The sequence below is a fragment of the Suncus etruscus genome, chromosome 2 (assembly GCF_024139225.1).
Source record: "Suncus etruscus isolate mSunEtr1 chromosome 2, mSunEtr1.pri.cur, whole genome shotgun sequence".
NCBI classification, from domain to species: domain Eukaryota; kingdom Metazoa; phylum Chordata; class Mammalia; order Eulipotyphla; family Soricidae; genus Suncus; species Suncus etruscus.
The window spans coordinates 13,062,591-13,134,679 of record NC_064849.1 but is presented as its reverse complement, the minus strand read 5'-3'; the positions used below and the strand labels follow the sequence as shown (position 1 = coordinate 13,134,679).

The following is a 72,089-nucleotide window of genomic DNA, read 5'->3' as shown; positions in this document are numbered from 1 at the left end:
GATTGAACCGCAGTCCGTCCAAGGCTAGCGCAGGCAAGGCAGACACCTTACCTCTAGCGCCACCGCCTGGTTCCTAAAGCCCAACCCTACTTATTAGCAAGAAGCTCAGAGATCTTCTGGAAGGCCAGTAACTGGGCACTTCAGATTCTGCATAGCTCATGTCCCTTATACGGTGCCCGCTGATACAGATGAAGGACCATGGACCACAGTTCACAACTTTAACCACAGATACATTTTACAAAAAGATCTATCCTTGGGCCTGACCCACGTACAGTGGGTAGGGTGCTTGCCTTGCCAAACTTGGCACCCCATAAGGTCCCCGGAGACCCACAAGGTGTGATCTTGGAGCACAGAGCTAGGAAGAAGCATTAAACACTGTCCGATGTGCCCCCAAAACAAACAAAAATCTATCCTCATGCCTATCTGAGAGTTGTGGAATTGTCTATATCTTTCAAAGGGTAAAACAAAGAGTGGTTAATTGATTGCCCCAGGATTGTGTAGCTTGTTATAACAGGATCAGGATTCAGAGGTAGAGGGAGGAGGTGTGTATGTACCCAGAACAGTAGCACCAGTTATACACCAGCCAGGCCCTTGCTTCTCAGTGGCCTCTTCTGCTCTCCCCAGTGTGGGTTCCTGAAGGGTGCTCTCCTGTCTCTTAATATTGGCACACGAGGAATTAACCCGGGTATAAGTTGATTCATAGTCTCCTCTTCCACACTAGCTGAGGAACAAGCTGAAGACAGGGCTCCTGTGGGTATAGGCCTTTGGCTTCCTGCTGCTTCTCCCAGTGACAGAGTGAGGGGGGGGGGGGCTCTACACCTTGCCTTTGAGTTGCACCTAGGACATGTAGCCATGGCCAAGTAGGGTAGCTCTTCCTGCGTGGACAGACACCTCTGATCAGACTGCATTCAACTGTCCACTCCTCCCACATCTCTGAGCAGTAAGTTTCTTTCTGCCTTTCTGGGGGTCATAGGTGATGGAGCCACACCCATCATTTTTCAGGGATCACTCCTGAAAGGAGATCTTATGGGGGTGCTGTACTCTCTCTCCGGTTGCCCCTCCCATTTTGGAGGCAGCCGAGATCCTGCATCCACTGCTCAGTGTGGATCTCCGTAAGTGTGGGGAGTTTGGGGCCGGAGGAGCGATAGCACGGTGATAAGGCGTTTGCCTTGCACGCAGCCAACACATGACAGACGGTGGTTGGAATCCTGGCATCCCATATGGTCCCTCAAGCTTGCCAGGAGCGACTTCTAAGCGCAGAGCTAGGAGTAACCTCGGAGCGCCGCCGGGTGTGACCCAAAAACAAACACAACAAAAAAAGTTTGGGCAGGTGCAAATGCCTCATGATGGGACCTCTAGAGATGGGTCGTTGGAGATATTGAAGGGAAGGGATGTCAGAGCCCTCATGGACGTCTTACACTCCCCAAGTTCCTATGCCCTGGCTGCCAGTGGCAACGGGGCTTTCAACACGATCACTTAGAAGTGTTCGGTTCGGGCTGGAAACATCTTTAACTTCCAGGGAGGCCTCCTGCGCCCAAGGACTGACTTGCCCGGAGCCTGCAACTGAGCTGACTCCAAAGCATGCGCATCGGACTTGCGGACCTGCGCGCGCTGGACGCGGCACCTGCTGGGGTGACCACTCTCCTGGCAGTCCCGGGGCAAAGTTGGGGACCGCAGGAAAAGCCTGGGGAGTAGAGGGGTCCGGGAGCTCCGCCACCCTCTTCTCTTTTTCACTCCCCGGAGGCTAGTCCAGGGCGCCCCTTTCCTGCACCCACTGCGCCCAGACGCGTCTCTCACCTTGAAGAAGCTCCGCAGAAAGTGCAGGACGCTGAACATGGTGGCAGCTTCTTGCTAGGGGGCTCTCGGAGCCGGGCTCAGCAATTGGGACTCTTGGAACAGCTCAGCCTGGAGGACACCCCAGTCCCCGTCTTCCCGTCTCCCCGATTCAGCTCTTCCCCGCACATGCGGGGCTCCCGAGATGCGCCCGGCAGGACCAGGCGCTCCTCGGCTCCTCTCGCCTTCCGGAGCCCCCGAACATACATCGACGCACACTGGAGCCGGCCCCCGCGGTGCCCGGGACTCCCGGGCGGCCACCCCCCTTCTCCGCGCTGGCCCCGCGCCCGGCCCGGCGCCTGGGCAGACTCGACTGCGCGCCCAGGAATGTTTTTCCCGGAACAACCCCGCGCGCCCGCCCTGCACATCTGGGCGCGTCCACACCCTGCGTGGGGCGGCTCCCCGCACCTTTCGCCAGCACCCTCTTTCTCAGGGCAGGGAAACTGAGCTCCAGATGGGCCCTGCCACACCAGTTGGCACTCGGGCGCGCTTCTGGCGAGGCACAAGAAAGCTAAAAGTGGGTGCGCTTTTATTGGTTATTTTGGGGGTTTGGTTTTTGGGCCGCACCTGTGACGCCCAGGAGTTACTCCTGGCTCTGCGCTCAGAAATCACTCCTGGCTTGGGGGACCATATGGGAAGCCGGGGGATCGAACCACGGTCTGTCCTAGGTTAGCGCGTGCAAGGCAGACACCCTACCGCTTGCGCCACCGCTCCGGCCCCACTGGGGAGGGTGTGCGCGTTTTGCTCCCCTTAGGACCTGTTTAATATGTTCTTCGCGGGGACAAGTGTGTCCTAGTACGTGTCCCAGGGCTTCTGAAGTACCCTCTTTCCTTTTTTGTGGGGTTTGAGGAAGTGAAGCCTGCCCAGGAAATTCATTCTTCTTTTATTCATTTCAGAGGGAGAGGTTTGGCCCACATCCTATGTTGATCCCCGCTTAGACCCCTTCTGAAGCTTTGGAATCACTCCTGGAAGGGGTCTGGGGACCAGATGTGGTGCCAGGGGTTGAACCAAGTTGGTCCTAGGTAAGGCAAGACTCTACCCTACCTATATTATCTCTCTGCATCTACACAACCCCATCTACCCTTTTAAATACATTTAGCTTTGATTTCTTTTTAAATCAAAAGGAGAATACAATACACAATAATACTTTAGTAATTTGTTATTACTTTATTATATTTTAACTACGTCCCCACAGGTGACCCGCATTGCCCTGGAAGAGTGGCTGCTCAGGGAACTCTGGAACTCATTAAGCTCCTGGTGGGCTTCCGCTAGGAGATGTACCTACCCCCCCCCCACTCCCGTCTGCCCACACTAGTAGGCCTGTCAGTAGAATCCTGTGCCCTCCTTTTTTTGCAGTTCTGAGCCAAAATCTGGGATAGTTGCTGGGAATCTTGGGCAATTTGTAATAAAATTTGGGAAAGTTTGTACAAAAAGGTACATATACAAAAAGTATATATACAAATTATTATAATAAATAATACAAATAACAAAATAATACAAATAAATGAAATAATACAAAATAATAAAATTTCTGCTTGTTGATTTTCTGTGAACACTGTTGTGAAGATTAGGGGGCTTATTTCATTCCCTTTGTCATTGTGGAATGGGAACTAAGGGTGGAACTCCTGACCCTCTTTTGCGTGGCCAGGCAGGGTCTTTTAGTTCTTGAATTATCCACTGGACTGGAAAAGACCCATAACGAAAAGCACTCAGAAACAATGGGAATCATTCTGCACCAGGTTCACTGGCTCTGGGCTTAGAAGTCCTTAGGAATTTGACATCTGTTCAGATGGGCTTTGTGCGCCCTTGCCCCTATGATGTTCCTTCTGGCCAGAAGCGGTATGGCCAGGTAGATTAATTTTCTACTCTAACACCTGAACTCTGTTTCTCTCCAGATCCTCAGAACAGCTAGACAAGAGCAGAAAGCTTGGAAGTAAAAGTTAGATCCTGGTGTTGTAGGAGGAAGATTGCTTAAACGCTTTGGGAGAAATCAATGCCTGAAGTCTAAACCAGCCTATAGCTATGGAGACTTTGACACAAAAGACCCATTTCAGGTGCCTGGAAAACCTTTGAGATGCAGAATTTCAGGCCCAAGCACAAGTGCATCCCTGAGAAGAAAGGGGACTAGAACCCTGTCCTCTGGGAAGAGAAACTTTACTGCTGCAACCAAGGCCTGCCCCCAGCCCCAAAGACTCAATTACTTCAATTACTTCTCCCAGTTGGCAACCACCCTAGCAAAGGAGTAAAAGAGGGGCTGCTTGGGAGAACTGTATATAAACAAACTGCATCTCGAAGCACACACTTCCACATTCTGGTGGATGGCCTGCATTTTCACTTGGGATATGTATTCAGCTTTCTCTACTCTGGAGAAGTCTGTGTTTGCTCTTGAGTATGTGTCTTAATTGTCCTCTCTCCTTCCCTTTTTCTAACCTCTCCCACAAACTTGGACTATTTCACTAGTCATGCCCTCCTGAAATTCTTTTCTGTGAAGGAATGGCAATAGACCAAAAAAAGCCTCGGTAAAATATAAGACTAACTTTCCTTTGCTGCAAAGAGCAATTCCTCACTCCAGCCCTAGTCCACAGTTCCCCAAGAACTTTTGTGGTTATATCATCTCCTAACAGGGGTCCTCAAACTTTTTAAACAGGGGGCCAGTTCACTGTCCCTCAGACCCTTGGAGGGTCTGACTCTAGTAAAAACAAAACTTCTGAACGAATTCTTATGCACACTGCATATATCTTATTTTGCAATGAAGAAACAAAACAGATACAAATACAATATGTGGCCCGCGGGCCATAGTTTGAGGACCACTGTGAGAGTACAGAACTAGTGGACATCAGATACAGCTAGGTGGCTGCCTGTGGGCCTGGGGGGTTGTGACCATTCCTATTGTGCAGGGACTCATCACAGACTCTGATCAGTCCTAAATTTCCCAGTCACCACCCTGGTGACAGAGGTAGAGGTAAGTATAGAGGAAAATGGTAGTTTTCTTTCTGGAAGCTCTTACCTCTCTTCCCCCATTTCACATAACAGGGGTAAGAGGGAGGGTGTCATGGAAGAAATCTACACCTCCACTAGTGGGAGTTGAGTCTACTCCAGCAACACTGGGATTGGGAAGCACAAGTACTATGGATCTTGTTTGGACCATGTTTCTGAGGCTCCTACAGATGGTGGAAAAAAATGAAAATTGCATTGGACATCTGTAGTGCTCACATATGTGTCTCTCTAAACCTCTGTCCTCAACAAAGGTAAGAAGACTTTCCTGATGATTTGCTGTGAAGAGAATAAAGGTTAACTTTCAAGCTGATCAGCAAATCCCCTTTTAGTTGAAAGCAAATTCTAAAATCCTGAGAGGTCTGGTGAAATTTTACAAATCTTTGCCCACAAACAACTGATTTTATGGACTTTTCTGGATTTCACTGTCTGACCCATGAAGGAGGCCCTGAATTCCGAGTGCTCAGACTTAAACAAGCACAAAAGCAAATAGTTTTATTAAGAGTATAGACTGCAGGGGCCAGCGAGGTGGCGCTAGAGGTAAGATTCTGCCTTGCAAGCGCCTTCCAAGGAAGAACCGAGGTTTGATCCCCCGGCGTCCCATATGGTCCCCCCAAGCCAGGGGCAATTTCTGAGCACTTAGCTAGGAGTAACCCCTGAGCATCAAATGAGTGTGGCCCGAAAAACCAAAAAAAAAAAAAAAAAAGAGTATAGGCTGCAGAATCCAACCTATAATTTCTGGATAGTTGGTTGCAATATTATGGTTTTCCATATATATTTAGTTACACTCACAGTTTTTGGGTGTTACTTTCTGTTTGAATAATTAAGTCTTGAGAACGATAAAATGTCTTTGAGAGTGGAAACTGGTTGCCAGGGAAACTAGCCAGATAAAGGTATAGCACCTCTAGATAACCTCTGATAGAGAGCCAATGTCCAATGAGTGAGATAATTTCTTCTCTCCATTTTTGAGTGTGGAGCCTTTAAAACTTTTTCTGACAACCTATGAAGAGGGCAAGTAAGTTTTATAGAGAAAGTAAGGTGGACGGGACCAGATAATCAAGACTATCCACTGATTTGTCCCTAATTTACATATGTGATCCAATTATCCATCACACAAATTCTCATTTACCTAGGACATAGCAATCTAATTAGTCAGTTGAAAGCCATCATATACTTAGAAGCTAACCAAATCGCAGAAACAACTAAATGACAGAGATACAGAATACGCACACACACACACACACACACACACACACACACACACAAGTTCAGTTCTCTATACAAAAGTCATAATTGGTGTTCTCGTGCCGAGGCATGAAGATACTTTGAGATTCCTGTTGTTGTACCCATTACTATGCTGCTGTTCATTCCACCAGACTCATCTGGCTAGGATATAGCTATGTGCACTGTAAATAAAGAGTTAAAACACTAAAGACGTTGGTGGTCAGTGTGTTAATCTTACTGTCTACTAGAACCTGAACTTAGAACTGCTGCAACACAAGGAGACCTCCCTTTCTCAGTAGTCCATTTTACAGTTATGGGAATCCTTAAAATTATACGACTGTAAGCTAAAAATTAGATTGTACAAAGTTTCCTAAATTTCACAGCCTAATGGTGGTAGGTGAGGTCCTTTGTCAGAAACAGTGTGAAATACAGCCATAGGCTCATTGTGTTAAAATATTTGATCTCAATTTTGAGTCTGTCACATACAATTAGTAAACTAATTGGGGTAGGGAGGATGCCTCAAAAGGCTGATGCAAACACTTTGTATGTAGAAAGTCTAGGTTCAGAAGCTAGAGAGGTAGCATGGAGATAGGGCGTTTGCCTTGCATGCAGAAGGATAGAGGTTTGATACCTGGCATTCCGTATGGTCCTCCGAGCCTGCCAGGAGCGATTTCTGAGTGTAGAGCCAGAAGTAACCCTTGAGCGCTGCTGAGTGTGACCCAAAACCAAAAACGAAAGCAGAAAAAAAGAAAGTCTTGGTTCAATCTCTGATCCTACATAGTCCCCTGACCACTGGTAGGAACAGCCACTAAGCACTGCTGGGTGTAGTCAAAAAGCCAAATAAGTAAATAAATAAGTAGGCTCAAAACGTAGGAAGGGAGTCTATTGATCAGAGAAACTATTATGCCAGATTTTAAGAGGCATATGTTTGGGTAAGCAGGTGTATTTTCCTTTTTTTTTTTTTTTGGTTTTTGGTTTTTGGGTCACACCCGGCAGCGCTCAGGGATTACTCCTGACTTATGCTCAGAAATTGCTCCTAGCAAGCTCAGGGGAGCATATGGGATGTCGGGATTCAAACCACCATTCTACTGTATGCAAGGGAAATGCTTTACCTCCAAGCAGGTGTATTTTCAAGTACACTGTGCTTTCTCTAATGAGTTACCTGGGTTACTAGCTTTAATTTTGTATTTTAAGTTCCCAGGTACACATACACACTTGATCTATATCATCATTCAGGGATATGTAACAAAGAACAAAACTGACCTCTGGCTTATCTAGCAGTATAGGGAGACTAAAGTTAGTTTCAAACTCATAGGCAAGTTGAACAACAATGACTCAGGAGACAGTCAGAACTGAGAAGTTAGCCTGTGTGTTTGAACAAGTATCTCAATCCCTTGTTGTGTTACTATGAAATAGTTATGATGAGCCAGATGTTATCTTAACTTGGTTATGTACCAGGTGGGAGCCCAGGTGTGTGGAGAGAAAAGAATGTGCATTTTTTGAAGTGGAAAGCCACTGAACTGCATGCAGAAGGAAGTGACACTTTCAGGAAGAAGAAAGTGGACCTGTAGGCAAAAGGAAGGGCACTTCCCAGACTCAGGAAAGACTGCGTCGGTGAAAGCCTGCGTTTTGGGGAAGGACAGATTTCTTTCTTTTTCTTTGCTTGATGAAGACAGTGATATTCTGTGAGATAGTAGAAATGCTCAGAAAGATACACTTAGCCAGGTTGGTCTATGGAACAAAGAATTCAGCTGTGAACATGTAAAGTTTGGAACACTGGGTTCATTCCTGGGGTATTTAGCACACCAGGGTCCTTCATTCTTGAACCTCACAGTTGGGATAATGGGATTCCATCATCTCCATCTCATAGATTGGAGCAGTGACATGTGGAGGGTGTTTAATGAGTTCTTGCCACCATTATTACCATTATTATTACCATTCTTACCACTCTTACCTGTATCCACCTGTGTCCGCATTGAAGCATTAGAAAAAGAAATAATCTCAGCCTTCTTTATCCCTGTAGTTCTGTCTTTTTTGGGGTGGGAGTTGGTATTGGGGCCACACCCAGCAGCACTCAAGGGTTACTCCTGGCTTTGTGCTCAGAAATCACTCCTGGCAGGCTCAGGGACTATATAAGATGCTGGGGATTGAACCCAGGTCTGGACCATGTCTGCCGCATGCTAGACAAATGTCCTACCACTGTGGTATCTCTCTGGCCCCTACCTGGTTCTATCTTGACCGGCCCTGGTTTCCTGCTCTTGACATGTTCTTGCATTACTGTTGAAATGCATCTCAACTGACTGTCTTGGTAGCTGTTTTTTCTGCACACAGAATATTACCCCACATTCTACTCCTTTGGTTCCCTGATATCTCCAGTAAGCTCCTTCTCGGGATCATCTCAAGCCTACATCTCAGCAATGGCATTACATAAACTCTGAAAGATACTCTTTGTCCCACAGGTCAAACTAGTGGTTGACCAAGAGACTTAGTCATTTGTTGAAAAACATATTGATTGTTGAGTCCTAGATGGTGGTGGATGATGGTGAAATGGATGGAGGATGAGGCCTTTCTCTGCCAGCCCTGGCCATGCACCTGTAACCCACTCCAGCACGCAGTGAGGAAATGATCCATGGGCAGTCAGATTTCAGGAGACATTAACTTTATTAAGGCCCCCACCACCATGTGCGTCTCCTAAGCTTTTTAAACCTTTTAAGCCTACTCCATAAGTAGCCCTGCATTCAAACCTGTCTCTCCCAGCCACCTTTTCTGAACCCTCTCTCAATCCTCCCACAGAATCCCCCTCAAGGTGAGCAAAATAGGGAGTTGGGGGAGGGGAGTAACAGTCATTAACTCAGTTTTTAATGTAGTTAGGAAACTTTTTACCCAGGACAAGCAGCATGAATCCTCCAAATCAGCCTGTAAAAAGAAAAAAAATATCACAATTTCTTTCATCTCCATGAATGCCATACAAGGTAATATATCCAATGGCCCCATATTATAGATGTGGAAAGTGAATTTGGATATGTTTATTCACTATCTTTTATTCCATCACTCTTGTCCAACCAGTGAGCAAGGATTGTTTATTACAAAGGGGAAGGAAAAGAAATAAGTGAAAAGAGAGACAGTAAAGAAGAAAAATATAAGAGCAATGGGAACAATACAAGCCCTTGATGATATTTTTGCTGTTTGAGACCTCAAACACAGAGAAGAAAAAGAGGGCTCTTTCCTGAGTAGCCCCCAACTCTATCTTATCTCTAGACTCTGTTTACAGCTCCTGCCCACATTCCCCAGGAGCAAAAACTACCAGAATAGTGAACTGCGTCTTGGTGTAAAGGGCACAGACAGTGGCCAGGGCTGAGCTAAGATGAAAAAAGATGAAAAGTAGGTGGTGTTCCTTCTTGGGCTACTGCTCATTTTGGTACACATCAAGGAAAAGCAGGGTTTGGAAGATATGGAGATACAGTTGATCTTTTCCTCCATTATCCCCACCCCTCCACACACACAACACACATTTCCCTCTTTAGAACCCATCTCTTCTTGCCTCCATGTCTCTATGGCCTGCATTTCAGCTACTTCCATTTTGAGGAATGGGTTCTCTTAGACTCCAGAAAGCTCTTGGGGCAGGGCAGTAGGTGTCACTACTGGGTTGCAGCAGACACCAGTTTTCCCCATTCTAGGACAAGCCAGACTAAAATCAGGAAAAGACTAGTGTGGATTTAGACAAGGTGAGGATGGGAGTCAGACAGAAGGCAATTCTGGAAGCTGTTGAGCCAAGTCTAAATTTTAGGGGGGAAATGACTTTAGAATTCAGAGACATGGTCATTCAGGATGCTTCATGCTGCATTCCTTAGGAGTGAGGTCTCTCAGTTGCTATACCAAGCACACTGAGTGCCTTGTCAGAGTAGCCTGATCAGCTTAATGTGTAGATGGAACTACATAACTTGATTCTTCTGTGCCTTCTTTTTCTCATCTGTAAAATGGGCCACCATTGCACTTACCTGTTGGAGCACTGTGAGTCTCTGGACTGACCACATGTGGGAGATCACCACGAGTTCTCTGAAGGGAGGCATTTCTGGCCTCCTCCATCTTGTGCTTCCCCAAGGTGTACGTACTAATAAACTATGAAAGGCAGACTTTCATTTGGTTTGGTTTGGTTTTGGCACTGAATGTTCTCTTAAATTAACTCCTGGCTCTGAGCTAAGGAATTACTCCCAGTAGTACTTGAAGTACATATGGAATGCCATATGGGATCCTCAAACCATGGTTAACCCAAGGACAAGGCAAAAGCCCTACCAGCTGTACTATTACTCTGCCCCAAAGAAAGATTATTAGTGATCCTAACCTCAAATTCTAGCCTTTCCCCTAAAAATAACTTGGCCTGTTTTCATGTTCATTTTTTCTTTTAGTTTCATTGCTTTGCTGATAATTGACAATACTAATAAGAGGGGTGTTGCACGTGCTAATTAGGCATTTCCCAGCAGTGAATTTTTCATTTCCCTTCTATGCTTTTCTTCTTTTCCAGCCTCTAAAGACCCCACCAGCTGAGCCTTGCTGAGCCTGTGAACTGTGAGAATAGGAAAACTCTGAGTCCCCAACTATGGGGGCTGTTACTGCTTCTTGTTGTAGACATGCTATTGCAGTGTGCAAAGCAAAAAACTGTCAGGATTCTGACACAAATGGTTCTCCTGTCAGATGACACCTGCAACTCCACAACTTCTATCACTGAATTGGAAGTGACCATCAGTGCACAGGTCACATTTGAGGAAGCAATGACATGTGTTCTTTAGCACTTAATGCTGGCTGTGGCATAGGAAGGGAGTTTCTGAGTTGGTAGCTATTTCCGAGAGCATCAGAGAGGCCAGAGCTGGGCTACTAAGGCAAGAAGGACTGAAGTGGGGGACAGAGTCACAAGTGACTCCTTCACAGGAGTTTGTTTGGGGCTATTTGGTGTTAGCTCAGGGACTGAGGATAGCCAGAAGAGAAGAAAGCTTAAGTCAGAAGGAACTGGTCTCCAGGGTGACGACACTGCTGCCTGCTTTCAAAGAGAGCGGCCAGAATAGGCTTTTGTGCTCCATGGATGTGAGCATGTTCCCAGGCCTGGCTGAGTGAAGAGCGGAGGGATGATGGCAAGATAAAAAGGGTCCATAAAACATGAAGAAGATGCCCACCTCATCCACTCACTAGGCAACAAATAGCTTTTATGCTTAGCCCAGAGACTAGAGGCTGTCTGCTCTGAATGGGACCTGCACAGGGTTCTCAGCAGCCATAAAGAAGCTCTCCCTCCATTCAGGGAGGGAAGTCTTGGCCTGAGCCTTTCTGCAAGGAGTCTGGTAGTGAGCATGTTTGCAGATCAGCAGCATTGTTCGCATGGATGGGCTTTCCCTACCTTCCTTCAACACTCAATTCAATGTGAGGAAAAGAAATTAGACCTGGAAAGAAATCTGAGTTCTCAGAACCATACTCCCCCTCCTCTTCCACAGCTGGTGCACACAGCTTGTTAGTTCCATCATCTAGCTAAGTATCTGGAAGGTTGGTGGGGTTCATGGTTTCCTGGGACCAACCCCTAGACACAGTTCTTTTGTCTGGTCCTGGCCTTATCATACCAAGTTCAAGGAGTTCAAGATCATTCCCCTTGCTCCCCCTACCATCAACCCTCAAGGATCATACAGTTGGAAAAAGTTCCTGGTACTCTTGGCCTGTGCCTTATGGACCTTCTTTCTGAAATGAGGGGCCTATGAGCTTGGGATGGAGAATAGAGATTTTCTGGGAGACCCCAAGCCTTGTCCTCAGTGCTACTATGCTGTGTGGCTTTATTCATTCCTATCTTCCTTTTGGGCCAGATCCGCCTATAAGCTTTGAGCTTCCTACCAAAGAAGGTCCCCTTCCCAAAGTTCTGGGGACACTGGGCATTGCTGTCTTGTCAGATCTTCCCTGTCCCCATTGCACAGGGCACCTCACAGGCCACACACTGCATCATTCCAGGTTTGCATGGGGAAAACATGGACTCCCTATGCCTGGGAACTTGGCCAAGGCTTCCCTCAGCAACGGGACACATGGGGAGAAATCTACTCATAATTCAGGCCATGCCTGACGGCTGGCCACTGCAATTGTGTGCCTGTGTGAGCTAGTTCTATAGAGGGCTAGTGTGTTCGCTAGAGTGTGTGAAAGTGTGTGTGTGTGTGTGTGTGTGTGTGTGTGTGTGTGATTCCTGCATGCACACAACCAACAGCATTCCAGCTAAACAAAAAGTGAACTCGTCACTCTTACTCACCATCTGAAGCATCTGAGTCTTGGTGACTCATTCTCGCATACAAAACAGGAGGCTAAGGGGAAGATTTAGAGCTGCAGCACAGTGAGCATTTGTGTTTTGTGTGAGTCAATGCTCTTACTCTGAAAACAACCATGATTTGCAAAAGAAGGAAACTCTCTGTGGCTGTGGGGTGTTTTCATTAAAACCTTTAAAGTTTAGGCGATCATACAATGCTTGTCTCAGGGAATCTTGCTTCTGTGTGGGTGAGAGAAGTATAAAGTTTTGGTTTCTCCACTTTCTCTCCAGCACGAAAAATGTGGAATAAAAATTGGCTTCCATGGGGCTGAAGTGAGAGTATAGCAGGTAGGGTGTTTGCCTTGCATACTCCCTATCCCATAGGATTCCCTAACACCCGATAGGGCCCTCCTAAGCACCCCCAGAAGTGATCCCTGAGTACAGAACTAGTAGTAAGTAAGCTCTGAGCATCACTGAGAGTGGCCCAAAATAAAACAAACAAAACAGAACAAACAAACAAAAAAACCAAATCAAATCTTAGTCCTGGATGACAGGGAAGAGCCTGGGGAGCATTTTGGTCCAGGACCCACTGTTCCTGAGAGGGGGGCATTAAGTCACAGGACCTGGCCTGGTTTTGATTGTGAATAGGGGAGAGGGTAGTGAGGAAGGAGGGAGAGAAGTGAGGCTGAGTTGTCATATGACAGGTCCAGGACAAAACTTTCTACCCCAGCCTTCACATAGTTGGGAGAATATGCTAATATATATATCTAGATGCTTCTATTCCCAGGGGCATCAGGTGTGTCTTTCCTACAGGAGGCTCGTGATCATACCCAACCCACCAAAGACACTGCTCAAAGAGAAAAACTATGAAACATTTTCTTCTAAACTTTCAACAGTAGAACACAGCCACAGGATGGCTGCAGTGGCTTTCCTCGCCTAAGCTCTATTGTTGAAATTCCCTGTAGAAGTGTTTCAGGAGGTCTAATAGCATCCTTCCAGTGGACCTTCTCTCACCTTCCAGATTTTCCTCCAGGGTTTGTTCTTCCACCTCCACCCCTGACTCTGTCCTCCAGTGTTTTGGATACAGACTTGCAGCATAGACTACCAGACCAATACGCTGAAGAAAACTACCCCAACAATCCCTTTAGGTACTCTCCCATTTTTCCTGGCCCTAAAAAAATAAATTCTTCTATCTCCACCCCTCCTGAATTCAGTGTGCTCTTTGGAGCTACAAGAGAAGCCGCAGTACCACAGCACAGGCAAGAAGGCAATGAGATGCCAGGGGAAGGGAAACCTTCATAAACTTTTGTGTGAGCACAGTCTGCAGAGAATTGAGAGAATGTCCTAAACGTAGTGCTTAGCTTGTTCATCCCACAAGGACAGATAAAGAATGTTCTTCAGTTACTTATGAAAACCCAGAAGCCTCTTATGGGCCAAACAGAAACCTTGCTTACAAGAAGCCTTAGAATGAAGACCTAGCAGACTGATTTGGGAGTCCCTCAGTTTCTTTTCCGTGGGGGGAAAACTCTACCTCCCACAGCCTCAGAACAGAACCCAGAGTGGGAGCGTGAAAGAACTAGTACCAGCTATTTCAGTCCTCCAGTTGCAGATGGGACTGGGCCCAGCCTAGCATTGCCCAGGCAAATTCTGCCAACTACCCCACACCACATAGGCTAGTTCTCGCAGATGTCATGTGTGTGTTTGTGCAGGTAAATATGAACTGGATCTGATCACTTGTGAGAGTGTGGGGTCAAACACATTGACCACATGCCTTTATCAAGATGGACCCTGATATCTGGGCTAAGTAAGGGAATCCCATTTTGCGTTTAAGAAACCACAACCCTACACATTAATGGCTAAGATGGTGTTGAAGACTTTCAGGTATTGGTGTCATAGCCTCTGAAGAGCTGGGGCTCCCACTCAATGTCCCTTTGACAGAGATGCAGAGCAGCTTATCCTAGGAGAAGTGCCATGCATTGAGGCTGCAGGTAAAGAGGCAATTGGAAAAAGGTGGTTCTACGACTAAATCTTAGGGACTTACACATGGCTGTGTGGTTGAGGAAAGCTGGGCTTATGAGAGAGTGGATTCCTAGGTTGCTATTCTGAGGAGTGAATTCTGGGGATTTAGGGGGCACTTATGAAGTCGGCAGGGCAACTTTCAGGCAATAAAGTCACTGACATAGTTGGCACCTGAGTTTCAATTGTTTTTCTCTCTGAGTGGTCTGGTGGGATCAGTAAACCAGGAGACAGAGCAAGGATGGTGCAATTCTGCTGAGTCCAGAGAGAAGTCAAACGATACTGGAGGGAATACATTCAGGAATGTTTAGACAAAGCCAGGGCACTTTTGCAAGTAAAAGGAGCACTGTAAATGTTACAGAGTATGGGATCACTTTGGTGCATTGACAAAACAGGGCACCAGGTCTACTAGCTATACTCTCACTTAGAGCACTATTCACTCTTGGTTAATAAACAGTCTCAACAGTGATATGTGGCATTTGGGGAAGAGTCTCCTATTTGTTCATGCTTGTCATACTGTGTTGTCAACATGCAGAGAGAGCTCTGTTGAGCAGAGTGGGGAAGGACAAGAGGGACTCTGGATGTGTTTAACAGTTTTGTTTTCTGAATGTTTTGGCCAACACATTGCCTCCTGCCAACTCCATGGAACCATTCAGCAATATCTAAATGAATGTGCACAGCTTGGCGTGGGGGTGGGTTGAAAAGTGATCATTCCTAACCTGTTCTGACCCACTGACGAATAACCCTAGCATAAAACCAGGCAGATTGGCAGGGGCAGTTTTCATAAACTAGCCAGGTCTAATAACTGTGGTCATGAGCCCCTAGTTTGCTGAATTTGCTCTAATCTGTGTCTTCCATGGTGACAAAGAAGGGATACCTTCCCTATTCCATGTACCCAGCCAGACCCTAGCCAAGGCTCAGGAATAGTGGTAAAAGATGGATCACAGGGTCTTCTATTGCTCTATGAGTTCTTCAGGGTTTTGTAGACAGAAACTAATTGATTCAACCAGGGAACCTCCTCCTTTATTTCTGTTTAGAGTTCCTGCTGGTATCTAGGATCTTCCCAGAATCCAGACAACTATATGGTTATTTTCCCAAGCCCAGATAAAAAGTAACAGAATCTTCCTTACTGTACTTGAAAAGATTCTAAAAGGTAGCCTAGAGGCAGTATTACTTGGACAAAGTTTGTCTAGTGTTGACAAAATGGTGGTAACTCCAGGAACTCACCAAGAGGCAGCTGAGCTCAGGACCCTGAGTCCTATACACTGCCCTTTTCCCTGTACTTCTGAAAATGCAAAGTTCATAGTCACTATGCCATACTTTACATGAGAGTGGGCCTTCTATCTAATCCTTGTCCAGTTTTAATGAGTGCCTTCTGCTATAATGTAAGAATATGACTATGAGAACTCGGGTTACTAACAGTAAGGTGAATGCTTTGCGTATATGAGACCTGGGTTTGAACCAAGACACTGTTGAAAAATCAATTAAAAGGAAAAGCAAAGAAGATTGGGCCAGGACTGCAGGGTGTATATGTCTTTCTCTTCCCCTTTTATTTTTAATTTCACATTTATGATGAAGTTCTAGAATGACTCTTATAAAAATGACTCGAGAAATCTTTTAAAATATCCTGTCTAGAAGAAGACGTCATATTTGAACCACTCTAGCTTCAAAGATTCACTCTTTTCTTGAACAAGATGTCAATTGAGCCATGAAAGACTATGGCTACATCAGCTACATCAGCCCATGCAACAGAAATCTGGCCATCTCGAGAGGTGGTGGTCCAAGCCCCCACCCTGCTGAAGTCACACTTGTCACCACAATCACTGTTTTCCCAATGGTCCTGCCTCATCACTGACCCTCTATGATTCTCTGCAGGGACATCAATCTACCACACTCAGGCACACCAGGTTTTAGGTTGCATCATCAGGGCTTTTTTGAGTAAGTACAGACACCTCCCTCGATATCTTCCTTCTGCCAGAAGGCTTGGCAGCTAAGTACATGCCCCTAAATGTCATAATGTCAGTAATAATGCTTTGAATGTCTGGACAATTTATTTTGTTTGATGCTGTCATCCCTAAATTAACACCCCAATTTAACAGAATGAAGAGCTAACAAGAGCTTACTAAACTTTCTGCCATTGTCATAATGCCTTCGTTGAAGATAAAATAATTTTCACAAATGTGCTTGATACGTTACTTTTTCTGTTTTCTTTCTTTGTTTTCTCTAACACTTTATTTTTTCTTTCTATTTTTTCAATAACTTTGCTTTCACTTATCTGGAAATAAATGTATTATGATCAACTATCTCAACTATGTGATGCATTTTCTTTAAAAAATAAACTAAAAAAGGAGTTCTAGGGACGGAGCGATGGCATAGTAGCAGTAAGGCGTTTCCCTTACACTGCCTTGCTAATCCAGGACTGACTTGGGTTCGAACCCCAGCATCCCATATGGTCCCCCAAGTGAGGAGCAATTTCTGAGCATAGAGCCAGGAGTAACCCCTGAGTGTCACCGGGTGTTGCCCAAAATCAAAACAAACAAACATACAAAAAAAGAATTTCTAAGAAACTTGATGTTCCTTTGGTCAAAAAAAAAAAAATCTTATCTATATCCAGAGATTGAGACTGAGTGAAAGATGACCATCCTGGCTTTTCTGATCGTTTTTATTTTTTTTTAAATTGGGAACATTTCATTCATGAACAGTTAATTGAGTATTTGTAATAGAGGCCTCTGTTATATGCTCTTTCTTTTATTGCTAGAGGCCAACTAAAACATGTAATGAGCACTTTTGAGCTACTAAAATATGTTCTAAACTGGTAACTTTACTCTCCTCCTAGCAACACAAGCAATATTTAATTCCATTTATTCCTATCAACAATATGATATTGACATCATGCATGTTAATTTTTCATATGTTAGAAATGCCACAGACAGTCTTGTCATTATTTTATAGGTCCACGCTCAGTTAATGTACACACAAGCTATTCTCCTGCCCTTTTTGCCTTTTCCCATCTCTGAATTCCATTAGCATCATTTTCTTCTTTCTGCTAAAAATATGCTTTTTGAATTTCTAATATATTGTGTCTGTTGAAAAGTTTTCTGGTTTCGTTACTGACCATGCATTTTTTATTTTCATTCTTCAGAATAATTTTCACTGGTTAGAATTAAAATTAGTACATTTTAGTACATTATAGTTGTTGCTCCATTGATTCTAATATTTCTCATTACTGCTGAGAAGGCTGTCACTTGGACTCCTGAAGGCAATCTGTTTATTTCTTATTTTCTTTGTTTTGACTTTGTGAAGTTTCTCTCTGATATTTCTAGAAATTAATTTCTCTTCACCCTATTCATATTCAGTTTCCTTTTTCTGAAAGTTTATAATACTCACAAATTTTGGTAAATTCTGTGATTTAGCTCTTTAAATGCTGCATCTGCTGTTTTTCTCCTTTTCTTCTGCTATTGCTATCAATGTTTTTAAATATGTATACATAACATATTTGCCTTGCTATATGCTTCTTTGGAAAGTTGGGGGGGGTTGGAATTTTAGGTGCAGGAATTTAGTTATTCATGTCAATTTAAGATATGCAGATTAACATCAGCTTGGTACAAGGTTCTCTTATTTTATCTATCTCAAATTGCTACAAATTATTTTATTTTTTTAAAGGTGATGTTTAGTGAAGTCCTGGGGATTTGCAATTCTGTTAATCACACTTTTCATGAACACAACCTTCCAGACACTGCACACAGCACCTAAGAGCCCACCTTTCTCCACCAGTGTCCCAAAGACCTCTCCCAACCCCTCTCATTTTTTTTGTCTTTTCTGTTGATAAAATCTTCCAGTCTGATTATGTTGCTTCCCTTGCTATTTTTATTATTTTATCCTACACATAAGCGGTTTTACATTTTTTATTTTGGATATGGTGACACCTACATACTCCCCTGAAATTAAAAAAAATTAAAATCAATAAGTTGATAAAGTAATTTAAAAATTTATCTTTTTATTTATTTATTTATTTATTTGGTTTTTGGTTTTTGGGTCACACCCAGCAGCACTCAGGAGTTCTCTATGCTCAGAAATTGTTCCTGGCTGGCTCTGGGGACCATATAGGATGCCAGGATTCGAACCACCATCCTTCTGCATGAAAGGCAAACGCCTTACCTCCATGCTATTTCTCCGACCTCCTTAAAAATCTCTTTAAAAAGGCATATACACTCTATTGATCCTTTCTTGATCTGGAGGCTAGCTCTAGCCCGCATGGGGTTTGGGGAGACCCCATGTGGAAGGACTTCTCCCTAACTTGCCTGTGCTGGGAGCCTTGATAGGCGCCCAACCGTCCCCTCTTCTGCCCCCGGCCTCCAGGCCATCCTGTGGTGGCAGCCCAGGCGGCCAGACAAGGTGGGTGTCGGGGAGGTCTTTCCTGGATGGGATCTCAAGCTTCCCCCGCCCTTCCCCCTGCACTAGGGTGGGAAGGGCACAGGGTGGAGGGCTGATAGATCCTGGCTTCCGGCTCTCTATCCATCCTTTCTTGATCTGGAGGCTAGTTCTAGTCGGCATTGGGTTTGGGGAGACCCCATGTGGAAGGTCTTCTCCCTAACTTGGGTACGCTGGGAGCTTTGATAGGCCCCCAGCCGTCCCCTCTTCTGCCCCAGGCCTCCAGGCCTTCCCTGGGTTCCAGCCCAGGCGGCCAGAAATGGTGGGTCCTAACTTGGGGTGTGCTGAGATTTGCTCAGTTGCACTGTTTGTCACTGTCAATTTCTGACCAGACTACATGTGGAAAACACTGCAGGTATTAAGAGTATTCCCTATCCTTATGTTATGTTTTGCATATCCAGAATGTCCATTTTGTATTCTGCCCTTTCCCACATCCCTTTCAAAGCTCATTTTTACTCCTTAACTCTCTCACCTCCCCAAACATCACTAACCCGAATTACTCTTTTTAACTTCAGTATTGCATAATCCTAATCACAGATCAAAGCCGTGCATTGTGTGTAACAACCCCCAACTATTTCAAAAGACATAAAATGGACACGTATTTCTTTTGAATATTTTATGTTTTTTTCTCTGACAGCTATAAGTCTTACTAAATATTCTTTTATACAGTGAAGATTCTAACCACTTTTTATCTTCTCTTTGTGAGCTGTTCAATAAGGAATTTTGGTGAAAGAGTTCCCCAGTTTAATGCTGTTGATTGAACCATGTCATGGGGATTGTTGGACTTGTTCTTATGGCCCCCATATGCGCCAATAATGCCATGTGGCATTGTTCCTTTTTTGCATAGGCACATTAAAATGGGAAAATACTATACATACAAATAAGATCTTATCTAATAGAGATAGGAACACACAAATCTTGTAGTGCAAAGGGACCTTACACCCTGAACATTGACATAACGACCTGGCACAGATCTCAGAAGAATGGGCATTTTCCATTCACCCCTGAACCAGGGAAGCCATCCACGAAACATCCAAGTTTGTCTATAACATCACCTGGAAGCAATCCTCTACCACGGAAGACCCTACCACTGCTCAGACATCGACCTGCTCAAAAGAGACTTCCCTTAACACTGAGAAGACTTAACAATAACAATGACCTGCTTACAGAACAGGGTTCTCTGCATTGCCCTTTAATTGTGAGGTGAAACTAGAGGACGCTCCACATCCTGACTTCAATGTAGAATATGCAGATTCCAGGATCTTTAATACAGAAACATGATACCAACAACAGAGACAATGGACAATGTCTTGGATTGGACGATCTAGCTTGCCTGGAGCCTAGAATTGGTCTTATGCCAGGAAACTTCAGGGGTAGGATCTCTTTGTATTTAGGCCAAGATTATTCCTTTCCATGCCCCTCATATTTTGGTGGGCCTATGCAAACAACAATTGCCACTCTAACACCATTTTTACTGTGCTCCTTTGACTCTAATCCTTAAAAAAAAAACCCACTTAAACTTTTGAAGTTAACTTAAACTAATATGCATGTACATGGAAATGTAAAAAACTACTATGCCTCTAATGTCTAAGGAGTTACATAACTCCTTAGTTTTATGGCTTTAGATTGCCTTGTCTGCTGCTAAGAAATATTATAATGTATTACAATCTGGGGACTTGAGGGACAAAGTAATTGTACATGGATTCTGTTTTATTTATCTTAATGTTCTTTGGCTGAAAGTTCAAAGTTAAGATATCAGCAAGGGGACTTCTTATGAGAATTATGTTACAGGTGATTGTCCTTCCACTGTAACTTTACCTTGTCCTCTTTCTTTGCATCTTTGTTCTCATAATTAAAAATAAAAAATTATAAAAAGGCATATACATTTAAAAATTAATATTATGAGTAGGTTGTGCTAATGCATCCTAAATTTACATAAATAAGCAAAATTGTACAAATGTTAATTTAGTAAGAATGAATAGATTAAGAAATATTTAGGGGCTGGAGCAGTGGCTCGAGGGTAGGACACTTGCCTTGCACGCAGCTAACCTAGTATAGACAACAGTTTGAGCCCCTGGAGTCCCATATGGTTTCCTGAGCCAGGAGCGATTTCTGAGCACACAGCTAAGAGTAACCCCCAAGAGTCATCGGGTGTGACCCAAAAAAACAAATAAACAAAAAAGAAATGCTCAGTATGGGGCCAGAGTGATTGCACATGCCAACACATGTTAGACCCCAGTTCAATTTCTGGCAACCCATATGATCCCCTGAGCCTACCAGGAATGATTTCTGAGCAAAGGGCCAGGAGTATAACCCCTGAGTGCCACTGGGTGTGACCCAAAAAAAAAAAAAAGAAAAAAAAGAAAAATTAGTGGGACCAAAATGATAGTAAAATGGGTAGGGTGTTGGCTACCTTGAATGTGATTGACCCAGGTTTGATTTCTGACACCCCATATGGACTCCAAACCCTGTCAGGAATGATTTACTGAGCACAGACCAAGAGTACGTCTTTAGCACTGAGTATAGAAATATAACAAGAGTAATTCTGACCTTAGTACGAGGGAGGAGGAAAGGATAGTAGAAAAAATGGAGGGAGGGAGGAAAGGAGAGGAAGGAAGGGAAGGAAGGGAAGGAAGGGAAGAAAGGAGAGACGGAGGGAGGGAGAGCATAGAGATGGAAAGAGGGAGGGAGGAAAAATAGGGGAAATTCTGAATATTTAAGTATAAAAAGTTCTATTTAAGTATAAATATGCTTTATCCAAGAAAGAGAATATTGACTTTATATTAGAAAATATTATAAATACTACTCAAGTGTCTTCATTAATAAGTAAAATATTTCCATTTAAAAAAAATCTACAGAGGGGCCAGAGTGATAGCACAGTGGTAGGGCATTTGCTTCGCAATGACCCTAGGACGAACCTTGGTTCGATCCCTGGTGTCCCAAGCCAGGAGCGATTTCTGAGCATATAGCCAGGAGTAACCCCTCAGCATCACTGGATGTCCTCCCCCACAAAAAAAAATTTTTATGGATAGATAAAACATCCTATCAGAAATACAATGGTCAAAATAAATAAAATTTTAATTTGTTATTGAAAATACTATATAAAATCCTTTAGCAATCTAGTAATCTCTTAATCTAGTAGAATGTAACTGTAAGCACAATGAGTAAATGTCATACTAAATGACAAGTGCTGGGAATTTGTATTCTCTTTCAAAGAGAATAATGCTTCTTGCAAAACTGGTTCCAAGGCTATGAAATCCCTAAACTATTACCTGCCTATGAACCTCTGATCATTCCTTCAGATCTGAATGATATAGTCAGGCTTCATAGAGCATTCTTTATGTTCTATACTATATCCCTCCATTATTTTCTGGCTCACAGAGCCTCATTCGATAGATCTGTTATCAATCTTAGGAGCTTTCCTTTGTATGTAGTTCCCTTTTATATCTTGCTGCTTTCACTATACTATCTGTTTTTAGTTTTTGTTATTCTGAGCACAATGTGTCTCAGATATTTTTAGCTGAGTCTCTTTACGCTGAAACTCTTTTGGACACTTGTATTTGATTGCCTGTATTCATCAGCTTTGATAAATTCTTCTATAAGTTTTCTTTAATTAGGGATTTTGAACCAGATTTTCTGCTACTCACAAAGTCCAATGATACATTTCCCTCTTTCATTTATTCCATTGTTCTTTGATGTGCTGTTGCATTTTTCATTTGCAGACTTTATTTTTTTCCCAACCCCTACTTTATTTGCTTTTTGTGTGTTTTTGTTTTAGGGAGATAATATCTGGCAATGCACAAGGGTAATTTTACTCCTGCCTTTTCACTCAGGGATCATTCTTTCAGAGCTGAGGGGGCCATTTGTGGTGCTGGAGATAGAACCTGGGTTGACTGCATAAAGGCAAGTGCCCTACCTGCTGTACTACACTATCAGCTGCTGTTATTATGTTGCTCAGACCTCCTACTGAGTTGTTGTTGTTTTAGAAACTCACTTATTTTCCATCAACCTGATTTCCATTCCTATTTCAGTCTAAAATAAACAGCTTAAGACCATTCAGTGGTGGTTCCTACCCATTCAGTGACCTGAGCAGTGGGAGCTGCAGACCAGTCTTCTGTGGCAGGTTGCGGGCTCCAATCTTCGATAGGGAACTGCTGAATAGGCCCAGGGAGCACTTGCACCCCATCAGGCCAGTCTGCAATCTCAGGCTGAGTCGTAGTAAATTCAGAAGCTGGAGCAATCTATTCACCTTGAAATTCCTCCTTGGCCACAGCCTTCTTAGCAGCAGCCTGCTGTTCTTTTCAGTCTCCTCAGGATCTCTGTAGAAGTAGAGATCTGGCATGACCTCCCATGGGTGTTCAGGGGAGATGGTTCCTCGAATTTGCAGAACTTCCCTGGGATAGCATCCACCACATGAGACCCATCAAGTGGGCTCCCTTGCTGTTGCAAGGGATGGCAATGTCCATGCAGCACAGAGGAGAGTCTGTGTTACACAGAGCAATTGTAGGCGAATTAACCTAAGAAGCCTCTGTGAGGGGCAGGTGGTTGGCCTTGGCATCAATAACCACCAGAAGTCTCTGCTCCTGGAAAGCTGCCTGGACTTGGTTAGTGAAAGTTCTAGGTGTGAAGTGGCCAGCGATCAGAGTGGCTTCAATGGCAGCAGCAAACTTCAGCACAGCTCTCTGGCCAGTATTCTTGGATGAGATTAAAACTGACATCAGCTGGGTTTTCAGTGGCAACAATGGCACGAGCTACCAGCAGAAGCTTCTCCCAGGTTCTCTTCAAATTTATTAGATGCCATCACTTTTCCTTTTGAAAATGTATGGTTCCATCTGGAAGTCCAGATGGAACTAAGTCCAGATGGAACTAAGTGGGTGCCTGCAGCAAGGAATTTGAGGACATCCTCCTCCTTTGTTTGCAGGACATCAAGGACTCCAGATATTGTGAAATTCCCCCCTTAAGTTACTCAGGAAATCGAGAACAAAGTGGTATAGATCTCTTGCTGGGTAGCGCCGAAAGGCCTTCTACTGAGTTTTTATACCATCTACCATTTCTTTATTTCTGTCAGTTTTGCTTGCAGTTGACTTATTTCAGCTCTCATACTTTCTTGTGCTATGATAACAGTCTGTGCCATCATTTATTTGAACTCATCCAACATCAACACCAACCAAGCCAAAGAACTCTTTTTAGAAGATGAAAGAAAATGTACAAATGGAATGAAGGAGCTAAAGAACACACTAGCAAACAATAGAAAAGAACCACATGGGGAAGAATCACATACACAAACTTGAAGACAAATTAAAAGTCAACATTGGTAAGAAAGTCAAAAAAAGAGAGAAAAGAGGATGGAAGAAAATGTAAGTTACTTCATGAACAAGAGAAGAGGAATAATATCTGAACTATAGGAATACCAGAGAAAAAAAGAGAAAGGGAAAGAAACAAGTAGTAGGAGAGATAATAGCAGAGAACTTCTCATTAGGGCAGCTGCCCTAATTTAAGAGGCCAAAAGAATATTAAAAAAATAGACTCCAACAGACCACCACCAAGACATATGGTAATCAAAACAAAGATAGACTTCTTAGTATAGTAAGGGAGAATAAAAACCTAAAATATAAAGAAAAGAACAAAGAATCACATCCAATATCCCACATGAAATGGTTGAGGAAAAAAAAGGAATTGAATGACGAATTCAAGTTTACTGAATAAAAGATGTTTTCAAGCTAGAGTCCACCATCCAGCAAATCTCTCATTTATTTATTTATTTATTTATTTTAAATCTCTCATTTATATGGGAGAGAGGGGTAAAATGATTTTCAGGCAAAAAAAGAACTGGTGATATTCATGATCTCAAAAATTGACTGTTACTGAACTACTGAAAAACCTCTTATAAACTATATAACCAATCCTACACAGTACAATGACATGACAGCCCTTTTTTGTCAATAGTTTCCTTAAATGTCAATGGAATAAACTCTCCCATCAATAAGTACAAAGCAAAGAGTTGTAGTAGGAAACAAAACCCATCCTTTTACTGCTCATAGAAAACATATCTAAAATCTCAGGAGAGAAACAGGCTAAGATAAAGGATGGAAAACAATTAAACAAACCACTGGAAATAAAAAATTGCTGGGACAGCTATACTTATATAAACCCAAATTTAATTCAACTTCAAGGAAGATATTAGAGACAAGAATGAACGCTATCAGGGGAAAAATAAAGCAAAAAGTACCAACTCTAACCAACATATACTCACCAAATGTTGTATCAAAAATTTGTAAAACATTTCTCACAAACCTAGATAAACACATGTATGGAAACGTGATAGTAGTGGGAGATTTTAACATGACACACTCACCACTGGATAGATCCAGTAGGCAGGATATTAACAAGGACATAAGAACCCTAAATGAGAAACTAAAATAACTGGGACTAATGGATATATTCAGGATCTTACAATCTCAAAATACTTAATACACATTCTTCTCTAGTGCACAGGAACATTCTCTAGGATAGATGATATTTTGGGCCATAAGCCTAATTTATAAAAAAAAATCATAAACATAAGAAATATAACAAGTACCTTCAAGACCACAATACTACAAAGATAGATATAAATGATAAAAAGAAGATGGGAAGAAACTTTAACACCTGGAGACTGAACTACATGTTGCTTAATAACATCTGGATCAAATAGGAAATCAGGGGGCCGGAGAGATAGCATGGAGGTAAGGTGTTTGCCTTTAATGCAGAAGGATATCGGTTCGAATCCCGGCTTTCCATATGGTCCCCCATGCCTGCCATCAGCAATTTCTGAGCATGGAACCAGGAGTAACCCCTGAGCACTGCCAGGTGTGACCCAAAAACCACACACAAAAAAAAGAAGAAGAAGAAGAAGAAATCAGGAAGAAATAACTAGATTCCTTGATACTAATGATAATGAAGAAATAAGTTACCAAAATCTATGAGGTACAGTGAAAACAGTAATTAGAGGGAAAGACATAGTGATACAGAAAAGAAGAAAAAAGAAAAAGATAAAATCAACAACCTAAAGATACACCTTAATTATCTTAAATAAACAACAATATCTTAAATAACATGCACAAGTAAAAGAATAAAAGAAAAAAACACACCAAAAATCAATGATATAAGAACCAAGAAAACAACACAAAGAATCAATAAAACCAGGAGCCAACTTTCTGAAAGAATAAACAACATAGACAAACCATTGGCAAGACTCACAGGAAAAAAGGAGAAAGCAATCAAATAAATCAAATCAGAAATGAAAGAGAAGAAATTACAATGGAATCCCCAGACATTCAAGACATCATGAAAGCTTACTATGACCTACTTTTTTTCTGTTAAGCTAAAAATCCTAGAAGAAATGTTCAAATTTCTGGAACAATCTAATCTACTAAAATTTAATGAGGAAGAAGTAGATGCCTATACATGTTAGTCACAAGCCAGGAAATTAAATCTTTAGTTAAAAAATCTCCCCAAGTATAAAAGTCAAGGTCAAATAGGCTTAGAGGTGAGTTTTATCAAACATTCAAAGAAGAATTATTGTCATTGATCCCTAAACTGTTTCAAAATATCAAAGAAAGGTGAATTTCCCCTAATATCTTCAATGAAGCTATCATTACGCTGCTCAGAAAAGCTGACTACCAAGAGAGAAAACTACAGACTAATATCCCGATAAACACTGATCCAAAAATTCTCAACAAAATCTTAGCAAAATGAATTAAATAGCACATCCGAAGAAGTATACATCGTGATCAAGTGGATTTCATCATGCAGATGCAAGGATGGTTCAATATATGTAAATCAATAACATCATACACCACATAAGTAAAAGACAAGATAAAAGTCATACCATTATATCAATCAATGCAGAAAAACCAACACACATTCGTAATTAAAACCTTCAGCAATATAGGGGTCAAAGGAACTTTACTTAATATAGTAACACCTATCTTTAAAAAACCCATAGCAATATCATTCTTGTGTTTGTTTGTTTTTGGGTCACACCCGGCAGCGCTCAGGGGTTACTCCTGGCTCTATGCTCAGAAATCGCTCCTGGCAGGCTCAGGGGACCATATGGGATGCCAGGATTCAAACCACCGACCTTCTGCATGCAAGGCAAATGCATTACCTCCATGCTATCTCTCTGGCCCCCACAATATCATTCTTAATGGTGAAAAACTGAAAGCATTGAGACATTGGTGATGGGAATGTTGCACTGGTGAATGGTCTTTTTTAATATATATATGTATATATACATATATATATATAATGCTAAACAATAAAATAAAAAAACAGCCTTCCCTTGTCTATGAGCGTGTGCCAGCTGAGGCTGGGTGTGTCTGGGTGTAGCCATGTACCTCTTGGCTCCTTCCTCAAGTGCCTGATGAGACCTGTTTTCTTCAGAGGTCAGCCCTTTTAGCCCTCTTTCATGACTTAAACAACATTCTTGGTGGACACTGTGAAACACCTGATCAGATGGGCTTCAAAAATAGAGAAATATGAAGCAAAAAAAAAATCTCCCTGTACTATGGGAGATTAGGACATGGGAATGCAGTGTTTGAATGGGGGATGACTAGATCACCCTTGGTGCCAGAATATAGGAAGGACAGAGAAGGAAAGAAAACAAGGAGGAGGAAGAGATAGTTGGGAAGAAATGGGAAGCAGAGCTCAAAGGGGTCCAAGTACATCATTGGTGTAAAGAAGTATATAGAGGTGAAGGATTACAAATGACAGAGTCAACAACACTGAAAACATAAGATCCAAACTTCATCATCCAAACTTAAAAAAGTGTCTATCCGGGTGGGCAGATGGAGATGAGGGGATGGGGGTTAATGAAAAGGAAACTGAGAATCTTGGTGCGGGGAAGAAGATACCCTGGTGGTAGTACTAATAATAAAACATAGTATGTGTAAAACTCAACTCTGAGTAACTTTGTAAATCATGGTGCTTTGATAGAATAAAAATTAAAAAGAAATCATTGCCCCTATGGGGATGGAATGATAGTTCAACAGGTAAGGCTCTTGCCTTGCACATGACTAGGTTTGATCCCTAGTATCCATATTGGTAACTTGAACCCCACTAGGAGTAATTCATGAATGCAGAGCCAAGAGTAACCCCTAAGCATCACTAGGTGTGGCCCAAAAAAACAATCCCACAGAAAAATCATCCCTGAGCACAGAATTAGGAGTAATCCCTGCGCACTGCCAGATGTGTCCCCAAATAGTAAAAACATAAACAAATAAAATTAAAAGTCTCACTTAAAAATTCAGTCATACATCATAGCAGTTTGCAAGCATTTCCATAATCTACTTTTGTATTTCATTTTATTGAAACTATTGTGATCTACAAAGTTCTTCATAGTTGCATTTCAGATATACAGTGAGTCAGGGCCATTCCCACCACCAGTGATGACCTCCCTCCACCAATGAACCCAGAGTGCATCCTACACCATCACCCTTTGTCCCCTGGCCTGCCAATATAACAGGGCCATTTAAGTTTAGATTTTTTAAGTTTAGGTTTCTTGATTCTATTGTCATTTACTTTGGCTTGATTATTTAGTTTTGTCCTTATTTTTTTTTCTCTACCAATGCACCTGAGACCACTTGGCCCCTGGCCCTCAGCCTTTCTTTTTCCATTCTTCTTAGTTTTATAGAAAAATACAGAAATGTGTGTAACAACAAAGTAATCTGGTTCCAAGGTTCTGTGAAAAAGGTAGAGCCCCTATTTAAGGAAAAGAATAGAAAACAAAAGAAAAAGGAGTGTGTATGATAGCTTTTCGTTTTGTTTGTTTCATAGGTGCAGCAAAATATGAGGAAAATAGAAAGGAAAAACCTAATATCCCGATAAAGGAAAAACCTTTGGCCTAAAAACAGGGAAACCCTACCCATGAAACATTCTGCCATAAGACCAACTGCAGCATGCAAGCATACCAAATTGTCCAACCACAAAGTCTTTCTTTGTGGTCCCATTAAAAGTTTTTCTAAATTGTGGTTGTCACAGTCAGATTTCTGTAGAGATCTTGGTTTTTGCACAGATCCTATGTCAAAATCAGGGTGCCTGGATTGTTTCAAATGAAAGATCTAGTTTGATTCTTATGATTTTTCCTTTATACTTAAGGATTTTCTTCTCCCTTACTGCTTTAAAGAGTTCACCCCTCTTTGTTTTTGCCATTTGGATTACTAAATGTCTTGATGTTGTTTTGTTAGTGTCTATTTTGTTTGACACTTTTTTTGCCTAATATCTCCCTATTCAATATCTGCTATTATATCTCAGTTTAAACTTTTATTTATTGACAAATCAATACACTTTGTTCCATAGATACTTATCCAGGGGACATTCTCACCAATAGAGAATGAGGGTTCCCTTCTCACCGCATCTCCACCAGCACTCCAATCCTTTTCATATAAACTATTCTCATTGGTGTGAGGGGATAGTGCTTCTTTACTTCTTTCATCTCTCTTCTGTGCTTTTCTGGGGATATTAATTTCTCTGCCTTCAAATCCAAGTGCTGCCCACCTCCTTCTGGAAAGTTATGCATCTGTTCACTGACAGCAGAGGTGTGTGTATATGGGTGCAGGAGCCCCAACTCAAGGACCCCTTTTCCTTTTTATATAATTCCCACTTGAGGACCATGGTGGGGCAGGCCTGCTCACAGGCATGGGGTCTAGTGAGGAGAGATAAGAGGTCCGTTTAACACCATCACACTGTACTAGGGTGTGAATGAAGTTCACAATGTACTTTTTATTTATTTATTAATTTTTCAAGGGAGATGTTGAGCCACTCCCAGAAGTGCTCAAGGGCTACTCCTGGTTCTGAGCTCAAAGGTCATGCCTGGTATTCAGAGACTATATGTGGTAATGGGAATTGAACTGGGATCATGGCAAGCATCTTAACCCTGTACTATCTATCTGGCCCTCTAAATGTTCTTTTTAAGAGAGTCTCACAAATGCACATAGGAGAAAATTGTCCTCTGTTCCCTCAATACTATGGTCCTTTTTGTAAAGAAAGTGAGGAGGAATAGTGGCATGGTCATTTCCCACATGAAGGAGAAAGCAGGGACATCTCTATCCTTTTAAGTTGTGTGTGCTAGGGCAGGCTATGGTGCACCATGCTTTTTGCACCCTCACATACTAGACAATCCCCATTAGTTCAGTAGAATCAGAGTGAGAAAATCCTGGTCCCAGAAAGTCACCCCTTTCTTATTTCCTGTCTCTGACACAGTGAAGTCATTAAAGAAAATAGTAAAGTCTAACCAGTCACTGTATTTGCTCTAATGGGCAGGGACTGTGAGAGTAAGTAAGTCAGTGGCATTCCATTTGGGGCCAGAGAAATGGCACAACAGGTAGGGTGCTTGCCTTGAATATGGCTGACCTGTGTTCCATTTCCTGCACCAAATATGGTCCCCTGAGCAAGTAAGCATTCAGAGACAAGAGTAAACCCTAACTACTGCATGTTATGTCCTAATCAAAATAAATGACATCCCAAAGTATCATCATTCCTATTTGTGCCAACTCACCTAATTTCTCTGCCATACTGAAAGTATTAGAACAAGTAGAGATCTCCAGATCTTGATGGAAATTCAAAAATTTTCTAGATTCAGGCAATACTAACATTAACCTCATTCCTAGAGAGGGTTTTTTGGGGAATCACAAACCATTCTAAACACAATAGGATTTGTGTTCTATCATCAAGGTCATCCCCACACCTTGGGCCCACCTGGAAGCAGAGATAATTGTCCTTTTGCCTCCAGCCTCCCTGCTTCCCTTCCCTGCTCTTGTCTTTGTAATTCTACCTAGCCACACTTCCATATTGGGGTTTCTGAAGGAAGAGCACTTTATCTTTCAGCCCTGGCTATGCTCCTAAAGCGCCTTGCAGGAGTGAGCTCAGGAAGCAGACTGTGTTGTACAAGTCTGGAGAGGTAACGGCTTAGAATGACTTCCCCTGTATAAGAAGAGAAGCCTTCTCCATGGGTTGATGGGTGGTGGTGACAGACTGTCCTCCAGATGAGTGTGACAAGGCAACTTTTTCTCCTAGTGTGACAAGCTTAAGAAGAAAAACAAATATTTAAAATTATTTTAAAAACATGTAAGTGAAAATATATTTAAGTTTCCATAAAAAGACACAAGACATAGAAGTACAAATTATAAATACCTGCTTCGTTAGAGAGAATGTGTTTAGAAAGTAAGAAAATAGTAGGTTAGTATACAGAACTCTCTATGAAAAGATAAAAAAAATAGGAACAATATAGAAACTGGGTTAAAGAGGTGAAAAGAGATTTCACACACAATGAAGTGTGCCCTGAAGTGCACGAAAGGATAATTAATATTATTAGAGAAATGTCAAATAAAATTACAGTGAAATATACTCACAGGATGACCAAAACCAAGCTGCTAGCAATATAGAAAATCCTGTCATCTGTTGGTGGAGAGGAGAGCAATGTTCTGCATCACTGTAAGATACATATATAGCACCCAGAGATTCCAGTCTACTTACTGCAAGAAAAAACCTTCCATCTACAGAGGGAGAACTGTGAGCCATGCACCTAGTTCATATGATCGAGCCCAACATTCAAATATGAACTAGAACAGCAGCAAAATATCAAGAGTGCTTGCAGGTACTCTGAGCAAACATAATTTTATAAAACTCTTCGAAGTGTACTGAATTACATTAGCAAAATCTATCGTTTTCTGCAAATTTCAGTAAACATAGTTTGAAAGCTTTACCCCCAAATTGTTTGATTCAGGAAATGTAATCAAGTTTATTTACTGCATACCAAGAAGTGCAAAAACAATATAAGCAAACAAAAGACCCAGAAATGGGAGAATGAGTTATGTGATTTTCTAATAGAGAGATACTTAGTTCATAGAGAGAAGTAAACATACCAGAATTTCTCCTACAATTATGTATAAAGAACAGAGTTAAGACTGAGTGAGAAAAAAAAACTATAGAGTGATGCCATAGATGTAAAAGATAAAATAGAGGACCAGAACAATAGTACAGCAGTAGGGTGTTCGCCTTGCATGCAGCTGATCCAAGACAGACCCTGTTGGATTCCTGGCATCCCATATAGTCCCCTGAGCCTGCCAGAATTGATTTTTTAGCACAGAGCCAGGAGTAACCCCTGAGCGCCACTGGGTGTGGCCTCCTCCCCCCCAAAAAAAGATAAAATAGATGTAAAATATAAAAACTGAAAGTCACAAGTATACTAGTAGATAGTGGTCTATATGAAGTAAGTATGAAGGATCTATGAAGGAGCTAGTTATCAGTACTGAATTTAGGTAAATAGCTACTTTGGGGACTTAGGGAAAGGTATATGGTAGAAATGATTTTCAGATCCCATATATGAGTAAAGTCATTGTATTTACCATTCTCAGCCTTGAGAAAATTTTCTTCTTTTTTTTTTTTTGTTTTGTTTTTGGGTCACACTCGGCAATGCTCAGGGGTTACTCCTGGCTCTCTGCTCAGAAATCACTCCTGGCAGGCGCAAGAGGGACCATATGGGATGCCAGGATTCGAACCCCCATTGGTGCTGCGTCAGCCGTTTGCAATGCAAAAGCCCTACAGCTGCGCTATTTCTCCTCCTTTTTTATGACTGACCAGTAGTGTATTGAGCACTTATGCCACATTTTATTCTGCTGATAAGGAAAAGCTATTGATGAGCACTTAGGTTTCCATATCACAAAAATGCAGCCATAAGCTTATAAAAGCATATATTATTCTAAATAATTAAAAATTTTTGGGCGTCATACTCGGCAGCACTCAGGGCTTACTCCTGGTTCTACACTCAGAAATCGCTCCTGGCAGTCTCAGGAGACCATATGGGATATCCGTATTCAAACCCCTGTCCTGCATGCAAGGCAAACGCCCTACCTCCATGCTATCTTTCTGGCCTCTGATCTTTAAATTTTTTTATTAAGACCATTGTGAAAGGTGTTTCACAGTTGTATCAGGCATCTGGTGACAATGAGTTAGGGTCATTCTCATCACCAGTGCTGACCTCCCTCCACTATAGTTCCCCACACGTGTCCTATACCTCCACCCTTAGCCCCCTGGACTACTAGTGTAGCATTTTGTGTTTAGCTTGTTATAGTTTGGGTCTCTTGATTTTATTGTCGTCAACTTTGGCTTGGGTACTAAATGATGTTTTGGGAACAAATACTCAAAAGCGAATTAGCTGAATCAGATGGCATATCTAGTCTTAATTTTTTTCTTTCCTAGAGGGCATAGCCCTTTGCATTTCTACCAATAATGTACAATGATTACCTCCTCTCTACATCTTCTTCAACACTTATTTTTTTTAACTTTTTGATAGCATTTCTAAAAGGAGTGTGAAGATGACATACTGCACAGCGCATTTCTCTAATAATCGAACATTTTTATGTGCCTGCTCAACTGTACATCTTTTGTAGATAAATAACTATTTTGATCCTCTGTGAATTTTTGGGTTTTTTGTTTGTTTTGTTTTGTTTGGAGGCCACACCTGGCAGTGCTCAGGGCTCTGCATTCGAATCATCCTGGCAGTAATCAGGTGAACTTATAGGGTCCTAGGGATAGAACTCAGGTCAGCCACATGAAAGGCAAGCACCCTACGTGCTGTGCTATGGTTCTGCCCCCTCTGCCAAAAAAAATTAGTATCCTTGTTATTTCTTTATCCTGCCTGGCATTCCTACCCCACACTCCATAATTTTGCTCATGAAGTACCCATGGTACACCTTTATCACATCTTTCTAGATGCAGTTTCAGACATCCTGGTAACTTCTGGAAAGTTTTGTTATAGTATCTTTTTGGAGGCAGAAACTTTATGCAAAGTTTATGATAGAGAATATAAGTAACTGACCCCTTAGTCTCTGTAGTAGTGATGGATCAGGACAGGAGGAAAACATAGACAAACTGGGCTACAAAAATGCAGCCTACAATTTGTCTACAATACAAAATTCCAGTGATATAACATCAGTGAATTTCTTCCTCCCTTTGGAAAGGATTTTTACATTTTGAATTCTGAATTTTGAATTATTTTGTCTCTATTTCTTTCCCTCAAAAATTTGCTTCCTAGGGGCCCAAGAATAGCACAGCAGATAGAGAGTTTGCCAGGGTTTGATGCCCGGTATCCTATATGGTCCCCAGAGCCTGCCAGGAGTAATTTCTGAGCACAGAACCAGGGGTAACCCCTCAGCGCAACCAGGTGTAGCCCCAAACAAAAATGAATGAGTTTCTGAAAGAGAGAGAGAGAGAGAGAGAGAGAGAGAGAGAGAGAGAGAGAGAGAGAGAGAAATGTCTGCCACAAAAGCAAACAGGATATAGGACAGGAAGAGGGAAACTGGGTAGCAGGACATTAATTGAAAGTTGTTTTACATTGTATGACTGAAACGCAATCATAAACAATTTTGTAACTGTGTATCTCATAGTGAATCAATTAAATAATTTATTTATAAAAAAGAAAAAAATTTCAATCTTAGTATCAAATGAAGAAAATACTCAGAGATAAGTGTAACAAAGGAGTAAATGCAAGATGTCAAACCTGACAATTGCAAATCATTTAAATAAAAACAAAAATAAATGGAAATAAATAGGTGGAAAAGCATGCTGTTTTCCTTAATTGGAATATTTAATATGTGTGCGCTTAAGATGGTAATACTGCATCCAAATGATCTACAGATAATATAAGCATCTAATCTACAGGTACCAAACAGACCCCCCTCAAGATATTAACTAACTTTTCTCATTGCAGATATTGATAAGTTGATCCTAAAATTCATATTGAAATCAGGGACCCAGAGTATTTAAATTAATCTTGAAAGAGAATAAACAATATGAAAATTTTCCATTTTCTGGTTCTAAATCCTACTAAAAACAATGGGAATTAAGACAGCGTAGATTGGTATAGGAAAACACAAAAAATTGAAATTGAATTGAGGCCAAAATAACCCCCTAAATTTGGGATCAGTTTTGGCAAAAAAAAAAAGGGGGGGGGGAATAATTCAAAAGAGCAATAAATGGTGCAAGGTCATTTAGATATTCACATGCAAAAGAATAAAGTTGGAGTCCTTCCTCTTATCTATACAAAGCCAAATCTAAATAAATCATAGATATAACTTCAGAAGTTGAAACTAGAAAAAAATTAGAAAAGATCAGCAATTTTCTTGAGTTGAGTAAATGAACAGTCAGGTAAAGCAATGGTTTCTCTCTCTTTTGTTTTTTAATGAAACCAATGTGATTTACAAAGTTCTTTATTGTTGAGTTTCAGACACACAATATTTCAGGATCAATCCCACCACCAATATTTACCTCCCTGCACCAATATTTACATCCCATGCAAACACTCCATATCCCCCAGCCTGAACGCATAAAAGACCCGTTTAAATTTTTTGTTGTTAAAATTTATCATTTAAAAACATTATTTTATTATTGTTGACTCTGGTTTGGATATTTATGTCCTTTCTTATCACCACCAAAGCACCTGAGACTTCTTGGCCCCTGGACCTCATCCTTTCATATTTGTGTTTCTCCTCCTCCACTCAATAGCTTTCCTTCTCCTCCCTATATTCTGGGGCAGAGTGTTCTTGGCAACTACCATTTAAACCAGGGGTGGCGAACACGCGGAGCCTCAAGCGGCTCCCGGCCAAAATGAATGCGGCTCTTTGCCTCTTATCATTATTTTATATACTGTGGCTCTTTGCCACTTTTGGATTTTGTTCTGCTGCTTCTGAGGCGGGACCTCTGAGGAGAGATCTCCGAGCGCGCAGTCCCGCCCCCAGGCTGCGTCCTCCCGTCTCCCATCCCTCGGAAACAACTGCATGGGCCAGCGAGCGGGGGACCCGTGTGTCACATGTTGGGTCACATCTGGCCGTTAGTTCTTAGTGTGGAGGACGCAGCAGACCCTCACCATCACTGCAGGAATTTTACCCTCACTCAAAATGGCAAAATGCAATGTGTGTTTAATATATTATTGTTAAAATTAGATGCTTTTGTGTGTTTGTCTGTTTTGGCAGGTCATTGCGTGGTATGGCTCTCTGACTCTCACAGTTTAAAATTTTGGCTCTTTGTGTCGAACTTGTTCACCACCCCTGATTTAAACTATTGCATTTCTTCATGCAGTTATTCTAAATACCACATATAGAGATATCATTCTGTAATTCGCATTCTTCTGGCTTACTTCATTTAACATAGTACCTTCCATGTTGCAGCAAATTGTATGATTGCAAATTGTATGATTGCATCATGCCTTACAGCCATGTATATTTCATTGTATATACGTACCACATCTTCATGATCCACATCTGTTGTTGGACATCTAGGTCAATTCCAACTCTTAGCTATTGTACAGAGTGCTGTGGTGAATTATCAATTTGCATACATCCTTTGGATTAGTGTTTTTATTTTATGTCTTGGGTATAGATGATCAAAAGTGAGATTTCTGGGTGATATGGCAAAGACTGATTCTTGGTTTACTGAAAACCTTCCATACTGTTTTCTGTAGGGGTTAGATCAGGCGGCATTCCCACCAGCAGTGGATGAGAGTTCCTTTTTCACCACATTCCTGCCCATACAGATTGTTTCCAGTATTTTTAATATGTGCCATCCTCCCAGGTGTAAGATGATATCTCATTGTTGTCTTGATTTGGATTTTCCTAATGATAAGTGATGACGAGAGCAGTTTTTTTTATGTGCCTGTTACGCCATGATGTTGATACTCCTCAGAGAAGTGTCATCTCCTCTCCCCAGTTTTTGATTGGTGTTTTAGGTTTTGTGGAGTAATATTGATCTGAGCTAACTTTATATATCCTATATTTCAACCCTCTACTCTGATATGATTGAGTACAAATATTCTTCACACTCAGTTGTCTTTTTAATTTTAACCTGATTTCTTTGCGACACAGAAACTTTTAGTCTGATGTAGTCCCATTTATTCTCAGATTGATTCTATAGGACTGGCCTTTGGGCCTCCTATCATTAAAGATTCCTTTTGAGGCTCTAAGTCTTAGAGTAGTTCTTGACTATGTTTTCCTCAAAGAATTTATGGATTTCAGCTTCTAATCTCATTGGTCTTTGATCCAAGCCAATGGTTTCTTACAAACGACTCTAAAAACATAATGATAAAAATTGGTAAATTGTACACTATCAAAATAAAAATTTCTTTGTGATACAGGTGGGGACAAAAACAGTACCTATGGTTTCAGTTCCCTTGAAGGAGGAAGAATCAAGTGTTGGAGCTGTTTTTTCTCTTAGTTCTACTCAAATTGGAGGATGAACATTAGTAACCCTTACACGTATTATTAAAAGAATAAAGCTGCCCTAGAACATAAACATAGAAGGCACTCAACACAAAAATTAGCAAGTTATTCTTTTTTTCCCCCATTTGGTGACTTTTTTATATAATATTTATTTTAATTCATATCAGTGCTCACTATATCATTGACAATATTTTTAGGTACATATTAACATAAAATCAGGGGAATTCCCATCACCGAATTGTCCTTCCCTCTACCTCCATTCCCGTCCTGCCTCCCATAACTTCTTTGTCCCTCACCCCGGGGCTGCTAGCCTGAGTAGTCCCCTCTGGTGCACTAGCATACTACTTAGTGGTCTACACCTGTTTTTGGTCTTGGTACCTCCCTTATTTCCCCCCACCCCTAATTGGGAGGCGCGGGACTAGATAGCTTCAAGTATGTGGTATAGTTTTGAAGAAAAGAAAGTAATAAACTGGGGTAAAAATCAAAACAAACGTCGAAAAACGGGCGGAGTCCTTCTAGAGGCTCTCATCCTCAGTTTGAGAGAGGAAGGGGAAAAAGAAGGTGCAACACCACAACAGTACAAAAAAGAAGTGTCAAATAAAATATCCAGTGAGCATTCCAACAATAAAGATAAGCACCACATAAAAGCCATGGTCTTGAGATGAAAAAACATGGTAGAGCGCATAAAGGAAGAAGAGAAAAGAAGAAAAAAAAATAATAAATAAATAAAAATGGAGACAACAGCTTCAATATCCACACCAAAACAAAGAAATAGACAAAAACTAGATAAATAAATATATATATAAATTATAATAAAATAAAAAATGTTTTGTGCTTTTTGCCTTTTTTTTCCCCTCTTGCACAAGCACAGTAAATTTTGGGGTCATTCGAAAAGAATTCCCTTGCCCTAAGAGATACAAGGTTTCTCCACCCTTGAAATATATTGTCATGGGATTAATTATTAGACTCCTTTCAGGTTCATTTACTCTCCCCTTGGTGCTTTTGTGGTGTATGGAAGACTTCTGCTCCATCCTGGGTGATAAAGTCAGACCTCTGTATCTAGAGATCTCGGTATGTGAGCAACAGTTATTCTTATATAAGAATTTTTAATTAAAATGCAGTCCCTAAATCTTTTTGTTTTATTTCTTTTATTAAATCACAGTGAGTTACAAAGTTACTCATAATTAACTGAGCTTCAGATGTACAATGTTCCAACACCTAATCCTTAACCACTGTCCACTCCCTTCACCAATACCCCCATATTTCCTTCCATACCACATTACTGCCTCTGTGGCAGACACTTTCCCCCTCCACCATTGATTGTCCTTGAGTTCCCTTCCATAACTTATCTTCTCAGACCTGCATCCTACTAGCAAGCTTTTTACTAAGACCAGTTCCCCAGGTCTTTTGTTTCTATTGCCTTTGGGAATTTGATCATCTTTATGAAGTTTTTTTTTAATATCTCACACATGAGAGGGATCACTTAAAGTTTTTTTGTTTCCCTTTGACTAACTTCATTCAACATAATATTCTCCAGATTTATTCATGTGGAAGCAAATTTCATGACTTCATCTTTTCTTATTGCCAAGTAATATTCCATTGTGTATAGGTATTCTGGATCTGTTCTTAGACACTTAAGTTGTTTTCAAATTTTTTTATTGTGAGTAATGTTAACATAAGAGTATAGATGTCTTCTCTGCATTGTGCTTTGGGTTTTGTGGGTATAGTCCTAGAAGGAGAATCACTGGATTATATAGAAATTCAATTTCTAGTTTTCTGAGTGTTCATCTTGTTTTCCATAAAGGCTGGACCAGTTGACATATAAATTGATTTAAAAATACCCTAATTTTCACATACTGCTTTTAGTACTTTGAAACTACTCTTTTATACTATTAATTACTGTTAATAAATATTTTTAATTTCATTGATCATTTCAAGGAAACGTTTTTTGATTTCACTCAAATTTTTCATTCTTATTCTCCATTTTGCTTTTTATCAAACTAAGCTTCGTGTTTTCTTCCTGTTTCATTTTATTATTATTTTAGGGTATACAGTTAAGCTGTCAATTTGAGCTCTTTCTTCTTTGGGGGGCTCTCAAATGGAGCCTCCAGGGTTCATTACCAACCTGACCAGCAGTTCAATTAAGGGCAAAAAAATACAGCACTGCTTGGACCTTGACCACCAGGATCACACCAACTGTGTGCAGGCATTTTTATATTGTTTATAATACAGACATACATTTTCTTCTTAATGCTACTTTATTTGCATCCCATAAATTTGGGTAGGTTGACTTTCATTTTTTATTAGTCTCAAGGTGTTTTTATGTTGTTGTTTGTTTTGGTTTTTTGGGTCACATCCAGCAGCGCTCAGGGGTTATTCCTGGCTCTATGCTCAGAAATTGCTCCTGGCAGGCTTGGGGGAACATATGGGGGATTCGAACCACTGTCCTTCTGCATGCAAGGCAAATGCCCCACCTCCATACTATCTCTCTGGCCCCTCAAGGTGTCTTCTAATAAAGTTTCCTACTCTTAACTCAGTCATGTTAATTCTGTGATGAATCCATTAAAGAAATTATTTTTACTAGTGTTTATTAGCTTTTTATTTTGATTTCTATAATTATTTTTTGTTTTATGATGTGTTTTTTGCATGTTATATTTTTTCATGAGGGTTATCAACATTTTAATGAAACTTATAATTCTTATAATATTAAATACCTGTAAGTCTGGTTATGAACCATTTTCATTTTATTCCTTTCAGTTAGATAACTTTTTAATTTGGGGGGAAGCACATACAACAGCACTCAGGGATTACTCCTAGCTTGGGGACCATACGGGATGCGGAGGATCAAACCCATGACCATCCTGGGTCAGCTGTGTGTGAGGCAAATGCCACTATGCTACCACTCTGGCCCCTCAGTTGGATAACTTTTTGTTAATAATCAAACATATATAGGATCATGAATAGTGAAATAAATAAATCTTTAGGGTAAGGATGCATGTTGATCTGTCTAAGAGATAAACTGTTTTGGTATGTATTATAGTTTTTCCTCTTTTCTTATCTTTGTAGTTTCCCTTTGTTTCTGTATTATTTAAGTGAGCTTTTGGCAAGTAGCTCTTTTAGTTATAATCCACTGTTATTACTGTGGTAATTGTACCAGTGTATGAAGCAAGGAGGTGATGTCCATTTACTTTTACAACTTCTAATTACATCTCAATCTTTGATGATCTTTATGCTTTGGAGGTAGAATTAGAGTTTAGAAGTCTTTGGCTTCCAGATTCCAGTGTATTTTCTTAAAATCCTGTGATGATTGACTTTACCCTTCTTTCCTTCTTTTTCTCCTTCCATTTTTCCTTCCCTTCCTTTCACCCTAACTTTCTTCCTTCCATACCTCCATTCTTTCCTTCCATTTTCCTTCCTTCTTTCCTCCCTCCCTTCATCTTTCCCTTCTTCCCTTCCATCCTTCCTCTTTCCTTCCTCCAACATTCTTCCTTCTTACCTCTCCCTCAATCCCTCAACTCCTTTCTTCCCCTTTCTCCTTTTTTATGTTCTGCTTCTTCTCTCCATTTCTTCCTTCCCTTTCCCCTTCTCTTTTTTTTGTTGTTGTTTTTTTGTTTTTTGTTTTTGGGCCACACCCTGTGACGCTCAGGGGTTACTTCTGGCTATGCGCTCAGAAGTTGCTCCTGGCTTCTTGGGGGACCATATGGGACGCCGGGGGATCGAACCGCGGTCCGTCCTAGGCTAGCGCAGGCAAGGCAGGCACCTTACCTCCAGCGCCACCGCCCGGCCCCTCCCCTTCTCTTTTTTATTGTGATTCCCCCCTTTACTCCCCCCATTTTATCTTTTTCTCTTCCTCCCTCCTTTATATAAAACTGGGAAGCCAGAAACATGGAAATTCCATGTAATGCCCTTATTTTAGCTGAGAAAAGATTTCAAATAGTCTCTAAGAAAGTCTCTTTCACTTGAGGTAGGTCTATTAGAAAGAATGATCTAGAGAGTTTCAAAATGACTGTTCTTCCTCTTCCAGGATAGGAACATGAAGGAATTGTTTTCTACCCTTACTGCTGTTCAAGAGAATAGAGATCCTACCTAGGTGGTGGCTCCTATGTCAAGGAAGTTCTATACAGTCTGAAATGTGCTTTACAGGAAAAATATTAATGTTCATAATGTTTATGCCATAGGCAGAGAAATGATCAAGGAACACATGAGTGTTTGGGATATACAGGAAAGAAAAGGCTCTGCACTTGGCATCAACTTGATTAGCTGTAAATGGAAATTAATTTGTGATAAAATAACAAAGGACAGAAGAAGGAAGAATACTTGCTTTTTATTGTTTTCTGTGTATTTTCATTTATGTTTCCTATATACTCATCCCCATCCATAAAAAAATTAATTCAAGTTAAATTAAGAAACAGTAAAGTAGGGACAGAGAGATATACCGCAAGTAAGGCACTTGCCTTGAATTTGGCTGACCTGGATTTTATCCTTGGTATTTCAGATGGTCTCTTGAGCCCTGTCAGGAATGATTTCTGAGCACAGAGCTAGGAGTAAGCTCTGAGCACTGCCAGATGTGGGAAAAAGAGAAAAGAGGAAGAAAGAAAGAAAGAAAGAAAGAAAGAAAGAAAGAAAGAAAGAAAGAAAGAAAGAAGAAGAAAGAAAAGAAAGAAAGAAAGAAAGAAAGAAAGAAGAAAGAAAGAAAGAAAGAAAGAAAGAAAGAAAGAAAGAAAGAAAGAAAGAAAGAAAGAAAGAAAGAAAGAAAGAAAGAAAGAAGGAAGGAAGGAAGGAAGGAAGAAAAGGAAGAAAGAAAAGAGAAAAAAGAGAAAAAGGAAGAGAAAGAGAGAAAGGAGGGGGGAAGATAAAGAAAGAAAAAAGAAGCAATAAGAGAGAGGACAAAAAAGAGAAAAAAAGAACAAACACGGTAAGACACAACCCCATGTAGCTCACATGTTCTTCCCTAGCCCTAGCTGGTGTATTTTAGTATAGCCTCCCTCCCCCACCCACCTCCCTCCACTTGTATGGACTATTACAGCACCGCTGCACTGGGGTCAAGTTGTTCCTCACTGTTAGAGCCACAAGAAGGTTCTAACCTGACTACCTCCCAGAATCTCCCAGTTCCCACGAAGCCTCAAAATTTGTTTATTTTTTTTGAAGCCTCAAAATTTGGAAGATTAGGAGGCATGTTGCATTGGGTCCAGAGTGAACCTCTGAACTCCACCTCCCTCTCAAGATCTATAAACTGGGGTTAACTGGACATACTTATTAAGATTTTTCTTTTTTTAGACAAACCTTCTATATCTTCAATAACCACATGGGTATAAGATTAGAAACAATCGCATTCTATAATTATCTCAACTGGCCATCTTGAATATTTAATCAAGGTGAGGAACTTGGCCTACTAGTTGGCCCCTGTGGTTTGTCTTCCCTTTAGGTTTCTCACAATGCTCTCCAGGTTGACAGGTTTAACAGCCACTGGGTTCACATCTCCTACCACATATGCATGCCCAGTTCCTGAGCTGTCAACATATATCATACTAAAATTCCTCTTGCTGAGTTTTAAGTCCTCATGACTGGACCTGAACCATCTTTATTTGTGGGGTGGTTCACCAAAGAGGATTTAGATGGGCCTGGGGGTGGGCCTGCCAGGGTTCTCTCCCATTCATTACTATGACTTGCCATTTCACATCATAGAAGTGCCCATGAACCAACTACTTGCCAAAATAACTTGTTATTTGCCAAAATAATCCTATTATGCTCAGATCAAAAGGCTCGTAATCAAACCAGAAAAACATACATGCAATTTTGATATCTCTTTCTTTCCACAAATATTTACTCAGCATTAACTCTGTTCAGGCACAATACAGAGTGACAACATTTTGACTCAATTGGGGCCACACCCCTGGGCTCATCCAACTCACTGGACACAATGTGACAGTGACATACCGATGACACATGGTGTTTCTGCAAGTGGGGGAGGCTCCAGGAGAAGTGAACCCAGCTTGACCTCATCCAAATAAGTTCCAGGTACCTGGAAGCCTTGGAGCTGGGCTGTAGGCCAACCCCATCAACCTCACACATTGCTGTGTGTGTCCAGGGAAGGCCACAGAGCACACAGCGCTGAAGTCCCCATGTCTGAGAAATGAACATAACAACTGCATTTTAGATTGGTGAAGTGAGTCCTTCAATAATGACCTGCTCAAAACAAGGCTTGATGATGCTTCTCCATGATCCTTTGTGGCAGTCCAGGGAAGATGAGTTTCATGAGACTTCCAAGGAAGGCCAGTCACATCAGCAGCTCAGGTTTGAATATCCTGGTCAGGAGCCTTGCCATGGACTTTTGAGCCTAAACTGTGCTACCTGAATTCTGAACATGGTAGCTTCCTGTTAGCATTTAATGGGGTTATGGAACTTTATTTTAGCCTAAAACAAATTCTCAGAACATCCAGAGGGATATTTCTCATATTGTTGGCATCCCTCCATTTGGAACAGATCCCTTTTGTCTGGAATACCTCCATTCTTCCCTTCCTGTGGCAACTTAATCCTTTTCCACTCCACTGTCTCAGCCTGGCTGAGGCTGAACCAAAACAGAGAGCATCTTGCAGGACACTGGCTATACTGAGCCAGTTAGAACAGACACCTGCCCTTTCTAAGGACTAGGTCCTCTATAATTTTTGATGCCCTACTCAGGATTGAGTTTTTCCTAAGAGAGGAAGTAAGGTGTTGAGTGTGTGGAGGAAAAAGAGTGGAGGAATTGGAGAGAACCAATAAGCTTCTTCCCGAAAAGAAATTTTTCATCCATGGCTCAAGGAAATTGTTACTTACATGGGATGGTTTGTAATCAAGGAATTCGGTAACACCCATCGACTATGGTAGTTAGCTTCTGAACAGCCCTGGCTGTATGGTAGTGTCTGACATCTCAAATTGAGATTCATGCTGAGATGAGGGTATGTCTGCTCTTGTTTTTATGGTAAAGCATCCTGAGAGATGCTTTTGAGCTCATCCTCAGCCTCCATCTTGCCTTTTTCTTGCCTTCTTTCCTTTCCTTGCTTTCTTCTCCTGCGTCCTATTTCTGATTCCTGGTTCACACATTTTTTATTCCACCCCCTGTGCAGGCCTACTGGATCAATTTACTTCCCAGTTTAGAATACTTTCAATTTAGAATTTACTTCCAGTTAGAATACATACTATTTTCTTTCTGTCAGTTCAATTCAAGCTCCTGTCATGTTGTGTTAGGAGTAGCCAGGCATAGCCCCTTCAAAGTCAACCTCTGGCATCAGACTCCTTATTCCCTTGGGCAGGAGTGGGCACTAACAACAACAATAGCTGTTCTTGGTCTTGTGTTACCTATAAAAAGTGGCAAAGCTTGTGGATTCATGCCTGGATGATGCTCTGTTTGCCTGAGCTTTGTGGCCTTCCTTCTCCTTAGTACAGCCCTCACTTCAGGGACATAGGATAGGACTTTTGGGTTTTAGCTTATTTTTCATGAGGTCACAAAGAAGTAGATCCTGTTAAGTGTGAGCCCCAGCTATCTATGAAGTTTAGTTGTGGTCTGTCTGGGCCCCCTCATTCTAGATGGCTGCAGAGAAGGCCTGCACGAATGAGAAAACTGCAGTGTACTTTCTGGGATACTTGCAACAACCTTCTGCTGGTTGTCTGGGGCAAGACCCAGCTTTCCTCTAGGTGACGCCAGATGCTCAGCTGGACAGCAAGGACTAAGAGTCCAGATGTCCCCTGTGCACTGCTGGCTCAATAGCTCTCAGGCTGAGCCACAGGGAAGGGTCCTCCACTGAAGAATGAATCTTTGCATCTAGTCTAGTGGGTTCTACTCTGAGGTGGCTCAAGTTCAGGATATAACCTGGGCAACTCTGGTTCTCTGGGCTGTGGAGTGGGCTGATCAGGGAAGGCAGGCCATGGAGGGCAGCCACACTAGGGAAGCCATTAGGTTGTTTCTGTTCCAGAATGTCAGGGCATCTGGCCTGAGTCTTCCCAAAGCACCCCCTGCCTGTGGCATGCATCAGTGGCTGCGTAGCTGGGATCTGGCAGGTTTCGTGGATTTTTAGGGCAGCAACCTGGGCCACACAGCCTGTCAAGGTAGTTTCTGTATCCAGAGTGCTTCCTCCAAGACCTGGCCCCCAGGGATCTTGAAAACACCCCAACGTGTTTGGCCAAACAGAGGGCTTTGGGACTTTATTTTTGCTCAGAGTGTCTGTTTTCTCCAAAGATGCAGAATCCACAGACAAGAATGAGCCATTAGGGCAGCCTCGAGTCCCTTCTTCACAGGATACCTGCATATGATCAGAAGAGGGATCCCTTGTGGGAGATCTGGTTTCTTTCTTGACTTTTCCTTGGGCCTCCTTCTCCCCCAAAAATAGGTTTTGGGGACGAGAATGTGTCCACGGTCCCTGCCTGCCAGCAGCTGAACCTGTAGTATTCCTACCTGCACCAGAGGCCCGGGCTCCTGTGCCCTCCAGTTTCCCTGATTGCTGGCTTGTCTGCTCAGAGCCAATCCCTGGCTTTTCTGCTGCTCCTCCATATGCAGCTGCAGGTTTCCCAGGAGTAGGGGCAGATGGAGAGTGGACCTCAGGGCCACGACGCAGCCAATTAATGATGCCCATGGTGATGGCAAGCTCAGTGTCACAGAGCTTCAGCAGACAATCCTTCCCCTTCCAGGAGCTCTGCAGGAAGCCTTGACTGAGCAAGTCTGGGCCTGGCGCTGGTGCCAAGTTTTCTTCAGCTCCCATGTGGAAACTGCACATGGACAGCGGTGTTCCATGGAGGGGCCCTGACAGACTCTCAGACACACAGAGGTCATTGTCCAGACTGGGGTCAGCAGGGCCCTGACTGGGGTCATAAAAGAGCTCATAGAGGGCGTCTCCACTATAGCTGTCCCGGGGGAAAGCAGCTGAGGGTGTGCCTGGGCTCAGGATCTCCTTCTTTTCCTCCTCAAGACCTGGGGAGAAGGAATCATAGTAGCCTTCATCACTCGTGGACACAGACTCTGGCTGCTCACTCTTGGGGGTGCCAGTGTCTATGGAACTGGCTTTGGAGGTATTGGGTGGGTCCCTGCAGGGACACAGGGGGAGCTCAGCAAGTCCAGCTATGTCCAGCTTAGAACGATCTGTTTCAGACTTTGGGGGGCCTCCCAGCCATGAGCCCACCAGGGCACGTTGGTGTTGTTTCACTGAGTGATTTACACTGTCCCAGAATTTAGCAAAGTCAGACGCCTCATTTTGAGCAGGTGAAGCCAGCTGCTCCACACCACCCTGGAAGGGGCCCTGGGGTGCTTTGCACTCTGGTGTTGGATCTGGACTCCCAAGATCCTCATTCAACTCCAGGAATGGTGCTGAGTTCTCATCTGCAAAGATTTCTCCACAGCCTGTAAGGGAGTCAAAGCTCTTGAGTGAGGCCACATCTTCACACAACACTCTGCAGAGGTCAAGGGAGGTCTCGGGTAGGGGCTCAAAGTCAGATAGGTCCTGAGACTGACTATCTAGCCCCAGCCCCTCACCCAAGGTGCAAAGAGCCTTGCCCTGCCGCCCTCCACTTTCTGATGAGCCCTTGGAGAACAACCTCTTCCCCTTCGTTTCGAAGGAAGTCAAGTTCTCGGTCTTGTTTCTGCGGATGTGGAATAAGTTCCGGAAGCACTTCTTGGGTCCTTTCAGGGAAATTCTCTTCCTTGGGATGCTCTTGGCCACAGCTGGCACAAAGGGCACCTGGGGCACAAAGTGACGGTAGTCGATCATTCGTTGATTGCCTGAAGGCTCTGGGAAGCTGGCACTGCCCACAAGTTGCCCTGAAGCCCCAGACACATTTTCATGAGTCTTGCTCTTCCGCACCAGTTTGAAAGTAGCCCCCACTTCAGGGTCTACCTGCACACCCTTGTTGATGTTTCTGTTATATCCTTGTGTTTGGGGGCTGAGCTGGGAGCACCTCTCACCTTGGGGCCATGGCGGCTGTCCTGGTGAGACTGATTGGGGGCCAGCTTCCTCCCTTGTTGGAGCAATGGCTGTGGAGTCCAGGGGTTTTTCATGGGAAATGTGCAGGCTGGATTTAATGAAGGTTTTTCCTCTTTTCAACTCCATGCTGCCAATCACCAACAGCTGTGTGAGAAAACAAGAGGTACTCAGTACCAAGATGGTTTTAGGTAGTTCCTGCTTACCCTAGGCAAATGCTTCTTAAAAGTGGGGTGCATCCCCCCTGTAAAGAGGGACGCGTTTGACCTCGGCAAACACTGTCATAAGAAGCTAAGCCCCGTGTTTATGTCTCTCTATGTCTCTTGGAGCTGAGAGTTGCTGTGTCCTGCTTCAAACCCCGCTTCGAAAAGCTATGCATTGCAAAACGTGCTCATTGTAGCCATTAATCCAGACATCACCTCTGATTAAAAAATCAGATCAAATTATTTTATATACTTTTGTTTTGCAGGTTAAAGTTTTTTTGTTTTTTTTGTTTTGTTTTGTTTTGTTTTGGTTTGGTTTTTGGGCCACACCAGGAGGTGCTCAGGGGTTACTCCTGGCTGTCTGCTCAGAAATAGCTCCTGGCAGGCACGGGGGACCATATGGGACACCGGGATTCGAACCAACCACCTTTGGTCCTGGATCGGCTGCTTGCAAGTTAAACGCCGCTGTGCTATCTCTCCGGGCCCTAAAGTTTTTTTTAAATAAAGATACTATTTTCAGTCACGTGGGGGGGCACGAAATGTGTTTTCTTCTTCCTAGGGGGGGCATGACAGAAAATAATTGAGAAGCACTGCCGTAGGCAATGGAGCTAAGCTGTCTTCACAGGGAAACTTAGAACCTCCATGGAGGCTAGGGACAAAGGGAAGGGAACGGTACCATGCTCATACTCAATACTCCAGGTTTATGAACAACTGATACCCAGAGAAACTAAGTCACATGTTTATAGGTACACAGTAGGAATGGAAAAAGAAAATGTAGTTTAGCACTCTTATATCTATATCTCTTGATTAATGTAGATGCCTTCTACAGTATATACATATATAACTGATCTAGACTCTTATGTCCAGACTCATTTTGCCCTTTCCAGACCAGTCCTTATGTATAGTTTCATGGCCCTCCATACAACAAATGGAGCTGAAGATTCAATAAATAAGTTCTCTCCTTCATAAAAGAGACAAGTTGAAAAAGAATATAATTTTGTGATAAATGAAGATAATCATCACTGGAAGGGAAAGATAAAGGAACCATAGTACAAGACTAATTTAATCTGTTTGGTTAGAGGCAAGAATCAGTCAATGTAGAGACCCCAGGCGAAGTACATTCAAGCCTAAGGGCCAAAAAGAAAGAGCATCTTGGAAGAAGGCAATGGAAAGGCAGCAAGCAAGAGGCAGGCAAACAAGTACAGGTAAATGGCATAGATACATCACACTGTGGGCAGGAGAAACAGGTAGATGTCCCCTTTTGTGCATATCCTGACAGATGTCTAAAGTCCTATGTAGTGAGTGTTTCTGAATCCCAGTCTTAATTCAATGTAAAATTGTACTAGGATTGTGTGTTTCTTGAATGTGAATATGAGGAAGTGCTAACAACTCCTGAGAATTACGGCCTTGCCATGAGATCATGGAAGAGCTTTGAAAGTCTGCTGAATGAAGTGGGTTGAAACAGAGATACAATCAATTTGGCTATCAAAGACAAGGTATCTGACATCTGAGGACAGAATAAATTAGAAGAGAGTCTGAATAGATAAGACTCACAGGAGGTAGCTATGATGTGCTCAGAGAGTGAAAATGATGTCTATATAAGAAGCTGAAGTCATGAGTATGAAAACAAGAGGGGGAAAGTTGTAGGGTCATTTGAAAGAAAACAAGACCAGAAACTGACAAAAGAAAACCATGGTAAATGTTGTAAGCACTCAAGTCTGTATTTATGCCCAGAGAAGGGAACGAGGAGTGGAGGGAGCTCAAGACGTGAGTGAAGTTGACAGAATTTGCTTGTTCTAGGCTATACATTCTAATTCTAATAATTCTAAACATCTTATTCTAATAATGTTGCTTTTAACACCCATAAGATGATCTGGCAGATAGCAATGTCAATGAGCAAGCTTGAGAAGTTCTCCTGGTCCTCGTTTGCTGTGTCCCCATGGGCTCCTGTTTCAGAGGTTCAATTTTGCCAATGTCTCCATTTCATCGAAGTGGTAAATGATCTGCAGATAGATGCCTTGACTAGCTCAGTAAAACAAGTTACTGACCAGTTCTTGTATTCTCTAGAAGGGCGACTTCACAGGAATCACACAAATCACACATACACCTATCCTGCCATCTGTCACCACCATCACTCAAGTGTAAAGTCTGCAGGCATTTTAGACCTATTGCCAGAGAAAACTAGCAGCTGCTCCAAAGAGATGTCTTGCTCAGGAGTCTGAAATGCTTTGACATAAGGACCCTGAGGCATGCAAAGTGGTTGCCTTGCAGCTCACTTGGCACATCAAAGGCAAAGAGGATGCAAAGGGGTGGCAAAGCTGACATTGCCAAGGTCCACAGAGGCAAAAACACTGTCATCTATTTTCTTCCCACCTGCAGCAGCCCTTCCTTTCCTGCAGAGGGACACCTGCAACTTTTGGCAACAGAAAGAATTAACAAGATTCCAGGAAAAGTGACATAAACTGGGGCTTGGTTGGGATTATCTAGGGCTGTGGGCAGTTTGACAAGCTGCTCTTTCCCCTCTGCTATGTAACATGTGCCCCATTTTTTCCTACCTTTGCTACTTAAGACACCATTTCCACTCCATCAGATTTCTGGTGGCCTAAGTAAGGCTTCCCCAATAACTGATGGACTTTAGTGCATAACAGCATAGTGGATGTTATTTGAGCTCTAGAGTTGAAAGCCCAGATAACATTCATATTTTTAATTTGAGATATAGTTACACCTATATAACTATATGCTTTACCATAACCGTACAAGGGATATTGATTGAACTAAGTTCTTTAGGCTATAAGAAGCAGAGCTAGAATTTGAATTCTAGACTCTGAAGCAGTGTTTTAACTATTATTAAATTGGATGAAACAACAACTTAAACTTTTTTCCTGGGAAATATAAACCTTCAAAAATAAATGTATTTAAGGACCCCTGACATAGTTTAATGAACTTGCCTTTCATGTAAAATCCCCAGCATTAAAAAACTACCAATAGATAAATAAATAAACAAAAAGGAAGGAATGGAGGAAGGGAGAGAGGAAGGAAGAGTGGAAGAAGGGAAAGAAGAAAGGAAGGAGAAAGGAAGGGAGGAAAGAAGGGAAAAAGAAAAAAATGTATTTTGTGAATAATTTTAGAAATCTTAATAAAAATAAATCTTAGTGTAATTCCAGCAAGTTACAAAAGATTATAATTAGTGACAATATAATTTCTATGGCAAGAAGTCACAGACATATTAGGAGATTGCATTGCATTTTTTTTCCATATTTTAGAAAAAAATCCTTACATTACCACATGCTTATGAGTAACTTCAACCATGAGTTGATCACTCTGTGCAAAATTTGGCAATGACAAGAGCAACAATTTATTGTAGAGTGATTCTAAAATAAACAAGCCTACTGAATTCTATAACCGATTCTGAGCTGAGTCATAATCATTAGTAGTGAGAAATTTTGCCACATTCCTAATTTGTACAATAATTCCTAAAAATGGATGGGCTCAGCATCACCAGTGTTATCAGTCAGATTCCAGAGCCTACTTAGCATTTTGCAGATCACTATAACAATAAGTAGTAAGGTCCAGAACAGTAAATTAATGACTTGGACATTTTTGGAAAAGAATTGACTTAGTCATATTTTTAGTCCAGTCACCCCCTACATTAAAATATTTTATGAGTACTTCACTCCTTAGAAATGTGGACTCAGTGGTTGACATTGATGGGAAATTCTTGAGAATTCACAAGACCCACTACCATGGAGAGACAGAGCTGCACCTTTCCTAACAGTTCTCAGAAGAAATGTAAGATTTACTTGAACCACCAGTTCCTAGCACCATTATTGCCAAGGACAGAGGCCAATTATGTCCAGTTTCTAAAGGCTAACTCTCCTTTGTAACCCATAAATACCCCCTCCATGGAAACCAATATATCACCTAAAGCAAAGGCCCCTCACATGTACAAGCACCCCAGCACCTTATAGACAAAGCAGACCTACCCTCCATGTTAATGACTTTTTGTCTGTGTCACTCAGTGATCACTGTTTACTCCAGTGATTGTCTAGCCTTCTTGCTCCCCAATAAGGCCATAACTTTTCCAAGAAGATATTGAGTTGTCACTTAGTTTCAATGAAATACTCTTGTTTTTGAGACATCTTATTCACATCTATGTTTCTTCAATAAAATAGATGGGTCTGGAAATGTTCATTTTACTCATAGTTAATGTACATTTTTTCTATGACAGATCTCAGTGAAATCAACACCCTTGACTGAGATTTTCATGTCTAAAATGAGTTTGTAAATTGCCTGAGAATTGGAAAGGAACTAACATTTATTTAATCAATTCTGCTTCAGGGATTTAAACTGTAACCTAAATGATGACTGAAAACAAACTAAGCAAAAGAATGTGGGAAGCATATTCAAGACAGAGGAAATATCCCTCAGTAAGAAGCAAGGAGCAAGAGAAGAATATTTAAAGGTCTAAAAGCAGCACCAGGGGGCTGGAGCAGCAAGCTCAAAGGATGACGTCAGTTGATAAGCAACACATACTGTATGTTAACTTTATCTGACTTTATCTAATATCATATAGGGAGCCAGCAATCAAAAGTGAATGACAGGAGAGCACCTTCAATTTATGAACAGGGCAGGAGAAGAGGTAAAAAGAAATTAAAGACAGGAGAGTTATTTAAACTCTAACTCAAACAGAAGCATGTCATGCAAATGGATAGATAGTAAATGGAACAAATTATTCTAGTGGAGTTTTTTCTCCATGATGACTTAATTTAGTTCAGCCACTCAGATTTCCTTTTCCACTTGATAAAAGAAAAAAGGAAAATAGCCCTTTTTTCTGTTAACATTAAAATGGCAGGGTGTAAGATCTTGGAGGTATGCCTATACATCAGAAATATAAGTATTTACTAATTTTTTTCATTTGTTTTGCCTTCTCATGCCTCATTCCCTTTATCCAGGAAAATTGACAACTAAAACAAAAGGATAAATGGTGATTTTAAAAAAAGAAAGAAAGAAAGGCAAAAAAAGCTGCCTCTGCAGGAATCCTGGCAGGAGAGCTTCCTGGCCATTAGGGTGGGGTGCTATGCTATGGCTGAGGCAATGGTTTCTTTTTGTAACAGGCTGCCTGGTTCAAGCCATCACCTTCGGGATGACAATCAGTGTGGAGAGGGAGAGGCTCGGTGTTCTGAATAGGGTGTGGGCTGGTAGGGAAACAGAAATAGCACGTTGAGAACATCATCGACTCACCCAGCCCCCCACACTGGGGAGACAAAGGGCCCTCCGGGGAGCTAAGGTCCTGGCCTCGACCCCTAAGGACTCTGGGCATCCCTGACATGCCTGGACCAGAGAAGGTGGGTTTCCAGTCTTCCCAGTTCCTTCCCGGCCCTGCACCTGAGATGGTTTTTCCTTTATCCTAACCCCATCCCTGCACTATCAGCGATGGGCACCCAGAGGGGAGTGGATATTGAGGAGGGGGGCAGGGTCGAATCCTATTTCTTCTCTCTCTCTTCCCTTCGCTAAAATGCTGAAAAAGGAACAAATCACACCCACCTACCCCTCTTCCTCCCAAGCCTACATCACCGGGCCTTGGCTACTTACCGCTGGGAAGCAGGAATGTGGCAAGTCTCGGCCTTGCTCAGCACCGCGGTCAGCTCCGCGCTCCCGGGTTCCCAGCCTCGACCTCTCTACCGGGCTCGCAGATCTAGACTGGCAGGACCGAGCTGGGCGCCCCGAGGCTGTGCAGCCAGTGCAATGCCCCGTTCTCTCGCTCGGGGGGGCTGGACTGGGAGCTGCTTCGGGGAGGGCGCTCGCCCTGGTGCGCCGCCGCCCAGGCCTGGCGTGGTCTCGCTTTGTTCGTACTCCTCTCTCCGCATCAGTCTCGTGTGTGTGTGTGTGTGTGTGTGTGTGTGTGTGTGTGTGTGTGTGTGTGTGTGTGTGTGTGTGTGTGTGTGTGTGTGTGTGTGTGTGTCTACCGTGGCTTTGCAATCCTCGGACCCAGCAGCACACATCCCCAGCCGACTCCCCCAGCCCGCATGCTCATTCGCTTCTCCATGAGACACACAGGTGTGTATGCTCCACCCCCCAAACCCTCAGCTTTGGTGTCGACTAGGGGGTGGGGTGGATGACAGAATTGCCCTGATCCCCGGGCGCTGGAGACCTCATCAGAAATCCTAACAAGATGCACATCCACCTTGGAATAAATTGGAGGGGTGGAGGGGCGTTCTAGTCCTGCAAAACAGTTTTTCAGAATCTTAGCATGAGCCCTTCTTGGCACCATGATATCACAGTGCAAATGAAAGCATATACAGGTATTCGCTGACCTGCTATTGCTATTGCTGCTGGGTCCTGCTGCAGTCTCTGGGGAGGGGCAGAAATGTGGGCTCCTTGCCCAGGGTTTGCAATGGAGCTACTGAGTGCTAAGGGGGCAGGGATGAAGTATGGGCTGGGTTGTTCTGGCTCTGGTCCACTGTCGCTGTTGGACCAGCTTGGAGGGCATAAGTCAGAGACTACTTGGAGCAAGCGAGGGAGCAGGTGTCCGAGAAGAGATGGAGCTGAGTCTGTGAGAAACTGGACAGAAGGCAGTAGAGGAGAGGAAGGGAGAGTATAAGGCTTGGAATTAGGCTCAGAGGAAGTCGGATTTTTTTCTTGTTGTTGCTATGTTGGATGAGAGTGGCAGATATCAAAAAGTCTGGAAACAGCCAGTGTTGGCAGGTTGGGGTGAGAAAGGAACGGAAACCCACCTTTGATGGGAATGACTGTGGTTCTATTTTTATGGAAAGAAATATGGAAATTTCTAAAAAATATAAGAAGAATAGAATTCCTACATGATCCACACAGAGATACCATTTCTGGGCATCTATCTCTCAAACGCAAAAATATTGATTAAAAAGGATATAAACGCAACTTTATCACTGCACATAGTACAATACTTAAGATATGGAAACAACCCAGATTTCCAACTGCAGAGGAGTGACTCATCAAGGAGTTGTGGTATATGTAAAAAATGGAATACTGTGCAGCTCTAAGAAAGAACAAAACCATTCAATTTGAAGCAACCTGGGTGGAACTAAAGGACATCATGCTGAGTGGAGTCAGTGAGAAGAGAAGGGATAGTTACGAATTATCCCTCTCATAGGTGAAACGAAGATACACATCAACGGAACAACAAAGGACCAAAGGCAACAACACAATGCTCTCAACTGATCCACACAGTTGAGTTGGGGATAAAAAGAAGAAAATTGGGGATTTCAGGGAAGGGAGATGGTTATACTGATAAGTGTGATGTTGGAATTACATTCATTAGAAACCATTTTTTTAAGTATTGTAAATCCCCGAAATAAAATAAAGGAGGTCAGGGCTTAGGTAGATGAGAGGTCTTTACCTTCTGTGAACCCATAGTTGTTTTCTTCTTCTTCTTCTTCTTCTTCTTCTTCTTCTTCTTCTTCTTCTTCTTCTTCTTCTTCTTCTTCTTCTTCTTCTTCTTCTTCTTCTTCTTCTCCTCCTCCTCCTCCTCCTTCTTCTTCTCCTTCTCCTTCTCTTTCTTCTTTTCCTCCTTCTTATGCTTTCTTTTCCTTCTCCTCTTCATCATCTTCTTCTCCTCCCCCTCTCCCTCCTCCTTCATCTTCTTCATCTTCTTTTAGCCACAACTGGTGTGCTTAGGGGTTACTCCTGGATCTGCACTCAGAAATCACTCCTGGCAGGCTCAGGGGACCATATGGGATGCCAGGAATCAAACTGGGTCCACCACTATGCTATCACTCCAGCCATCATTCCAACCCCCTATCTTTGTTTCTATGCCCAGTTACCATAACTATGGACTCAAGGTGTCAATCCTGCTTTTCATTGTGTAGGCACAACTTAATTGTTTTTATTGTTAGATATTTTGAGATTATCTCATAAGCCAAGAGGCATTCCCTGTAACAGCATCATCACAACCTTAGGATGAGTCACTTTCTTGGGTGTCAGTGCAGATTGGCTTTCTATCTGATGATGGACTCTGATTACCCAAATCATAATCTCTTCCTGATTCCTACACTCCTTGTTAACAATATCATCTTGCCTATGGAGGTTTCTCATCTTATGTTCCATCTCTCGTAGGCAGAAAACAGATCCAGATCTTGTTGCCACCACAGAAATCCAGAAAATAAAGCCCAAATGAAGGAAAATTCTACTGATTCCACAGTCTGAAATCCTTGATGTTGATCAACATTAGTTCTTCCTATTATGGTTTGTTTACTGTATTCATTAAGAAGTTTTTTTTAAAAAATTACTTTATTTAAACACTGTGGTCACAAGGTTGTTAATAATACAGTGGGTTTTTTCAGTTACAAAGCTGTTCATGATTGAGTTTCAGTCATACAATGTATAAAACTTTTCACCTGTGCACAGTCCCCACCACCAGTGTTCCCAGTTTTCCTCCCACCCGCCCCAACTGCTTTCCTCTGGAGAAGACACTTTTCTTCTTCTTCTTCTTCTTCTTCTTCTTCTTCTTCTTCTTCTTCTTCTTCTTCTTCTTCTTCTTCTTCTTCTTCTTCTTCTTCTTCTTCTTCTCTTCTTTTTTCTACTTCTTCCTCTTCCTCTTCCTCCTTCTGCTTCTCTATTTCTTTTTCTCTTTTTCTTCTTTCTTTTTCTGCATTCTCTTCTTTCTTTCTTCTTTCTTTTCCTTCCTTCCTTCCTTCCTTCCTTCCTTCCTTCCTTTCTTTCTCTCTCTCTTTCTTTCTTTGTCACACCTGGTGGCACTCAGGGGTTACTCCTGGCTCTGCACTCAGAAATCATTCTTGGCAGGCACAGGAAACCATATCAGATGCCAGAATTTGAACCACCATTCATCCTGAATTGGCTTCATGTAAGACAAATGACCTGCAGCTGTGCTATCTATCCAACCCTCTCTCTTTCTTTCTCGACACTGTGGTTTGATTATTGTTAATGAAGGGGTGATATGCATATCACTATATCACCTTTCAGCACCTAGTTCTTGTCCAGAGTGATTAGTTAAGTTACCATTGTTATAGTGGACGCCTCTTTATTCTAACTGCACTCACAGTTCTTTGTGGCAAGCTTCCTACCATGGACAGGTCCTCTTGGCACTCATCTCTATTGTCTCAATATTATTACCATACTATCTTTTTTTTAATCCCACAATAAGTGCAATTTTTCTATGAAGAACTATGTATATTTCTTGAACTTTCTCCTCTGTGAGCATAGTTGTAGGCTCACTTTCTCAAGTGAGCTATAGCTGCTCTATTTTTCTTTTATTTTATATATATACATATAATACAGTACACACACACACACATACACACACACAGTGAGTCAGGGCCATTTCCACCACCAGTGTCAACCTCCCTCCACCAATGAATCCAGAGTGCTTCCTGTACCACCACCCTTTGTCCCCTGGCCTGCCAGTATAATAGGCCCATTTAAATTTAGATTGTTCAAGTTTAGGCCTCTCGATTCTATTGTTGTTCACTTTGGCTTGGATATTTAGTTCTGTCCTTATTTTTTCTACCAATGCATCCCAATGCATCTGAGACCACTTGGCTCAGGTCTCCAGCCTTTCTTTTTCCCTTCTTGGTTTTATAAAAAATGCAGAAATATGTGGTAAAACAAAGTTATCCATGCCCACGGTCCCATGAAAAAGGTGGCACTCCTATTTAAGAAAAAAATTGGGGAAAAGGGGAAAGAATAAAATAAAGAAAGGGGGTGTATGGCAGATTTTTGTTTTGCTTTGTATAGGTGCAGAAAAATGTTGGTAAAATAGAAAGGGAACCTTTGGCCTATAAGCAGGGAACCCCCACCCATGAAGCATCCTGCTATAAGACCAACAACAGGCTCCGGGCATACTAAGTTATTTAAGCCCAAAGTCTTTCTTTGTGGTTCCATTAAAAGTTCTTCTTGATCATAGTTATTGTAGTGAGGTTTCTGTAATTAGAGATTCTGGTTTTTACATGGATCCTATATCAAAGTCAGAGTGGCATAGAGCATCTTCTGATTTCATCTGACCATTAGGTGGCAATGCAGCGAATCCTATTCTGAAAGCAAGTTGTTGCTTTTTCCAAGTCTTCGGGATGTCCTATGAACCTACTCTGGAGCAAGACAGTGCCAAGGCAGCATTAGGGCCTGACCTGGTAGAAGTCCAATTTCTGGTGTTGGTACAGAAAACCTTGCCAATTTTATAGATAGAATCCAAGGTTCAGGGGTGAATGGCTGTTATCCAATTGTCTGAAGGCTAAGCCAAGTCTCTATGAAAAATGTTCAGGGTGAAAGGCCCCACTGCAATATAAAATGTATGAGTTCCTATCCCTATTAGATAAGAACTATTTTAGATGTAATATTTTCCCATTTTAATGTGTCTATGCAAAAAAGAACAGAGCCACATGATACTAATGGTGCATATGGGGGTAAAAATAACAAGTTAAACAATCCTTATAACCTGGTTCTAATGAACTCAAAACCCAAGATAAACTTATCTACTAGAGATTTCTACTTAACACATCCAACAAAAGGAATGGGGAAAACTACCTCTACATAATAAAAACAGACAATGAGAATTATACCTATTAAAGAAATACATCTAAATAAAATATATGATAGAAATATACATATACCCTTTAAAATGTTGAAATAGTCTGAGGTTAGAATAAAATCCAGAGCAGTTTTAGCCTGCAACATGGTTTTATGGAATCGAAAAATGGATCCCAGCAGTTAAAGATCAGGAAATGTTCTAGATCTGGGGGGTTCTCAAAAACCGAATCTGGTAGTGAGTCATAGTCCACAGCTAAGGGAAGTGGGAGAAAAGGGGCCACCAAGAGCAAGTCAGCAGCAGCTGCAGTTGCAGCTTCTTCTTAGGTTGAGGCAAGGTGGGCTGCGAGGCTGTCCTTTTGCTTTGGAAGCTGGCTGGCAGCTGGTGGGACAGGAGGAAGGTTTCAGTTCCTGAGGAGTTAAGACTGAGGGTAAAAATGTTTAAATTGGAAGAAATAATAGATTGAAGGTGAGAGAGTAAAGGGATATAAACGTATTTGTAAAGTGTTAAGGGTAGAGGGAGAAGGGTTATATATAACAGGGGGAAGGACTATATACAACATAAACATTATGTATATTATATATTGACATATTACATATTGACATGAGACAGACATTGAGGTGGCCAACACATACACTCACACACACTCATAGATAGACACTGAGGATTGATCCAAGGCTTGTAGTTGAAAAACTAACCCAGGTGGAATGGGTCAAAATACTTACAAAATATAAAGCTGGCAAGACAGATGTAAAGGTTTTCCATTTTCTAGGCAAAATCATCATTGCTGAGGGTAAACTTTACTGAAGAGATGCTTCCTGGGTTCGATTGTGTACAGAGAATTCTTTAAAACAATCATAATTTTCAAGTCTAGAAAACTAAGTGACATGGTAATGTGCACTATAAGAGAAATCTACACCATGAAGTATTGTCTAGTGAGTCTTAAGCAACTAAGTTCCTTCCTTTCCTGAAAGCAAACTGAAATCATGAGCATTATGATACAATGGCAAACCACGTGAATTGAAAATAAATAGCAATAACATACTTAATGGATGAGTACTGTAGCAGGAGTTTATAGTATACAGTTGTGTATTCCTTTGTTATCTGACTGGCCGAAGTGGGCAATCATGAATAGTTCTGGAACTTGGAAGGAAAGGCCCCCAAAGACAGCCCTGTTAGCATTTATTTCTATTTTCAATTTTGGTCAGTGAAAGCTATTCTAAGCCATCTAGTTTGTCTTTCCATAATGCCTAAAAAGCATCTTATTTTAGGCCACAAAATAAGATATATGTACTTTAATATGTCTTTCCTTTCCCAAAATATGGGATCAGGCCTTCTCCACAGATTCCTGAAGATGTTTCAGACCAAAATTGCTCAGTTGAGGTTTTACTAAATGAGTATTTTTTTTCAAGATTGTTCTAGTGTAAATTTACTTCTTGACACTTGGTGTAACAATCCTACTTAAGGGGAGGGAGAAATAGCATGGAGGTAAGGTGTTTGCCTTGCATGCAGAAGGTTGGTGGTTTAAATCCTGGCATTCCACATGGTCCCCCGAGCCTGGCAGGAGCGATTTCTGAGTGGAGAGCCAGGAGTAACCCCCTAAGTGCTGCCGGGTGTAACCCAAAAACCAAAACCAAACCAAAACAAAATAAAACAAAAACAAAACAAAACAAAAAAAAACGAAGAAAAACAATCCTACTTAAATTCTCTCATAAATTTTTTGGTAATGGCCAATTATCTCCTTTCTTTACTCCTGCCATTGGAGTTCTCATGCTGATAATTATGCTGATAATTTTATTGTCAGCCTTAATCTTCCTCACAAAACCCTATAGATTTCATTTGGCTTGGAGTACAAATGCTCCAAGTAGATACATCAGTAGAGGTACAAACATATATCTCTATGGGGTCACATTTTCTCTGGATATTATTATCATGCTATATTTTCTTTTTCTTAAATCTCAAATATGAGTGAGACTATTCTGTTTCTATCTTTGTCCCTCTGACTTACGTCACTTAGCATAATAATTTCCTTGTCCATTCATGTATAGGAAAATCTTATGACTTCATTTTCCTGATGGCTGCATAGTATTCCATTGTGTAGATGTACCACAGTTTGTTTAGCCACTCATCTGTTTTCAGGCATCTGGGTTGTTTCCATATTCTGGTTATTGTAAATAGAACTGCAATGAACATAGGTGTGCAGAGAGCAGTTTTGTATTGTATTTTGTATTCCTAGGGAATTTTCCTAGGACTGGAATTGCTGTATCATATGGGAGCTCAATTTCCAGTTTTTGAGGAATCTCCATATTGTTTTCCAGAAAGGCTGGGCTAGATGTCATTTCCACCAGTAGTGAATGAGAGTTCCTTTCTCCCCACATCCCCATCAACACTGATTGTTCTTGTTCTTTGTGATGTGTCCCAGTCTCTGTGGCATGAGATGGTACCTAATTCTTTTGATTTACATCTCTCTCATGATTAGTGATGTGGAGCATTTTTATGATCCCTTTAGCCATTTATATTTCTTCTTTGAGGAAACATTTGTTCATTCATTTTCCCTCCATTTAAAAAAAACATTTATTGAGAACATTGTGCATTACAAGACCTTCATAGTTGCATTTCAGGCATTTTGTGATAGTGAATGAGGACCATTCCCACCACCAGTGTCGGCCTTCAGTCACCAAAGTTCCTAGCATGCATCCCACACCTTCACCCTTAGGGCCCTGGTCTACCAATGTAACAGGTCCATCTTATGTTTAGATTGTTGAAGTTTGGGTCTCTTGATTCTATTGTTCTATTGTATTGTTGTTAACTTTGGTTTGGGTATTTAGTTCTGACCTTCTTTTCCTTTTTTTTTTTTTTTTTTTTTTTTTTTTTACCAAATGCACGTGAAACCACTTGGCCCCTGGGCCCCATCCATTTTTTTTCTTTTCTTGATTTGTAGAAAGATGTAGAAATATGAAGTAAAACAAAGTATTTCAAATTTCTAGGTTATATAAAAAAGAGCTTGTACATTTATTGGACCACTCTGTGCTTTTTAAAGCAGAGAGGGAAGATTCCCTATTAATGCAGTTTCCATCCTGAACAACCAGGACTACCACTGTTTGACTTGCACAGTCTTTGAACAAGGGGCAGGTAATAGAGAAAGAACAATGTATCTTGCTAATAATATTTAGTTCTCAGGATTTTTCCAATGTAGGATATATAATTTTATTTTTGGTATTCATACAGAAAATTTCATTAAAAGCAAATGAATCTGAATCTACCAATCTATTAATAATGATCTAAACTTTTTGTAGGCATCTCATATATTTTAGGAGAATTGAAAATAGAAATATAAATAAGTAAAAATATAATTAAATAGAAATAAATAAAAATAAGTAAAAAATTTTTTAAATAAAAGTATCTAGGGGATGGAGCAATAGCATAAAAGGGTGAGTACGTTTCCATTTGCCTTGCACACAGCCTACTTGTATTTGATTTTCATTATCTCATATGTCTCCCAAGCCTGCCAGGCATAATTTCTGAGCATAAAGGCATGTGTAACTCTGGGAGTGGCCAGGTATGGCCCAAAACACAAAAGAAGTGAAAAACAAACAAACAAACAAATAAAACAGTATCCAAAGGCTGCAGATAGCACAGTGGTAAAGCACTTGCCATTCAAGCGGCTGACTATGATTAGATACTCAGAAAAAAATACTATCCTAAGTACTACAGAACTAAGCAGAGTAGGAGTGAGTATTGAGCATTGCCAGTTGGATCTCCCAGAATTAAAGCAAATAAAAATTAGGAAGCAAAATATAATTAGAGCAACAAATTAAATAAATATTAGCTTAACTCTTGCTCAATTTGTTAGTATAGATATTAACTCACATATGTTGTTTATTTTCTCTTTAAAGTGTTTCCAGCATTTTTTGGCACTGATGAGCCCTGTCATAAATTAGATGGCAAAACTAAGGTAAAGCCATCTTTTGAAATTAATTGTCCTGGCATGAGTTTAATTTCTATTTACTATTTTACTTACCTTGTAAATCATTAATCCAGGTGCTGTATTTTATTCTCTAATTAAAGGAGATGAATTAAACAGCTTTTCTCACAGGTAATAATAATAAACAATAGTGTTTGCAACTCAAACCCTTTAAAAGTAGATACTGCTAAAATAATAATTTCTCATTTGTTCTATCAGAAAAATTTCAGTGGGCTTGTTCCTTAACTCCACATAACAAAGAAAAAGGAAAGGGAATACTTAAAACAAACATAAATCCTAAAAACACACTTTAATATAAATTTAATTTTTAATTTAATTTAATTAATTAAATTTTTAATGCTAGTATTCAAAAATAATACTAGACTTTTAGTTTGTAACTGTCCTTTCAGTTATGTTTACTTCTCAACACTCTGACCATCCTTTCCTAGTTATGTTTCCTAGTCAGTTCGAAGGGTATCCTTAAGGCTGAGGAAATTCTAATATAAACCAAGTCTTTACCAGCACTTCAGTGATAATACAGAAAGCAGAGCTCTTGCCTTGTACCTGGACAACTTGAACTCAGCAAAACTTTACTGGGAAGGAAGGAAGGAAGGAAGGAAGGAAGGAAGGAAGGAAGGAAGGAAGGAAGGAAGGAAGGAAGGAAGGAAGGAAGGAAGGAAGGAAGGAAGGAAGGAAGGAAGGAAGGAAGGAAGGAAGGAAGGAAGGAGAAGGAAGGAAGGAAGGAAGGAAGGAAGGAAGGAAGGAAGGAAGGAAGGAAGGAAGGAAGGAAGGAAGGAAGGAAGGAAGGAAGGAAGGAAGGAAGGAAGGAAGGAAGGAAGGAAGGAAGGAAGGAAGGAAGGAAGGAAGGAAGGAAGGAAGGAAGGAAGGGGAAGGAAGTGAGGAAGGAGGGAGGGAGGAAGGAGGGAGGGAGAGAGGAAGGAGGGAAGGAGGGAGGGAGGAAGGAAGGAAGGAAGGAAGGAAGGAAGGAAGGAAGGGGAAGGAAGGAAGGAAGGAAGGAAGGGGAAGGAAGGAGGAAGGAGGGAGGGAGGAAGGAGGGAGGGAGAGAGGAAGGAGGGAAGGAGGGAGGGAGGAAGGAGGGAGGGAGGGAGGAAGGAAAGAAAGGAGGGAGGAAGGATGGATGGAGGGAGGAAGGAGGGAGGGAGAGAGGAAGAAGGGAGGGAGGAAGGAGGGAGGGAGAGAGGAAGGAGGGAAGGAGGGAGGGAGGAAGTAAGGAAGGGAAGAAGCAGGGAGGGAGGGAGGAGGAAGGAAGGAAGGGATGGAGAAAGGGAGGAAGAAAGGAAGGAAGGAAGGGACGGAGGGAAGAAGGAGGGAGGGAGGGAGGAAGGTATGAGGGAGGGAGGAAGGAGGGAGGGAGGGAAGGAGGGAGGAAGGAAGAAAGGAAAGAAGGAAGGAAGGGGGAAGGAAGGGAGGAAGGATGGAAGAAAGAAGGAAGGAAGGAAGGGATGGAGGAAGAAAGGAAGGAAGAAAGAAAGGAAGGAAAAAGGAAGGAAGGAAGGGATGGAGGGAGGAAGAAATGAAGGAAGAAAGAAGGAAGGGAGGGAGGGAGGGAGAAAGGAAGGAAGGTAGAAGGAAAAAAGGAAGGAAAGAAGGAAGGAAGGAGGGAGGGAGGAAGGAAGGAAGAAGGAAGAAAGGAAGGGACAGAGGGAGGAAGGGAGGAAGAAAGGAAGGAGGGAGGGAGGGAGAAAGGAAGGAAGGAGGGAGGGAGGGAGAAACTAGGGAGGGAGGGATAGAGGAGGGAGGGAATGAGGAAGAAAGGAAGAAGGAAGGCAGGAAGGAGGAAGGGAGGGATAGAGGAGGGAGGGAGTGAGGAGGGAGGGAGTGAGGAAGGAAGAAGGAAGGAAGGAGGGAGGGAGGGAGGGAGGGAGGAAGGAAGGGAGGGAGGGAGGGAGGGAGGAAGGAAGGGAGGGAGGGAGGGAGGGAGGGAGAAAGGAAGGTAGGAAGGAGGAAGGAAGGAAGGAAGGAAGGAAGGAAGGAAGGAAGGAAGGAAGGAAGGAAGGAAGGAAGGAAGGAAGGAAGGAAGGAAGGAAGGAGGGAGGGAGGGAGGGAAGAAGGGAGGAGGGAGGGAGAACAAGAAGGAAGGGAGGGAGGGAAGGAGAATGAGAGGGAAAAAGGGAGAGGGGTGGGATGGTAAAGGAGAGGGAGGAAGGGAGAGGGGTGGGATGGAGGAAGAGGAAGGGGAGGGAGAGTGGGATAGAGGGAGGGAGAAAGGGTGGGATGAAGGGAGGGGGGATGGAGAGGAAGGGGAGGAAAAGAGGGGGAGGGGAGAAAGGAAGGAGGGTTGGTGAGAATAAATAATCTTAACTATGTAACTATGGAAGAAATGTGTAAGCAAGTAGATAAAACAGAAAGATGAATATGAAGTTTGGGGTGATGAATGAAGAAGATATCTGAAGAATTTTGCATAGCGGTAGGGCACTTGTCTTTCATGCAAGTGAAAAGTTTTAATCCCATGAATCCCATAAAATCTAATAAACTCAGCAGAAAGAAGCCTTGAACAGAGCCATGTATGACCCAAAAACGGTTCAAAGGAAAGTATAATATGGCATTTTATTAAGTAAGAGCTAAATATTTTCCATGTTTACTTAGGTGACTGATGATCATGAAAAAGATCTGTTGTGTAAAAGCCACATGTTGCAGGATAAAATTGTCACACCCAAACTGGAAGTAGAAACAGTAAAAACTGTGAGCCAGAAGAAGGCAAATACATCCTCTGAACATATTAATCTGATAAAAAAAAAGAGAGAGAGAAAGAATTATGAACCTCAAAAGACAGTCAATCAGAATGAGAAAACAATTGTTCAATATGGTCAACAGCTTAAGAGTCTCATGGATTAAGATTTCCATGCTAAAGTCTATACTAGAGGATAAAAAACAAAATAATGAACGATGACAAACTGAAGTTCGAGCCTATTCTGTTAGACAGACAGATGAGATTTTAGTGTTAATGTCCAAATTAGAGGATGAGCAGCAAAACAGAGAACACTTGCGAACAGAATTTCAAACCTATAGCATAACAGCATGGTATTGGAATAAAGACAGATCTTCAGATCAGTGGAATAGACTTGAGTATTCAGACAATGTTCCCCAGACATACAACAACTAATCTTTGATAAAGGGGCAAGAAATCCAAAATGGAGCAAGGAAAGCCTCTTCAACAAGTAGTATTGGCACAACTGGCTAGCCACTTGCAGAAAAGTGAACTCAGACCCCCATCTAACACCATGCACAAAGATCAAATCCAAATGGGTTAAAGACCTTGATATCAGGCCTGAAACCATACGGTATATAGAACAACACATAGGTAAAACACTATATGACATTGAGACAGACTAAAGGCATCTTCAAGGAGAAAATAGCATTCTCCAAATAAATAGAAGCAGAGATAAACAGATGGGACTATATTAAGCTGAGAAGCTTCTGCACTTCAAAGGAAATAGTGCCTAAGATACAAAAACCACCCACAGAATGGGAGAAACTGTTCACCCAATATCCATGAGACAAGGGGCTAATATCAAAAATATACAAGGTGCTGACAGAACTTAATAAGAAAAAAACATATAACCTCATCAAAAATTGGGAGAAGAAATAAACAGATATTTCCTCAAGAAGAAATACAAATGGCCAAAAGACACATAAAAAATGTTCCACATCACTAATCATCAGGGAGATGCAAATCAAACTACAATGAGGTACCATCTCACACCACAGAGAATAGTACACATCACAAAGAACAAGAACAATCAGTGCTAGCAGGAATGTGGAGAGAAAGAAACTCTTATTCACTCCTGGTGGACATGCCATCTTGTCCAGCCTTTATGAAAAATAATATGGAGATTCCTCAAAAAAAACTGGAAATTGAACTCCCATATGATACAGCTATTCCACTCCTAGAGATATACCCTAGGAACACAAAAATAAAATACAAAAATCCCTTCCTCACACCCATATTCATTGCAGCACTATTTACAATAGCCAGACTCTGGAAACAACCAAGAAGCCCTTCAACAGATGAATGGTTAAAGAAACTGTAGTACATATACACAATGGAATATTAAGCAGCCATCAGGAAAGACACAGTCATGAAATTTTCCTATACATGGATGTACATGGAATCTTTTCTTTTTCAGGCCACACCCGTTTGATGCTCAGGGGTTACTTTTGGCTAAGCGCTCAGAAATTGCCCCTGGCTTGGGGGGACCATATGGGACGCTGGAGGATTGAACCGCGGTCCTTCCTTGGCTAGCGCTTGCAAGGCAGACACTTTACCTCTAGCGCCACCTCGCCGGCCCCAGAATCTATTATGCTGAGTGAAATAAGTCAGAGGGAGAAAGATAGACACAGAATAGTCTCACTCATCTATGGGTTTTAAGAAAAACTAAAGGCATTACTGTCATAAGTCCCAGAAACAATAGAATTTAGGGCTGGAAGGGCCGAAAGGATCGGCTAACAATTGAGTCTCACCACAAAGAGTGGTGAACGCTGTTAGGGAAATAACTACACTAACAACTAGCATAACAATGTTAAAGAATGATAGAAGTAGAATGCCTGTCTTGAATACAGGCAGGGGTGGGGGAGGAGGCGGTATTGGTAGTGGGAATGTTGCACTGGTGAAGGGGGTATTCTGTTTATGACTGAAACCCAACTACAACATGCTTGTAATCATGGTGCTTAAATAACAATTTATATATTGAAAAAAAGAATCCCAAGCCTGTAGATATGGACAAACAAAATATATTTCAGTCTTAAAGTCCAAATTATAAGATGAGAAACAGAACCATGGAAGATTGTGAACAGAAGTCCAAACCTATAGACTCTCCACTACTGTGCATGATCATGATCAAAGCCAAGCATCTAAGTTAAGTTAGAACTTAACTTCCAGAGATTAAAAAAAAGAATGGTTCCATTTATGGGAACAAACTGAATTTTGATGCACTGATATTTAAAGGTGAAAATATGGTTCTTTTCAACGTGCTTTTTACAGCAGAAAATAGTTTTGATTGCCTACAAAAAAATCATACATGAAAAAGATGCTCTGAGAAATGAGACTTTGGAGCAAATTCCTCAGAGAATTAGAGGGCTAGAAAGAAGAAACTGAACCCTTACACCAAAGTGAACAAGATAAAGTCAATGCTTAAGTTAGAAAGCAGAAATCCACAGAGGAAAGTTTTTCTCTGCTGCAGAGTGAAAATATCTTGCTTCAACAGCAGCTGGAGGATGATAAATCAAAAAACAAAGTAAGTTTCCAGATACATTTCTTTAAACTCTTTAAAGATAGTTCACAGTGATAATTGATGAGTATAGCTGAATATGAAAGACAAAAGATAAATGTTATCTGTCAGTTTATAAACTGGATACTCTATCTAGAAAATAAAAATGAGACAAGTGAGACACAAGCTGTGCTTTATTTTGAATAAAGCATATCATATGATGTATCACCTATGAACTCTTAAGAAGCCAGGGTATAAGTAATAATATACTTAACTCAGTAAGTCAGTCTGTATATACTGTTATGACAAACCATGTGATCTGATATGAATATGATATTCACGGATGAGGCAGATAAATGCTAAGATAAAGATTGTTAAGTAAATTACCTTAAAAGTTAATTCCAGATTTTTTAAATTTTTTATTGTGGCCAAAGTGAGTTACAAATCTTTCACAGTAATATTTAAGGTACATAGTGACAATGAATAAGGGGAATTCTCACCACCAGTGTTGTCCTCCCTCCACCCCTTTTCCTAGTATGTATCCCACTTCTTCCTCCCTTACCCCCCAGGATGCTAGCGTAACTGGTCCCCACTTGTACAGCTTATTGTAGATTGAATATTGATTCTGTTGTCATTGACTTTGGGTTTGGTGTTCAACTCTGATCATTGTTTATTTCCACTCAATGTTCATATGACTGTCTAGTTCTGGTACCATCTATTTTTCGCCTTCAAATTTTGAGGCTGAGCTAGATGATTTCAGTAATGTGGTTCTGTTGGAAGTATAAGAAATAAAAAGGGTATTCTAGATTTTTTTGAATGAGGTGAGGTATAAATTATGTATATCATAGTAGTTTTAATTCAGTAATTTTATATGGTTTAGTTGGGGTGATTTCACTGTTATTCCTGGCTATTTAAATTCAACTAGAAATTAATGCTGTCTCAAATCATACATTCTTACTACAACTTGAATTTATATATCTACCTACTTTTCTGTACATTATAATGTGGGATAAAAGTTGTTGGGTTTTATTGAATCAAAATTGATTTGGTATCCTCACCACTAGTCAGAATTACTTTGAAAAATCAAAAGTAATGTGCCCCACAGTTATCATTTGAGTGCCTATTATTTTTCTCCCTTCTCTTTCCTTCCCTTCCTTTCCCTTTCCTTCCCTTCCCTTCCTTTCTCTTCTCTTCCTTCCCCTCCCCACCCTTTCCCTTCCCTTCCCTTTCCTTCTCTTCCCTTCCTTCCCCTTCCACCCCACCCCACCCCTACCCTTCCCTTTCCTTTACTTCCCTCTCCTTTTCTCCCCTCCCCTCCTCTTCCCTTCCCTTGAGGGCCTATTTTTTATATGCTTGCCAAAACTAAGAAGTTATAGAGTCCTAGGATTTGTTGAATTGGCATTGTATCTTCATATTTCTGTCTTCGAAGGGGTGGCTGGATTTGTGTGTATCAGCCATTGAGTGGAGAGGGAAGAGTATTAGGAATTGAGAATACATGAGCATTAAGTGGAAAGAAGCAATGATGAAAGTAATTCACATTAGAAATCAGGGGTTGAGAAAAAAAGAAATTATAAAAGTGCAATTTAGGGGGCTGGAGAGGTGGTGCTAGAGGTAAGGTGCCTGCCTTGCAAGCGCTAGCCAAGGAAGGACCGCAGTTCGATCCCCCGGTGTCCCATATGGTCCCCCCAAGCCAGGGGCAATTTCTGACAGGGAGGGGACGGGAAGGAGGGAATGAGGAAGATTGGTGGCAGGAAAGTTAAACTGGTAAAGGGTTGTGTACATTCAATGACTGAAACCCAACTACAAACATTTTTGTAACTATGGTGCTTAAATAAATTATTATAAAATATGTAAAAATATGCATTTAAATGATCAATATTAATTAAATTTTCAACAAATCTACCACATTAGTAATTTGGTATATTATATATTTTATAAAATAATTAAAAAAAACATAAATTATATTTTATGATTGTTTCTATATTTAAACAATCTCCATTTAGATATAATATAGAAATATGGCATTTTAAGGCCATTCTTTACTGGCCTTCCTAAGTCAGTAGCATTTTATAAATTTCAAGTAAAACAATGTTGGGAAAAATATAGCCAGAAGATAAAAGGAAGACATCATGCCTCAATGTTTACATTAATTTAGATATTAAGCTTTGAAATGAGGTATAAATAATAAGCATTACTTTTCCACTAATTGTCTAATATATACTCCATTCAATATTTTATGTAATTAATTTGACAATGTGAAAAGACATTCATAATGAAAATCATACTGATTTTACAATAATTCATTAAGGTCCAAAACTTTATTAAATTCTTGTTATTTAGATTTTTTTTCTATGTATACCTACATCCTTCCTTCACATTGCCATCAAGCCTTAAAACAGCACATTGGACCTATTTTCAGGGGAAAATGACTTTCATCAGTTTGTTATGTTTCAGGTAGTGATATTAAGCCAGGCTACTGTGATTTATATATATATACATATTTATACATATATAGTTTTCATTTGATAAATTACATGTAAATACATAACTATTTTCTTTGTCATTCATTTAATTATTTTTATTTATTTTTCTCAGGAAACAGTTCCAAAATACTAAGTATGGATAAATACATCCAGGTCAAGTTAGTTTTTCCCTTATTATTCTCTACCCCTTACCTTTATCTCTTAGTCAAACTAGCCTATTTAAAATATCATAGATGATATTCTTATTACTGGTTCTTTCTATAGACTTCATCCTATAACTGTAGTACTTTCCTTGTCCTTCAGGATCACTTTACATATCACTTCCACCTAAAAAGACAGAATATCAAAACAAAGCTGGGGTGTTTCTGTTATGTGTTCCAGTAGTGCCCCATTCTATACTTGACATGGCACCTAGACTCTGTGAAATTGCCGTTTATTTTATTTTATTTTATTATTTATATAAATAATTTTGGGTTTTGGGCCACACCCAGCTGTGGTCAGATTATTCTGGCTCTGTGCTCAGAGGTTACTACCAGCAACTAAATTTTCATCTAGTGGATGAAATGAGCAAGTGTTAGGGAGATTGTGAGGATCTACTTTATATTGTGTGCACAACATAATCCTAATTCCTCCCTGTCTGAGGTTACTTAGGAACCTTATGAAAATTACCCAGGGTTTTGGAGCCCTAAGCCCAATGACTTCTGGGTTAGGAGAGGGAAAGAGGGCATGAGTCTAGTAGAGGGGATCCTTGGTGGTCACCAGCCTAGTTTTCCAGGGAGTATTTGGTGAGGGCAGAGGCAGTTGGGGAAGGACTGGCAGAAGGCTCAGGTAGAAGCTATAAGACACCAAGGGGCTCAATCTGGGGGCACTGGCTACATACACTGATCCTGTGGGGCCATGACAACTCTTTAGGCTTGACCAGACATCCCGCCCCAGCACTTTATACCTTACTATTTCTCTGGCTTTCGCCAGTTGTATTTTCTGCTTCTTTTCTAGAGTCTGATGAGGGAGGGGGATTGGGAGAGCATCTTGCCCGATTAGTGGGTGTCCACTAGGATCCTCCGCAAGGAACAAAACATTGCCATGGAGACAGAACAGCACAATGTATCTGTGAGCTCATGGGCAGAGCTCAGTGTCTCCAACCTCATTGGCCAGTGAGAAATCTAGAACCCTGCAGGAGTCCTGAAACTTACCCCCATGTCAATGGGATGATAACAGCACAATGGGACTGAGTTCCGCCCCTGTGTGTCACGTGACTGGGTGTTCACAAGAGATGCTCTCTAGCCATGCTTCTTTCAACATGGAGATTGGCAATGCCAATGCGCAGAGTAGAGGAAAGGAGAGTCCCTAGAGGGAAAGCACGTCTTGTCCTGCATTGACCATTCATTTCTGACTCCCTACCTCAATCCATGACTTTCTCCTTCCCAGAAATCAAGTCTAGGGATCCTAATCCTTAACCCCTTCACTATAGGTCTTTCACTTCCAGATGTTTTTTTTTTTTTCTTTTTTCTTTTTTCTTTTTTTTTTTTTGTTTTTTTTTTTTTATACTTTTACTCTGAACACTCGATAAACCACTATAAAGAAGACTTACTGGTTGGAGTTTTGTAGACTCTTTCCCTGACTCTGAAATATCAGTAGCTTTTCTTCTGTGGACAGAGATACCATGAAAGGAAGTGTCCTAGTGTTCAAACTGCAGACGGTTTTCAAGTAAATATACACAGGGAAGTTGAAACATGAGTCTAAAAGAGCTAAGACTTGAAGACAAGTATTGTGTGCTGAAGACCTGAGTTTGTCCCCTGTATTGCCTAGTTTTCTGACTACATGCCATGACCAAACCCTGAGCACCTTGTTTGGAGAAAGTAGTCCTGAACTCTTTGGGCTCTTACCACAAAAGAAAACAAACCCCTACAGGCAGAGAGAGAGCACAGCGGTAGGGTGTTTGCCTTGCACTCAGCTGATCCAGGACAGACAGTGGTTTGAATCCTGGAATCTCATACGGTCCCCCATGTCTGCCAGGAGCGATTATGTGGACACTTTGCCCTGCTTGTTCTCAAGTTTGATCATAAACTGAAGTGAATCTACATAAAGTTGATGTTAGTGTTGACATACATTGAACCCTCAGATGTTCGGGGTTATCAAAGCCCATATGAAGTCCTTTGATTATTAAATGATGAAACTCCATTGTTTCCACCCAGTGGCAGGGCTATAGGCTAGTGATGTTGGATTTTTGACTACACAGAGTTTCATTATGCTATCAGTTTTATGTATTTGGAATAATTTATAAACTATACCTACTAGTAGTACTTAAAATTGTTTTTAAGACTGCAGGATAAATGAACTAATAAAAACTAGCATGCTTGGCTAAAGGGTTAAGTGATGAAATATGATTTTGCACAAGGTTATGTCTGTTATAGAGCCACATCTGATTCTTCTTAGGGCTTACTTCTGGCTCTGTCTTCAGTGATCAATCCAGGAAGGGTGTGGAAGGAATTCATGATGCCATGCAAACTCCTAACCCAGTGTCCTAACTTCCTGGTGCATTGTTTTTAAATAAAAAATTTAACAAACATTTTAATTGAATCACTATATGATACAGTTACAAATGTGTTCATGATTGCATCATACAATTTGCAAGACCCATTATTTCACCAGTGTACATTCCTGCTACCAATGTTCCTAGTTTACCCCTTGCCCTACCCACCATGCTCTGCCCCATATCTACTTGTATAATATT

The 72,089-nt window shown here is 41.4% G+C and overlaps 2 protein-coding genes and 1 pseudogene across 2 annotated transcripts in view; all 3 read right to left on the bottom strand.

Moving 5' to 3' along the window:
- Nucleotides 1–2,112, bottom strand: part of LOC126001614 (uncharacterized) — a 73,076-nt gene extending 70,964 nt beyond the window's left edge. The window contains exon 1 of the mRNA XM_049768894.1: nt 1,798–2,112. Within this exon, the coding sequence (XP_049624851.1) occupies nt 1,798–1,836 (39 nt within the window). The 5' untranslated portion in view covers nt 1,837–2,112. The remainder of the gene's footprint in view (nt 1–1,797) is intronic.
- A 20,697-nt stretch (nt 2,113–22,809) lies between these two features.
- On the bottom strand, nt 22,810–29,321 carry LOC126001613 (40S ribosomal protein SA-like; annotated as a pseudogene).
- Nucleotides 29,322–42,820: 13,499 nt separating this feature from the next.
- AMER3 (APC membrane recruitment protein 3) lies at nt 42,821–53,030 on the bottom strand. The gene is made up of 2 exons (XM_049768283.1): nt 52,757–53,030; nt 42,821–47,108 (listed from the first exon to the last, which is right to left on the bottom strand). The coding sequence occupies exon 2, from the start codon at nt 47,088–47,090 to the stop codon at nt 44,721–44,723; it is 2,370 nt and encodes a 789-aa protein (XP_049624240.1). The 5' UTR covers nt 47,091–47,108; nt 52,757–53,030; the 3' UTR covers nt 42,821–44,720.
- Between the last annotated feature and the right edge of the window lie 19,059 nt (nt 53,031–72,089).

What these genes read in the sequence shown, in the direction of transcription:
- AMER3 (XM_049768283.1), bottom strand. Translation starts at nt 47,090, where the DNA reads ATGGAGTTGAAAAGAGGAAAAACCTTCATTAAATCCAGCCTGCACATT.